General features: G+C 37.9%; 1 protein-coding gene across 1 annotated transcript; it reads left to right on the top strand.

Annotated features, from left to right (window-relative positions):
* The first annotated feature begins 22900 nt into the window (after positions 1-22900).
* On the top strand, positions 22901-69179 carry Mmp20 (matrix metallopeptidase 20). The gene is made up of 10 exons (XM_047518992.1): positions 22901-23026; positions 30242-30489; positions 34922-35070; positions 36952-37077; positions 37864-38025; positions 40205-40346; positions 53266-53402; positions 54763-54919; positions 67916-68019; positions 69079-69179. Exons 1-10 carry the CDS (start codon positions 22901-22903, stop codon positions 69177-69179), a joined length of 1452 nt encoding a protein of 483 aa, XP_047374948.1.
* The last annotated feature ends 2910 nt before the right edge of the window (positions 69180-72089 follow it).

Raw genomic sequence — 72089 nt, 5'->3', positions numbered from 1 at the left:
TAACAGGCCCTTTCAGTGTAGAAACCTCAGCCTTCAAAGGAGGGAAGTTATTTTATATTACTTCTTTGATAATTTCTTCCCGTTTTCTTGGTTATCTCTTTCTGGAACTACCCTTGGTTGGGTGTTAGTTCTCCTGGTCTGATTTCCAATTTTCTTATCTCTTTTCTCCAATTTAGTACATTTTCATCTTTTAATTCTGTTTTCTAGGCAATATTCTTTGCTTTATTATTTATATACTTAATAAAATTAGTGTGTATTAGCATACTTAATTACAATATGAGATGCAAACTCTGGCTAACAAAGCAGAAAGGGAATATATATAAAACAATTGGGGTAGCTTGTAGGATGTTCATGAGACAAGAAAACAAACTTGAGACTACTACAGCCAAGAAACTAAAATACCCTAAATACTTAACAGAATTTATTTCTTTTTTAATGCTACTATCACCTCATTGGGCAGTCAGTACAACTTTTCCTAACAGTGCCACCAACACACTGGGTACCCAATGCTGTCTCCAGAGTTTCTACCCATCTGCCAATGGAAGCTGCAACTGCATCCCCAGACTCACCAGAGTGGATCTATGACATACCTCAGTCTTCCTGTCACTGCAAAGTCGGGAAATGCTGACCATGCCTTAGTAGCAAGCAAATGCTTGGTGTTTTCAGTTTCCATACTAAGGCTAGTTTGGCCTTCTCTGGATGGAAATTCCCTAAACTTATGATGAGGGCTCAGAAATGAGGAAATCACAAAGAATGAAAACCTTCAGTGAAGTCCATCCCTTACTCTGTTTTACACCAACATTCTTCTACATTTATACTTGAAACAAAAATGTTCCTACATAATATAATGCAAGTGACAGTACCTTTAGAACTGAAAATGTGTTTATCCTTTATCATAATATTAAAAAAAATAGTCTCTTTCTTATTTGCTGTTCCCATTCCAAAACCAGAATCTTTGAGTGATGTCCATTTTCCTCTGGGTTATTTCCTCATTCCATGTTCAATTCAATAGCCTGTAATCTACAGATTAATTTGTAAAGTTAACCACAATAAACAAGCACAGAGTAGCAGAATATGGGAAAGAAGACAATTAGTTCAACTGTCTGAGATACATAATACAAGAAAAAGTTAGTAGATGCTACTGTCTCTATTTCTTCAAATGATCATAAAGTTTACAGTAGACTGAAAAATGGCTCTCCAAAAACATATTTATATTCTAATCTGTGGAACCTATGATATGTTACCTTATTTGAGAAAAGAGTCTTTGCAGATACAATTAAATTAAGGATCTTGATATGAGGAAATATTTCTGGACTGTCCATGTGAACACTAAACCCAATCCTAAGTGTCCTTATTGGAAAGAGGTAGGGAAATACTTGACACAGACAAGAGGAAAAGACAATGTGCCCACAGAGACAGAGATCACAATGGTGTGTCCACAAAGCAAGGAACACCAAGCCAGCCAGAGCTGGAAGAGGCAAGGAGTGGATTCTCCCCTAGAGCTTCTGGAGGGCAGGCAGTTCTGCTGACACCTTAATTTTGACTCAATAAAGCTAATGGCAGACTTCTGGCTTCCAAAACTGTGAGAGAAAAACTTGCAATTATTTTAACCAACAAAGTCTCTCCCTAACCCACTTTGACTCACAGCATGCCTTGTTAAGAGGATTCTGGAGGCTCAGACATTAACCTCTGGTGTCTTAGAGAAGCTAAAACAAAGATGAGTTTCTCTTCCTACTTTCCACTCAGACACCTTGGAGCCTTTGGCAAAATAAAATATGGTATTTTAGGGAAATATCAGTCTCTTTAATGACTGCTCTAGCGTCTGGGAAATGAATTTTTTTCTAATTTGGAGGTTGTGGCGGTTCTTACAAATATGTGCAGTATATTAAGATGTAGCCCTAAGTTGCCAATCCCTGAAGGACCTGCACTCTAACCAGTGAGAGGGATCCTGGATTGCAGCCTACAAAGAAGCCAACTCCACCTTCTTGCTAAGACTGAGCAGAAAAAGAAATTAAGAAGGGCATTTTTATTTCTTAGACTTTTAACTCACAGAAATAGAAATTTTTAAATTACTGGAGGATACAATTCCCTAAGATTTTACTGTCTTTTGCTTTAACTTATGAGAGTATTAAATCTTTGGACCTTCATTTTTCTCTATTTGATGATAGGAGGAGGTTTATTCAAATGTGGGCATCTCTTTGTTACAAGCATTTTATTATTACAGGGTCTTTATGGCTTCATTTTAGAGCATTTTATGATATCATTTGATCTCATTGTAGAACTTCTAATAACAGTCACTAAATAGTAGAAGAGCTGACCTCCCCCTGGGGAAGAGTATTTTAACTCATTGGCATTGTTTAGAACTATTGGTGCATAGTAATAAGAAATCAGGCTATTGCCTGAACCAAGGATGGACCATCCCATCAAAGGCTTTTTCCTCTTGGAAACTGTTATCTGATAAGCCACAGTTTGCAACATGGCTGGATAATTGGGAATGGGAAATAGAATAGAAATGGGTTTTTTTAGTTTTGGATGCAAAGGGTACTTCATATTCTACATTTCTAGTTTATTTAAGAACATTTTAAAAGAGACAGAATTCCACATGCCTTTCAATAGTCCCAGGATCAAACCAGAAGACCAGAGGTGGTTACTGAGGTAGAGCCTTGTGAATGTGTCCTGAGTTCCTCCCATTTGGGGGATAGCCCAGGCTTGATGTTTTAGATTAACTGACCAAGCCAAGAAGAGTTAGTGAGGAATGAATTAATGCTTCCCTCGTAGGAAGAAACATTCACAGTTATATGCAGTGGCCACCTGCTCACTTACTCCCTTGATAGGAGTTTGAAGGAGAAGTGGCCACTTCAACACTTCCCTGTGCTCCTCCTTTTCTCTTGGGAGCAACACATATTTCCCTTCCCTCCCCTGCTGGAGGCCATGTTGGTTGGACAAACTGCCTAAATTCTAATGTTGAGTATAAGGAAGCTAGCAGATAAAAGTCAGATTGCCAGATATCCACTTAACAAAGGAAGATATTTTGACACCACCTGCCTTATTTCTTTGCCTTCTTTGAAAAGAAGAGAAGGGAAAATTAAGAGATTTCAATACACTGATTGGAAAAGGAAGGCACTTCTGGTAAAAATTGGTCAGTGCTGTAATTGGGAAACCACCTGGGCGGGCACCTCATCGCCTGCAGGAAGTTTGTCCAATCCCAGAATACACACAAAGCAGGACTCTAAGTCCAGTCTCTCCACTTCTGGACACTGCTTATTCAGAAGCAAACTGTCAATCAGAAAAAAACAAGGAACTCCCCCTCTTCAGTGTACTCCCCCAGGAGATTGCTCAGCCCCAGTTCCAGTGTTGGTGTGAAGTCTTGTTGCATAATTTTAGTTATAAATATGATAGGAGTAACAGAAGGTTCCGTCTTGTTTGTACATTTTGCCTTGTTAATAATTCCAAATTCACCCATTTCCCCTTCTTTAGTTTAGGACACCATCATCTCTCTTGGATTATTTTATATCCAATTATTGAAGTCCCACTGCCTCTGGTTTTTCACACCAAGCCAGAGTAAGTCTCCTAAAATACCACTAATAATTGCTCTTCCCTTTTATAAGACCTTTAAGTAGGTCTCCATCATTATTAGTCTTCTTAATATGACTTACAAGGCCCAACATGATGAAAGTCAATACCCTGCTTGCTCTTTCTCCTTCACTCAACCAGCCTTGTGTGCTTAAGCCATGACAAACTTTCACATTTGCCTGAACATGACCATGGTCTTCCCCACCTTCAGGTCTTTACACATGCTGGTCTATCCTCCTGGAACCCTCTCCTTCTTCCAACCTTGTCTTCTCACCTAGCCACCTTCCGCTCTGGCTTTGGGACGCCATTGTTCCGCTCCCCCGGGAATGCCTCCTTGTCTCTGTCATCTAAAGATCGCCTTCCATGCTGTTCCCTTCGCATCCTGCATGGTTCTTCTACCATCACAGTTATCAAAATCTTTCTCAAAATGTCAGGCCAGGAAGTCCACACTAAATATCAGACTTGCAAAATTTCTATGACTTGAATTGGCCAAAGAGAATCAGTGGTACAACCACCACATACACTATTTTAACTTGTAAAATCCTATAGCCCTAAAAAGTGGGAGAAAAAAATAGCCACCAGCAGAACAGAATAACTAAGATGGAAAACCTAGAAATCTGATGGAAGGAAGATGAAATTTAAAAATAATGATAGTGACAATTATAATAACAATGACAAAACATAGCTTGCATTGCAAATGGTGGTATTGGGCAAACTCCAGGAACTGAGTCACCAGCGCTCCCAACATCCATGAATGCTACAATCTGAAGTGGTCTGGACTTTTATAGAATCCTGTAATCATCTCTGGTCTAAACCTCGATGATAGGTGTTGAACTGAACAGAGGACTAAAAAGAGAGAAAACAAAGTTTGTATTATATTTTTGGAAAGTAAGCACTATACTGAAAGGAGGAAGGAATAGAGTCATTTATATTACATGAAAATGCAATGAGGCAAAGAGAAATCTCATTCACCAAAATCTGTCAGGAAAAGCATTTGCACTTGTCCTGGAATAATGTCCTCATTAACCACTACTGGTCAAGATTGAGATTCACCTACATCCTGCAGGTGCATGCTCAAGGAACAAGAAGGAGTTGCTAAAATGCTCTGCAAAGAGAAAGATGAGAAGCTTGAAGTTTCTTCTGGAAAGAGAAGAGAGGTCAGAGAAAGAAAACTCCCCAAAGTGGCAAGAAAATGAGACTAGATTATCAGATGGCTAAGCATAACCCATTAGAGGCTGAAATAAAATATTATTTATTAAAAAAACTGATTGAACTTCTGTGCATCTTTCCTTTCTTGATATTTTAAAAGAAAACTACATAGTAAGCAAATGTTTGCAAAAGTTTAAACTCATGTCTCCTTAGAGACAAAGACTAAAAGACCTTTGGAGACCTTCTCAGTCCTGTGATTCCATGACATTTTATGGAATCAAGAGCATGATTAAATCTAAAGAACTATAATAAAAACAAACCTTACATGTAATTATAATATCCAAAAGTGCCTGCTTCGTCTGTTTTGCTGCTGCTGCTTGTATTTTTCACCTAAATAGTTTCAAACTGCAAATTAGTATTTTTAAAAAGATCCTGGGTTCTCAAGAGGGAAAAAAAAATGTAAAAAGTAAATACTCCTGAATTCACAACATGACTCTGCTTCCAGGACAGTATTTTCCCTTCTGCTATAATTTCTTCAATACAAAAAACAATTTGCTAAACTGCTTTCTGCAATTTGTATTAGATTTTTTGTGTTTGGGGAATCACAGATGAGTGAAATATGATTTCTGCTTTTAGATAACTCATAATCTAGTTTGGGGAACAGAAATACAATAAATAACCCCAAAAAAGCATGAGAGTTGAAACTGAGTGATATGGAAAAGCTACCTAGCAAGAAATTCTTATTTAAGATATAGAACAATATATCCACTCTAAATCTGAAGCGTTATCCTTTGTGGTACTATCATATCTTCTTGTTGTTCATATCATTAACGTGGCTCTGCTTCAACTTAGCTTTGTGGAGACAAACCGCAAATCTGCCACAGTAGGTGATAACTCCCAATGAGAGAAAGAGAAGCCTCCAAGAATTGGAGCATGACTCCCCAAGGCTGCCAGCCTGCTTGTCAGATTATTTTACAGTGTAAATCAAAGTGTGGACTTAGTCAAGGAATCAAATCGGGTCAGAAGACACAAAACACCCCAGAAGGAGTTGGCCCCCAAAAGGTACCTCCACTTCATTCTGATGAAATCTTGTTAAGATGAACATCAAGGGGAGAGAGAAATCACAAAAAGTCAAAAGGCAGTTTGCCACTTTCTCAGGCTGGTGTATGGAAGTCGAGAACAGCTTTGATTTGGTGATCACTGTCCTGAGGGAACAACAAATAGAAATACTTAAGGTCATTTTAGTCCCACCTGCTAAGTTAGGGTGTCAAGCGCAATCCGGTCAGTTTGACTTTGAGACTGGGGGTTCCACCAGGACACCACCCTTCTTTGCCACTGCCGTTGGCTAACCCTTACCTCTGCTCTTCCTATCAAAAGACTCTAAAGCCAATTGGCTATGTGCAGATAAAGAAGCAACATCCCTTTATTTAAAATCACTTATCAACATCTTCCTGAAGTACTTTTTTAGGTTAAAAAAAAAAATTGATATTAACAGTCTGAAAACATAGCTGAGCTTGCTCTCCTAACTAAAACTGTGCATTCTACTTAACATGTGAAAACATATTAAAAAGAAATCACTTCTGGTGCTCTTTCTTTCTCGTTTCATTTTAATAGAAATTGAGAGTTGGGGAGAGGAATGCTGAATTTTAAATGACCCATGCTAAGATATTTGTTTAATAAATGCTCCAAGGAAACCGGAACATCTATTTTAAGACATAAACAGCAATGTGAAGAGTAATTATAGAGGTTATAATATACAAACAGGTGATGACATTTAAACAAACAGTTCTGAGAGGAAAGAAAGCCAACTGCCACAACAAAAAGAAAAGCAAAAGCATTATCCAAGATTAAATTTTTCTTCAATTCCATCTCCAAGAAGAAACAAAGAATTCCTTGAGTGAGAATGGATAACTTTAGCTAAAGTCCAAGTCACCACATTTTTACAGTGACTGTGAAGCCATCTTAATGATAAATATCATAATATTGCAATTGTATAATAAATACTATAATGATTACAATAAATAAATCTGTTTCGAGTGATTGTTCTTCATTCTTCTCACTTTACTAACGGAATCATCATACTTAAAGTTGAGAAATTTTATTTTTTAAACAGCCAAACAGAAAATGAAACATGACCATGGCATCTGGAAACTTCACCTTTGAGTAGAGGCCAGAAAAGATGATAGAGCATTTTAAAAAATGAAAATAAGATCTGATAACCCAGAAGAAACCAGCCCCTGCTCAAGAAGAGCCCAGTATGCACTGGAAACACACCAGGAGCCAGGAGGCCAGGAAGACTCAGGGAGCTTCCTCTGTTCCCTGTGGACTCCAGCCTCCCAGGAATACACACTGGCAGCCAGATCTAAGGGAACATGCGTGATGCAGTACTGGAGGTAAACACATATTGGAAAGACCAGGAAGTGGAGGTTGGAAGTGAGGCAGGTTCCAAACCCCTCCCTGTTACTCTCTCACCTCCACACAATGGCATCCACAGTCTCGGTGTGTCTAAGGAGACTCTGTGGCCCCTGCCAGCATCTTCTGCCTGTCTCTTGCCTCTCCACCTTACCCTTAGGCCTCAGGAACACAGATTTGTCAGGTTCTTGCACAAACCATGCCATCTGATACGGTCTCTTTTCCTGAAGTGCCACCTTTTCCCCTTTGCCTGGTTCAGGGCTGACCCCCCGTAACACTCTCAGGAAGGTTTCCTTCATGTCCCAAATATTCCTATATGATGACATCCTATCCTGTCCCTCAACTTGTTTTGTAACTGCTCTTTGGTACCACTGATTCCTGGATCAACTGGACAGGTCATGTATGTGACAATACCACTGGTGTCAGGCAAGGGGACGTTTGTAAAATGAAAGAGTGACTGTAGTATTTGTAAACTTTCATTCAGCTATTTATTCAACATTTGCTGGGAGGGGAAAAAAAAAAAAAACTTCCTAAGCAATGCCCCGGGAACTGTAGGGATGACCAGAAGAAAGAAGGGGAGAAGGGAGGAAGGAAGGAATAATGGGGGGAGGGAGGGATGAACAGATCCAAGGGAGGCCTGTGTCCTAAAAGACGATGCCTTTTAATTGTGAACTGATTGGTTGGGGGTTGGAGAGATAAATTTAGAATATGTTTAAAAGATTGGGAAGGAAAAAAGTATGAAAGAGAAGAAAAACAAAGAGTACTCATAACCACTCATTAGGTGGTATATGTTTGCTTAGTGGTTCCAAGCACATTTGAAGAGATTCAAGTTCAAAAGGAATATTGTTGAGAAGTTTTATGGATAAAGTGTATCTCGTGATTTAATAATTTCTACATATGGTATTAAATTATAATTTCAAGTTGTATATGTCCATAACATACAATGTTATATAGGAACATTAATTTTTTCATTACTTTGTACCTACCAGGCATTGTGCTAAGCATTTGCAGACACCATCTCATTAAATTCACACAACTGGATAGAGTGGATTTTAATACCCGCACTTCATAAATGAAAGAAAAAAGCTACTCCGGAGCCTATGAAATAAATGAAAGAAAAATTAAGTAACTTGCCCAAGATCACATAACCAAAATGCCCATTTTTCTTACATATATAAGTAATCAAAGAAATCAGTAATTTAATTAACTGAAATGTCCTATCATGGTGCTCAAAAAAACTTGTCCAAACAGTAGGTGTTCTGGAAAGAGCTTTCCAGGGCTATTGTCTTGTTACAAAAATATCACCTACATCTCACATGCACCATTAATTTCTACCCAAAATGGGATGTTCCTTGGTTTAGAGTCTGTTTGATTATAAATGGATCATGACTAGTGAATTGTTTCAGATGGCCTCAAATTATTAGGAAAATGTCTATAAAACAAAACTGAGGTTTTATTTAACCGATATTTGGGTCTTGAGATAATTTATTGATACAAGTACTTTGGGATTAGAGACTAGAGATATTTATGGCTCTGCCATCATAAAGATTAAAATAAAATTATTTAAGAAACTTGATGAATGCAACATACATTTATTTGATAGGAACATGAGCAGGAAGCTCTGTGGTTATTTCATTGTGAGCTCATGAATGACTATTATTATGTAGTCTAGGACAACTAGCCTTAATTGAAAAAAAACTAACATTTATTTATTATGCTTCTTTTAAATCACTGCTACCCACATTGTGTTTTATTCATCATTATCATTATCAAAAATGAAAATTTGGTTTAGCAACTTCTTAATTCCATTAAAATCCAGTTTTTGAAGATTCTGAAAAGGTTGCTTTTGCAGAATTCAATATTAAAAATCTTTTTTTGTAGTTCACCTATTTATTTATTATTTCCACATTTTTATTGGTGCATTATAGTTGTACATAATGATGGAATTTGTTGTTACCTTTTTTTCCTTTTTTTCTTTTTTATTTTTACAGACTGCACTTTGATTCACTGTACACAAATAGGGTACAACTTTTCATTGCTATGGTTGCACGTGATGTAGATTCACACCATTCATGTAAAAATACATATACATAGGGTAATGATGTCTGTCTCATTCCACCATTTTTCATATCCCCACCCCCAACCCCCTCTCATTTCCCTCTACATAATCTAAAGTTCCTCCATTCTTATCTTACTCCCCCCACCCATCTTATGTATCATCACCTGCTTTTCAGCCTTTGTTTTTTTGGGATTGGCTTATTTCACTTAGTATGAGATTCTCCAATTACACGCACACAAATATAACAATTCAATTTGACCAATATCATTCCCCAGTACTTCCCTCCTCCCTTCCCTCATCTCAGTCTCTGGTCCCTTTCTGAAACTGATCTCCCTTTTATTGAAAATCTTTTTTTCTTCTGTGAGCAAAAACAATGTAATCATGAACTCTAATGAGCAATGAAACTAAAAGAGTAGAATCAAATTATTTTTAGCATTATTGTCAAATTTATTTTCAGCTCAGTTCACAGTGTTTTGTACAGTTCTACTCTCTTCTTGCATAGAAATTGTGGATAATGACTAATCATTAGCTAATGATATCAATGGCTAATAATGATGATTATTTGACCCACCACCTTTCTTCTGTCCCTCTTGCACTGCTTTCTTCCAGACGAGAAATATTTCAATCCACTGAAAGCTGCCAGTACTCTGCCTTCGTGGCTATGTTAGAGAAAGAAAGGGTCTGCCCACCTGACTCCACATTGAAGGATTTTGTCCCTGTTGTCTATGTGGCAAGCCTCCTGTACATTCCCTTTAATGTCTACTGGCGCTTTGAGGGTTCTTGAGAAATGGTCACCCCCACTCAGCACTGTTGAAGACCAAATCAGCTAGGTCATCGTTTTTATAGATTTTGTAGATGTAGTGGACACTATGATACGTCTAGATACTGCCACCCCAGACTAACGGATCTGATCCCCTCCCCTACTCCAGTTCCTGGAAACACTGCAGCCATCAGTTGTCTCCCTCTTTAAAACTACCCCCCACTGGAGAGTCTTGCCCTTCCCCAGGCCTTGTCCCCTTCCAAGGGCAGACTGGTTCATGTGGGATGACAAGGGCTCTGAGGCACCCGCCAGCCCAGGACAATTCTGGACAGCCACGTCAGCTCCAGAACTCCCACTGCATAAGCTGCTTCCTTCTGTTTCCTCCCATAGGTGGTGGACCCAAGAGCACTCTCCTGTCCCTCTCAGAGTCCACCTCCAGGGTACTCCAAATCCTCACTTCATTAAATGTACCACAAAAATTAAATATTCCAAACTTTATGTTTAACTTTTCTTTTCTTTCTTTTTTTTTTTTTTTTTTTTTTTTTTTTTGGCAGTGCTGGGGATTGAACCCAGAGTCTTATGCTAACAAGGAAAGCACTCTACCAAATGAGTTATGTCCCCAACCCTTATGTTTAACTTTTTTCTTGACTCTAAAGAAACTACTATGTAGTGTTATCCTTACATACTGAATCTTCATTCTTTTTCCATTTTTACCATGTAAATTTTGTTAATTTGTTCAACAAATATGTTAATTCATTCAACAAATATATTTTAACTTACTAAACATTTTCTAATTCATTCAACATACATTACTAGATGCCAAGTATCTTTTCTTGAGGAGCTCCAAGTGTAAGAGCAGGAGAAACAATTTATTCCACAGGGTGGGAAGTACTCAGTTACAGCTAAATAGATAAATCTAAAGGGACAGGCAGGCTAAGGGGCATGTGGAGAAAGGGGTCACTGGTAAAGGCATAAAACAGGAAAGAGAGGGTGGGGTTAGAGCTCATGGCACATTTCAGGGCAACAAGGAATTCATTACTGCTGTGGCTACGGTGCATTTGGGGAAAGTGGGAAAAGGTTCAAGACCTTCAGGAAGGAAATGCTATATACAACAAATTACAGGCATATTCTTAAAGGCTAAATGGAGTTATAAAAGGTTTTATGTACAGAGCAATACGATTATTTTTACAAATGTTACTTTAGTAACAGGATAGAGTTGGATCAGAAAGGTATAAGACTGATATAGGAAACCATAAGTAGCCTGTTTTAGTATCCAAAAGGGAAGAAATGAGGTCTGAAAAGAGGCAGTGAAGGAGGGAAGAAGAAAACAGACTCAAAACACATCTCAAAGACAGGTTTGGCAAGACTTAGTAAATGACTTATTCCATGTCATATATCTTTACTATCATATTAAATATTTTAAATAACACTGATTATCCTTAGGTGGTAGGATTTGGGGTGGCTTTTAATTTATTTTTCTAAAATCCGTTTTTTAGATTATTAAAAAGGACTTTGTAAAATTTTTGTAATAACATAAAATCATTAAAAATAAGTAAACAATCAATCTAGCATCAATTAATAGCTCAGATCTGATTTGTAAACACTATCATCCAATAAAAGGAACCAGAGCTCTTTGTAGAAATGACTGACTCCAGGACTGGGTCAGAAAAAGTTCAAGATAAGCTTAAAATATTATGTGATGCCAGAATCCACAGACATAGTCCCCAAATGATGGGGATGCCTCTAATGGAGCAGGAGCCCCCAGTGGTCAAATCCAGACTATTGACTTGGCGAAATAAATAATTAGACTAATGTATTACAATCAGAGAATAAGAATCCATGAATCCATAACTGATATATAGGAGTGAATGCCTAAACAGGTAGGGGGAAGGAAAAGTTCTTCCTTACAGTTGAACTCTAACAAGTGCTGAAGGAATGATGGAAAGGAAAACTACCACCACAAAAATTGTTCCAAACAAGAATCAACAACAGATACTTAAATCAGTGGACAGAAGTCTCATGAATGATAAATAATGATAAATAAGATTATATATGCAGTCATTACTCTCATTATTTGAGATGTTTTCATGGTGTACTTTGAATCACACACAAAAAATCTAATCTGACAAAGTTCAAATTCATGTATTTTTTTTCTCGCATTTTAATTTTGTGTCTTATTTAGCTATTGTTTTACCAACAGCCATGAAAATGTATTCCTATGTTTTATTTGATGGTATTTGTAGCTTAAGTCGTTATGTTCAAGTGTATAATCTATTGTGAGTTAATTATGTATATGGAGTGACTGAAGAGTTCAACATGAATGTTGATTAACAATTGTCCCAGCAACATATGTATTGTGTGTATGTGGGTATATATATATATATGTGTGTGTGTGTGTGTGTGTGTGTATATATATATATATATATATATATACAATTTTCCCTTCTTATACTTTACTTTGTGTGGATATTAAAAGTATACAGAGGGAAAAACTATAAGTAAAAAATCTGACATACAGCTGACATCCAAGGGATCAGTTGGTATCACCTGTATTGAAGCAAATTGACGCCATGTGCCTCCTGATGTGATGCACAGGAAAGACAGAGCACAGCTTCTATGGTGCTCTTACAGAAGGAGCACAAACTAGAATTTAACATGGGAAGGCATCAAAAAATTCCAGATTGAGGAGCCTTCTTTAAAATAATGTGCTAATACCTTTTGAAATATGAAAAACATGAAAGAAAGACAGGAAATCTTCCAGTGTGAGGTGAATAAAGGGGAGGTAGTCATAATGCAATATATAATCCTGGACTATATTCTATATTAGAAAAGGTACATTAGAGGAATAATTGGTGCAATTTGCAAAAGACCCATAGGTTACATCAATCATACTCAACATTCCTTCCTAAAAAACACTGAGGATTCTGAAAGCTCTTGTTTATGATTGATGATCTATATTATCACATCAAGAATATTATAAATGAAAACTGCCAGACATGTTGGCACATGCCTGTTCAAGTTACTCAGACGCAGGCAGGAGGATCACAAGTTCCTGGCCAGCCTGGGTAATTTAGAAAGGCCCTGTCTCAAAATAAAATAAAAGGCTGGGGATGTAACTCAGTGGTAGAGCAGTCCTGATTTCAATCCCCGGTACCACAAAAAAGTAATTAATTAGTTAAAACTGAAAATATTTAGCAATTCGTTTTAAAATAACACATTAACATTTTGTGAAAACTGTGTTTTCAAAAACTTAGATGACGTTTATTTTTTAAAAATCTCTTTAATATCATTAATATATTCATAGAAGAGAACTTGCTTCTCATATCTGCTTATATATTCAACCCATTGCAATATCACATGTCATGCAGCCTCTGGAAAACCCCAGTGTATGCCATGAAAGAAGAGGATGAAGGAAAATAAAGGTTAGCATTTTTATAAGCAGCATTTTGACCTCATAGAGCTCCTGAAAGTTTCTTGAGGATCCCCAGAACTACAGTTGGAAAACTACTAGATTAGATATTAGTATTATACCAAAATTAGATTCTGGATTTTGACAGTTGAGTTAATGCAAGATGTTAACATTTGGAGAATCTGGGTGAAGAGTATACGTAAATTCTTTGAATTATTTTTGCAACTATTTTGTAATCCTGGAATATTTTCAAATTTAAAAGTTTGTTTAAGATAGTAAAAATTAGGCTAAGGGAGTAACACAGTGGTAGAGTATGTGCTTAGCATACACAAGACTGTGGGTTTGGTCTCCAGCACCAACAAGATCAAAAATGACTAAAAATTAAGTGAAGAATTTTTCATTGTTAAAAAGCCAGGAAAGAACAAATAGCGGTAGAGGGAAGAAATAATCACTCATAAATTCCTGGTTTCTGAGTGGTTGACAGCAATGATATTCAAAATGTTTATCAACCACTATGACATTGAAACTGACAAATCAAAGGGCAGTGAAGAACTATGACCATTCTACCCATGAATACTGGCCACACACACCCCTGAAGACTGGTGCCATTGCTGAGCTGGAGAGTGTAAGAGGAGTGATATGCTGGGCAGGGGTTAAATAAAGGCAAACTGAAAAACAGGGTGAGGTTTGTTCTGAACTTACCCTGGTACAAGACTATTATCTAATCTAGCAGTTCTGCAGTTGTCCTGACTCCTCTGGGGGTCCTCAAGAAACTTTCAGGAGCTCTATGAGGTCAAAATTCTGCTTATAAAAATGCTAACCTTTATTTTCCTCCTTCACCCTCTTCTTTCATGGCATTCAGTGGAGTTTTCCAGAGGCTGCAGGACATATGATATTGCAACGGGTTAAATACACAAGCAGATATGAGAAACAAGTTTCCTTCTATGAAGTCAGATATTAAAGAGATTTTTAAAAATAAAAAAGTCTTGTTTTTCAAAAATAATTATTTTTCACAAAAATGTTAAGATGTAATGTATTATCTCAAAATGAATTGTTAAATATTGTTTTCAGAATTAATTTTTTTTTAAATTGTGGTATTGAAATCAGGACTGCTCTACTACTGAGCTACATCTGCAGTTCTTTTAATTTTTTATTTTGAGGCAGATTGCTTGCTAAGTCCCTGAGGTGGGCCTCAAACTTGTGATCCCTCTAACCTCAGCTTCCCAAGGAGCTGGGATTACAGGGATGTGTGCTCCTGGAAGAAATATGCTCTTTTAACTTTTCCCAATTCAAGATGACTTGTTCCTCATATATTTGAAATGATATCAAATTTTTAGACCATTGTAATCCTTTCTGAGAGTTAGAGATCATCTAACTCTCCTTTGTGATCAGGAAAAGATCAAAGCTAAACTAATACTTAGAAAATTTTTCACCCTTTCAAATCTATATTCTTTGAATATTTTTTCAATCTTTTTTAAAAAGAGATCAGAAAAAATTCTTCTATTAATAAAGTTTATAACTTTCGTATATAAAATGAGATTTATTACAGGGAACTAATGAATTGAAAATGTTTAACTTATTTGGACTCATCTTTTATTTCAATTTTTCCTTTACATAATTAAATAAAGCTAGAGTTAGTTTGCATGGATATGGCTTTATAGACTGTTTATAATATTTTCTTTAAAATATTTTATAAACACTTCTCACTCTGTTTTAGAGTATTCTTCCCTTTGGTTGTCACCACAATTTAAATTTACAAATGATGTTCACAACCTTTCACGAGCCTGATTGTGAAGTAGGTATCAGAGTCCTATTTTCCCAGCACAGTAAATGGAGGCCGAATTATTCAGATTATCATTTTTAATGTTTTTTAATTATTAAATTATTTAATTTTCAAACATACAGAAAAGTTACAAGCACAGTACAGAGATCTCTCACAAAGACCCCATTCAAGGTTAGCCAATTGTGCAGAATGTCCTTTATAGCCAGGTGGCCTGAGAGGCAACCAGAAGTCACATCTCTGGTTTCCTCCAGTCTGGAACAGCTCTTCAGTCTTTCCTTGACTTTTCTGACCTTAATGACCTTAATTTTTTTTTAAATCACAGGACAGTTGCTTCATGATTAGCTCAGGTGATGTTCTTTTGCCCAGTGCCACAGAAAGTATGTTATTTTCTTTCCAAAATATTGGGTGATACCCATGTCTATTTATCCCATTACAGGTGATGGTGCCTTGTCTCATCGGTTATTAATGTCTGTTTTGTGAGATGTGATTCTGTAACTATGTGAACCTCCTCTTCTTCACCCTCTTTCATCTACTGGCTTTAGCATTCCTTGATGTTTCCTGCCTGAGCCAACTATTGGGAAGATTGCTTCCTAACATTCAGTTCTGAAGCCACCATTCCTTCTGCATTTATAGTTGGTTTTCTACTAGAAGAAAGAGGGTTTGTCCTCTCCCACTGTTTGTTTGTTTCTTTGTTTATAACAGTATAGATACACAAGTTCCTGTTCTATTCAGTACTACCATTACGTCTGTTGATGATCAGAGTCCCGGATTAGTCCAGGGAGCACTGACAAGCTGGTGCATGTCCCTCAGACTTGTCTCTATCCTTCTCTGAGCACTTCCTTACTACCTGGCACCACAAGATCTTCCAGGTTGCTCTTAGTCTGTTCAGGGTTCTATAACAACATACCGTAAACTGGGTGGTTTCTAAACAAGAAATTCACTTCTCACAGTTCTGGAGCCTGGCAGGTCCCAGATCAAGAACACAATTCATGAACAGCTCTTTTTTGATGTATCTGCACCTGAAGGAAGATGAATGGCAGCCTTCTGAGGTTCTTTTCAGAAGGGCACTGATCCCTCATGACTGATCAGTCATGAATCCCTTTCCCCTCCCAGAGGCCCCACTTCCTAATCCCAGCCACTTGGGGTTAGGGTTCCAATGTATGAATTTGAAATGGACATGGACATTCAGCCCATAGCACTGAAGGTACATTAGATCCTTCAAAACAGTTAAATTGATTTTACAGGTAGACAAAACTCTAGAAGAAAAAATGGAGACTTACAAAAGAAACTAAAGTGCAAACTATCAACCTCCAGAAATTGCTGATTCGTATGCTGAAATAGATCTATAATTTAGTGAATTGACTCACTAAAAGGATTGGGCAAGTGGAATGTGCTCTAATAGGATTTTCGACATCCCACCCTTGACACAAGCGGCTATGTACACATTTACCTCCCAACCTCAAAAGCTCACGTTGGTGATCATTGCATTACAGACCCAGAATTTTACACGAATAAACAAAATGCTAAGTATTTATACTGACATGCTCATCTCTTGCAATTCATAATCTAAGATAAACATCGTTGTTAGCCCTGTCTAGGCCTCCTACAAGCCCGCCCCTTGGCGGCCCCTTGCCTCCATCCCACTCTCCTCCAATCTATGCTGTGTGCTCCTTTCAATTCTGTAAATACAGACTCCATCATGTCATTCCTCAGCTAGAGACTCTAGTGGTTTCCCATCACAAACCATTAATGTCTGGATGCCTTAGCCTGACACACAAAGCTCCATGACGTTGCCTAGTCCACCCCTCTCCAAGTCCTTTAAATAAACTCAACAAGCTCTCAAAAGCCTTTGCTGCTACAGTGACTGCTCCAGACTTGCTCCCTGCCATTCTGCCCATCTGCTGCCTTCTTTGAGTTGCTGACTATATTCTAGATCTGTGCCTGAAGCTTCATGGGATCTACAGCTTGGGCTGGAAATTGCCCCCCTGGCTTTCACCTTTAGCCAGGAGGGCTCGTGCAACAAATGACTCCTGGCCTCTGCCATCCTGCTTCAGTCACCGGAACTGTGGGTGAGAGGTGCCCTCCAACAGACAGGTCTCTGTCTTCCTTTTCCACCCCATCTCCTGTTGCTGTACCCACATAACTTCAAGCATAGACATACCTTAAGAACACATGGCCTTTTTCATCTCCTAACCCTTTAATCCCTCAGCCTGGAATTCCTCCCTCCCCACTTCCTGTCGCCATCCTTCCATCTCATCTCCCTGTCTTTCTGGTGAACCCCAACTCCCTTGTGAGCCCTCAACCAAAGCCCCACTGCTCTGGAAACCGCCCTGACCCCTCCTTTCTTCACCCCAGGTCCTCAGGTACCCATGCAGAAGTGGACTTTCCCCTTGTGTCCTCATTAAGATCCTCAATACCACTATAACTCCACTAATTGCTCTGTGGGATATTTTACATCTGCGTCTCTCCCTGGGCAATCTAAGACCCTAGGAGAAACCGGATTTTATTTACCTTTTCTATCTCTAGCACTGGGCCTGGTGCCAGCATATGGAATTTCTTCACTTGAAAATTGGGGTGTCAAATCTGTGTGAAAAACATATGCAAAGTATTTAACTCACTGTCTGGCATATAATAAAGGTTTACTAAACTCTCCAAGTCCTTAGGGTAATGCTGCACACCTTCATTTCATCTATTATATGGGTTGTTTTAAAATTTATCCCTCTGAGATCAACCTTATTTTTCTTATTCCTAGCCTTAATCATTCAATTAGCTACTCGTTCATACATTCATTCATTCAACAACAGTTTATTGAATTCCTATTTGTGCCAGGCACTTTCTACACCCTAAGTGGGCTGCTGTGAACGGTATATAAAGAGTCCTTATCTATGTGGAGCTAACATTCTCCACACAATGAAAGACAACAAACACAAAAAGAATATATAGTATGTTAACATATACATTTAATAACCTAATGCTTTTTTTCTCAAAATGTTATTTAATCAATGGCCAATTCAATTATCAGTGTTGACTTAGAAGTAATAAAATATTGGACTAGAGATGTACCTTAGTGGTAGAGCACTTGCTTAGCATGGGTTAAACCCTGGATTTGATTCCCAGTACTTTAAATATAATATATATATATATATGAAAATGCTATATATTGATTTTTTTTAATCCGCCATGTTATTTCTGAAATTTTTACAAATCATGGCAAAAACAATTCTGAAAATCTCCCATTATGAATTGGGCTCAGCACTAAAGATCCATTAACCATTTTAATTCTCCCATAATAAATTATTCTCCATTTTTCAGAGTAAGAGAGAGTCATTCAGGAAGGTCACAGATAATTTTCTGGGCTTGGACTTAATTGGTTCTGCTTTGTCCTTCTCTACATTACTTTCCCCATTGTATGTTATTGGTGGTTTCCATGGAAGGCATTCTGCCTCCCAGCAGGGAGACCAAACTGAGAGGAGGTTCTTCCACTTCTTGTATCTGGACACCTGGGCAAGTGCACACAACCCAGGCCTACCCAACAGACCCTCACACCTAGCCCCATGAATGATGGGGGGTGAGACAAGGACAACTAGAAACAAGAGCCCAGCAGCAACATCCTGACTATCCAGCTGTAATATTGTCTAGTGGTAAGAGTCAAGGGTCTCACCAGCAGATCACATCTTGGCTTTGGTCTATACTCATTCTTGCTGGTTCTCCCAACCTGGGTCTCCAACCTTCCTGGAAATTCTCTAAACTGTCTGATATCCTTAAAGACAGAGAGAGAAGGATTGAGATTCTCTTAAGTTAGTCAAAGATGGTTTCTGTAGCTTGAAATTTAAGAACACGGAATGGTAACACATCTAGAAAGTGACCAAATCAGTGTTTTAGTCTAGGGTTGCCTAAATACCAAACCTGTGCCCTTTACTTGAAAAGGACAAAAAGGCACCCAGTAAGTTACCCAACAATTATTTATCCACCCATCCCATGCATGGCAAGTATAATCTCAGAATGTTAAAGATCTACTAAAAGGTCAATGGAACTGAATTCAGCTGGGATCTAGGAAGGGGCAGTTCTCTGTAATAAGCTTGATTTATAGTTCAAAGCCCTTACCTCCTTATATTAGTGGTTCAGGGAAACTTGGGTTCTGTTTAAATTTTCTTAGTCTTCTGGATTCCCCAAACATTGTTCTTGACTAGAGGCTTCCAACAACTTCCTGCCTCATATGTAATATTTGTATTGTCTAATTATTCTATACATACTTCACTTTCCATATTTCTCTGATTGCATCTCGCCTTTCATTCCTTTTAGTCATTGACTTGCTGCAGTATCTTTATCGATTTGAATAATATGGATTTAAATTTAGACTTGATACAAGAATGATAAAAAATCAGATTTTTGTTTCCCTGTGAAGATAGAAAAATTAGGAAGAGAGAAAAAGCCTGGTAAGAAATTTTCAATATTGAGGTGGTCATTCTTTCTGTCAAGGTATTCCTTACCACTGACTCTGAAGGGAAAGTTAACAGTGCTAAATGTGAATAACTTTTAAGAACAAAAAGACGTTCCTGTTCAGAATTTTTGTGCTTGGCAATTGAAGTGTTGCACATGAGAATATTGGGACTGTTAGTTCCCTTACATTAGAATAGTAGGTACTGGAAGCTTCTAGATCACACCCTTTCTTTCTTCAATCTGCTTCCAAAAATGGAATTTATCATGCTCATTAGAATCCTAGGGGTGAAAATATTTTCTCTCTGTTGGCCTCAGAATTTTATACCATCCTCACTTCCCCTCCAACACTGGCCTGTCTACTTTTGCATTAGGACTAGCAGGATGAAATGAAGCAGTATTTGAAGGAGAAAACAAAGGAATAAAATGAACCACTGGAGGGAATGTTTAGGACTCAGACCTTGCTCAATTCTGGAAGCTGCTATAAAGTTTTAGTAGTAAGGTTGCAGAGGACAAGAAAGCACACAAATCTTGGAAGATTATTGTAATATTCCTTTCCTATCCTGAGAACCAAAAAGAGTTAATTAGTATATGTTTGTACATTCATTCATTAAACAAACTTGATTAAATGACTTTTCCTATCATACAATCTTCAAGGAGCTTATAATTTAGTTAACTGAATGAATCTAATAAATCTGTGATTTTCTTTTTTTTTTCCTTCTGAGACGTGTTTTGTGTATCTCACAGTACATGACAGATATGATGTTTGTGTCACAGACTCTCTCATTTGTTCTTTTTAGATATACATCACAGTAGGCATGCTGAGTACCTGGGTTTATTCACTAGACCCTCTCAGACCAGTTGTAATTTTATCACTCTTCATGCAGGAAAGTATAGCAAAAGACAACAGAAGGGGAGAGAGCTCACTATAGGAATAACCCTGAATCTCATCTAAATGAAGGCAAATCATTTTTACATACTTCTATGGTTTAACAGGTATTCATTATAAGTTATTTGCAAGAAAATGACTTTCAAATACTAGATATGTCACCATTGAAAAGCACAACCTCAGATGGAGGGGCAGTATTGAATACTTTCTATGACCAGGGTGTTCTTGGCATTTTTTAGACCTTTCTTTTAACCTCAGACTCCATAATTCTATTCACTCAACTACTTCAGTGGTTTTCTAACTAGCATGCATCAGCATTACCTGGGCAAGACTTAAACCAATGGGCATCATTCCCAGGGTTTCTGATTCAGTAAACCTGGGAGAATCTGAGAATTTACATTTCACACAAGTTCCAAGGGGGCAACGATGTTGCTGGCCGGGGAACCATGCTTTGAGAATCATTAATCTAGTCCAGTGATCATCCATCCAAAGAAATTTATTCAAAACCAACCAGTTGCCTCAAGCCAAAATAAAAAAATAGACTGAACATTATTTCCTAAGAGCTAATGTCTACTGAGCACTGCACTAAGAGCTTTGTTATGACTTGATTTACTCCTTCAGGGCAATCATACAAAGTAGGCATTTTTCACTATTTGAAAGGCAAAAATAACACAGCTGAAAGAGATTAATTAACCAACTCAAAGTCATATGCACAGTTGTCAGAATTAGAATTTGAACTGTCAGAGCTAAAAAGAAACACCAGATAAAAAAGTGTATACAAGTATAAAAAATTTATTCAGAAATGAGTAAAGGATTGTAATTCAGGATGCATACTGGGCCAAGGTGCACCCTGCAGTCAACAAGGGAAGGGAAAGGAAGCTTTTATTAGCAAAAGGGAGAAATTCATGAAGTTGCTTGGATACAAAGTCCAGTGATATTGGAGACTTGAGGCAAGATTTGCAGTCAAGTCATTGGTGGAGGTCCTCCTGGGACAAGATCTTGTCTGAATTGTTGCAGTCTTAAATTGTGTTTAAAAAAAATCTGTGCATATGTGCAAGGTGTACAAAGCATGGAGAGAGTGAAGGACTTTCTGGTGAACTTTTAATTAAAAATCCTTGAGATGGTTCTTTTATTGGAGGAGCAGAGAGTTCTGGGAGTCAAACCCAGGACCTGAAGCATGCTAGGCAAACCCTCTACCACTAAGCTATATCCATAGCCCTCAAAGTGGGCTCTTATTTTAGACAAGCAAAACATGAGTTTATACCTTCCCAGCTCTGAATTTCATTTGGATTGAACAAGAGTATTTTCCTCTTGATCATCAGCTATTTTCTCAGAACCCAGGAATGATGGATGCCAAGTGATACTAGCAGATATCATGCTATATGCTGTGCTACCCTTATAACATTGAGAAGTTTACACATGGTAGTATTATTTTTCAGTATTTTGCAGATTTTTAAAAAAACTGATGTTCATAGAGATGAAATACCTTGCCCAACATCACATGGCTAGAAAATATCTTAAAATTTAATCTCAATTTTTCTGACTGTGAAGTGCTTTTCCCACCTTACACCACCGTTTCTCTGGGCTATCTTTTTTTTTTATATTGTTACATTATAATTTTACATAATAGTGGGATTCACAGTTACATATCATACATGCACATAACATAATTTGGTCCATTTTATTTCCCTAGTACCTCCCTTTCCCATGCTATTCTTAGATCAAAATCCATCTTATTCAAAGCCAGGAAAAAGAATAAGACCCCAATTAACTGGATTGCACAAAGAATGGGGAGTTCTGTCTACTGTTCTGGTTAACTAAGATGTAACTATTGTGTTAACTCATTCAATAGCTTTCTGTTATCAGTTCACTTTCCACTCTAAGTCAGCACAGTATAATGTAATGTTGTCTTAATGATTTAGAATCTTACAAGTCTCCGAACCATCATCATCAACAGCATTCATTCCTGAGAAACATCAAAGTGGATACAGAAGATATAGGTGATTGGGTTGAATGTGGGGGGAGTTCAGGATTGTTCAATTATATTCTAATTCAATTATATTTAATCATTTACCTTTTCTGTAATCAGAATAGTAAAAGTTTCCCAAATTGTTTTGGTTGAATTGCAGTCAATCAAACAAGTTTACCCTAATTTGTGTAAGTATAACAAACTTCATTAAAAGTAACTGTTTCTCTCCTTCTGGGACCGTACATGGCAAAGAATGAAACTTTCCCTGATTCCTATGAACGGTTGTGTTACCCCATCATCAGGGAGAGAAGCAAGCTGTATAATTACCATTTGAGACATGAATCATCCTTGCTTGCAGGGCCCAGACCTGCTGGACTCTATAAAAGGAGCCCAGGGTCGAAGTGTAAATGTGCACTGGCTGCCGTCCCCTGGGCTGATATAATTACCCAGCTTCCAAGAGATGAAGGTGCTCCCTGCATCTGGCCTTGCTGTCCTCCTCATCACAGCTTTGAAGTTTTCCACTGCAGCCCCCTCCCTATTTGCAGCCACCCCCAGGACCTGGAGGAACAACTACCACCTTGCACAGGTTTGTGACTCTTTGCCCAATTTCCTCTTTCTCCTTGTTGCCCAGAAAACCTAAAAGCATGAAATGAGAAAATACGCAAAAATCTGTGATTCCTTTTAAATCATTTTATAAGTCCACTGAAGTCTAATCGATGGTACCATTTAAGATGGATGTTGGTGCATATTAGCTGCATGTGTTGCATGACTGAATAAATAAACAAATAAATATCTAGGTATCTTGCTTTATACAGAATTCGAGGTAGTTTGCAAAAAAATACAAAACAAAAAAAATGAGACAAGTATTTGAGAAATAATGGAGGGAAAATGGGGCAGAAATATAAAAACTGAAATAGTCTCACATTAAGGCAGGTTGTGAATTTACAACTAGAATTCTAGCCATCACAAAAAAAAAGTTCACATTTTGAAAAATGACTCTTGAATTCAAGGTCCTTGATCAAAATTTAATGTGAACCAAGTTTTTCCTAAGTGCAAACCCTTCTCTCCCTTGAGGACCTTTCCTCTCTAAAGTGTATTCCCCCACCACCCTCATTTACTCACTCTTTCCATATCTTCCTCTTTGAGATCTCTCCCATCTGACTGTTGGAAAGAATCTGACACGAATAATTCACATGGGGATTTTTGTAAAGGCAACGTGACTCAGAATGATATCAAATATTTGTGCACTTAAAAAGAAGATGGTGGTCCTTGACCCATAGAGATGGATTTTTAGTAATGGAATCACAGCACTGGTGGAAGGTGTGCAGAAATGTTTTCCATGGGCCTCTCTCTCCAGAGCCTGCCCCAACTCTAGCATGGGTGCAGTTACCACTCTTCCCTCGGGTTGCTTTCTTGCCTGCCCAGCTGCAACTGTGGGCAGCTTGGGTCTGCACACTGTAAAGCTGATTTTCACCTGTGCACACTGGCCTGTCCCCAACAGTTGTTTCACCACTCGTCCATCCTAATTGGTCAGTTTTCATTCCACACCAGTCATTAAAATTCTTCCAATATCAGACTTGCATATGAAAGAAAGCTCAATTCAATAGAAGATGCCTATTTCAGGCCTGTTGAATTCAACTTCCTTTGACTAAAATCCACTCATAAATGAACTAAAGTCAAAGTAACTCAGAGTAGTGGAATCTATTGGAAATTGAATTTTAATGTTGCTTCCTAGCTTTGAGTCCCTTCTCATATGCAATTTTCCACCACCCAGACTCCTTCCACTGATTCAGAATCTAGAGGTTTGTGACCTCCAGAAGGAGGGCCATCCTGAAGCCAGAACAGATGTGAGGTGGTATGAGGCCCTGATTCTAGTCCAGGGATCAGGCAAACTATAGTCCATGAGCCAAACCTGGCCACCATTAGTTTACATCTTGTCCACTACGACTGCTTCCTTGCCACAGTGGCACAGAGTATAGCCTGCAAAGTCAAAAATATTGTCCATCAGCCCCTTTCAAAAAATAATAATAATAAATAACTGGCCCCATCTATGTAGGAATAAGATCAGAAAGTTTTGGTGAAGCCATAATTGTTACCCTAGCCAATAAGGGGTCAGCTAGGGGTCAGCTGGGGTACCAGGAAAGAATGAGGTGGACTTCAAATGTTGGAGACCTTTACTGATTCCTTATTTCTGCCTTTCCCAATAAACTGAGACCTCCTCAGTCTCTGATATGACTCACTTTCAGCAAGACTTTCAGCAAGAAGTGAGGAGACTTGTCCACACCTTGTCACCTAGCACACAGCACCTTCTGCTGCAGATCCCAGTCATCAGTTCTGGGGCACACTCATTACTCTTTAGGAGACCAGAATGTCTGTTCAAACCTCTTATGTGGATCTGAGAGACTAGGAAAAATTAATGATCCCACCTAACAGTTTATAAAAATATATAACAAACTCATCACTTTATAAAATCATAAATTAAAGTAGGCAGCTGAAGTTCATTAATTGAATGCCTACCATGTGACATGTGATACAGAAACATGAGTGAACAAAAGTCAAGTCTCTGCTCTCACAGGATTTATATGGGAGTGATGGAGGGGTGAGAAGGTAATGGAAGGAGATAAGTCAGTCAATAAGTACAGAAGATTATTTCAAAAAGTGATTGGTGATTTTGGTAAAAAGTTAACCAGGATGATAGAGTTAAAGGGACCATGGGGGTAGTCCTGAAAGGCATCTTGGAGGAAGCAATATTTGAGATGAAACTGAACTGTAAGAAAGAGGCTGTCATGTGAAGACCTGGAGACCGGATGGTCAGGCAGAAAGAACAGGAAGTGCACCAGCCCTGGCATAAAGGAGCACAGAGTATGATTGATCAGCAGCCCTGTGTGCCAGCAAGAGGGCACTGGATGAGTCCCAGGGACAGGACAGGCTGGGCCAGGTTAAACACTTTCCCCACTGCCCTGTTCTTTCTAGATCACAGGGTAAGAGAGAGCTAATGGCTCCTTGTGCCTGGAAACACCAGAAGGAGTCATGTTTCCAAACACCATGCACCTCCCCTTCCAAAACCTGTGGACACAGACATCTATACTTGAAAATATAAGTAGGTTTTTAGCTTATTTATTTAATGCACACTTGTATCCTTTAAACTCTGGCCCGCTAATTCACATAAAGGCTTTGAAACTGATGGGATGATAAAAGGCTTACCTATTCTCATAATCCAGAATTTATTCCAGGTTTTTTGGCTGTTTTAAGAATCTGCTATATTAGCTCCTTGATTTATGGTGGAGTTGTATCCTGGTAACTTCATTGTAGGTTGAAAATATTGCAAGTCAAAAATGCATTTGATACACCTGACCTACCAAGTGTCATTGTTCAGTAACACAGTACACTGTGGAGTAAGGTCATAACCCTCACAATCACGGGGCTGACTAGGAGCTGCTGCTTGCTGCTCCTACCCAGCATCAAGAGAGGGTATGGTACCACATATTGCTGACTTAGGAAGAGATCAAAATTCAAGGTATGGTTTCTACCGAATGTGCTTCACACCATCATAAAGCCAAAAAAGAAAAAAAAAATTCATGAAGTCCAATTATCATTGTCAGGGGTCATCTGGTAGTACTGATAGAACATTTAGAAGTTTTTTTTTTCCAATTATCTCTAAAAATAATAAAAGTTTACATATACTGCATTACTATGAATGCATAATTAAATTAAAAACAAAAATAAAACCTTCAAAATGCAAAAACTGTTAAATTCAGGTGTTTTATTACCATTTTATTTTCTATGATAAAGATCTAATTATTGTCTCTAAAATTTGGTTCCTAGCCAGGTGTGGTGGTACACCCCTGTAATCCCAGTGGCTTGGGAAGTTGAGGCAGGAGGATTGCAGGTTCAAAGCCAACTCCAACAACTTAGCTAAGCTGTAAGCAACCTAAGAAGACCATGTCTCAAAACAAAAAATAAAAAGGGCTGGGGATGTGACTCAGTGGTTAAGCATCCTTGGGTTCAATCCCCAGTTACCCCCCCCCAAATTTTGCAGTTCCTACTTTTCTCATTGTTTTATAAGAAAATTTTGATGTTTATGCTACTTTCATAAAATAGCTCTTTAATCACGTTTCCCAGAACATGAATGAGTTATCATTTGTCTCTCCATTTCCTTTGTTAGACAGAAAAATTATTTCCATATAAATAATATTTCTATAGGTACTTATTGTACACAACATCCTAATATAAAACAAAGAATTATTTTTTCAGGATAGGTTTCCAAATGTATCATTGATGATGAATGAAAGGCATTTGAAGTCTCTTGATACATTTAGGAATATTTTCACCTTGAAGATCAAATTGGACCTCACACTGGTATAACCAGTGGGGTGAAACCAACCCACTCAACAGATAAAAAAGCTAAAACCAAAAAAATATAAAGAACTGCCCAAGCTTGCTATACAAGTGATATAGCCTTGACTACAACTTGAGATTTTTCAGATACATCAAAAGTTTTCACAAATCCATTTCAGTGACTTAGATGAAAAGGAAAAAAAATATTGAAGAAACATTCCTTGAACTTCACCTTGTCTCAAAACATTCTTCAATATGAATTTTAAAGTCCTAATTCTCAGGAGGGAAATTATCAAAGCACACTAAGAAAGGAGTTTGAAGGACACCAACCTGCCGAGACAGATCTTCTGGCCCTCATTATTTTATCTGTTGAATATTGCAAAATAAGTGGAAAGAGGACCACTTGATAATCAGCCCCAAAACTTTGTGATTTTAACAATAAGGGAGGGGAGAAGGCGAGAGGCAGATGGGACAACTCTGGTAGATCCTGAAATCTTTGACCCAGTGCAACATTGACTGTTAAGCCAATAGCATGCAAGTGTTGGAATATAAACGGAAGCCATTCTAAAATCACATCTAAGTGCCAGATGGAGCATCTAGACTCCAGAAAGTATGCTAAAGCCTTATCGACAACTGGCAAGAAAGTTCCCAGAATACTTGGCTCTCAGTACCTCTGATAATCCTCCAAAGCATGTTTTCATACTTTGCCTAAAGAAAATGAGCTCAAACATTAACTGAGCATCTGCTGTGAACCCAGAACTGTGTAGGCCCAGGATTTGAGTCAGGCACAGGGTCCCCAGTAGGAAGGGGCATGCAACTGACTGGTGAGATCCACAAGAATGTTTATGGTGAAACATGACAGGTGTTTACTAGCATAAGAATCACATCCTTGGAAACACCAAAATAGGGAAAACTTCACTCATATTCTTTTTAAGAAGGAAGAGTTCCTAATCTTATTTTTGCTTCATTAAAATGTATTATATTAATCCTATCTATTATGACCAGTCTTCAACCTTCTGAGCTACAGCTCTAACATCATGTGTGTATTTTAAAGGAAAAAAATCATTTGTTATAAAAATTATATAGATTCATAACAGAAAAGTTACAAAAATTCCATAATTAAAAATAAATTATCATTCCAGAAAAAATAAATAAATAAATTATCTTAATTCTATCATTAAGATATAACCACTATTACTCTCTTAGTCTATACCTTTCAAAACACTTTTGTATGGTTCAGAGTCAGGATTTGGGTGAGACAGAGTTGCATCTTCTTTTCACTTAAAATTTCAAGATTTGGTTTATCATGGACTTTCTTGCAGTGATTTTGGTTTTTCAAAATTTATTTATTCCTATTACTGAGTTTAGGTGACTCCCCCACTTACTACCCCCTAGTGCCAGTTCATGCCTAAATATCACATTACTGTAATGGTACTGGTAAATGCATTTTAAATTAATATACCAAAGCATCTTCCCTTATATGACAATGTTTTATGAAAATATTTTGTGACAAGTTTGAGTGTAGAGCATATTACATAACCTAGCAAGAGAACAAAGCATTTGCAATCAAAACTGTCTCATAAATAGGGAGCATCTTCAGGGCTCACCTCTGAGGAGCACATTCAGCCATCACCACAAGCATCAAATTATCATGACATCATCTTGCACAAACAGAATGACTCACTCAATCAAACTTTGTTTTGCAAAAAACAAAACAAAACAAAACAAAACAAAAAACATAAAATGATGACTTGAGATGGCAGCAATGGAATAGAGTCAGATAGTCACCCCTGGTTCAGAGCACCTCATGCAGGCTTCAGGGCTGGTGCTCCTATCACAATTGCACCTCCTGTGTTCTCATCTCATCTAAAATTTTCAACTACAAAGAAAATGAGCTTCTCTCACACACAGGGCAGAGTGAGGAAATAGAACCCCAATTCCACACCAGTAAGACTTGCTCCTTTCTCTTTGTCCTTATTAATGGTTCATGTTCATTGTAGAAAACTTTGAAACAGGATTGGGAATGTAATTCAGTGGTAGAGCACTTACATAGCATGTGGAAGGCCCTGAGTTTGATCTCCAGAACTGAAAAAAAAAAAAAAAAAAGACCCAGAAAATGAAAAAAGACAAAATTAATACAGTCATAATGTCACCACCTAGAGAAAACCAATATTATATTAATATTCAGACACACTATCTTATATTATTTATTGGGTGTGTATGTTTGGTTTACTTATGAAATTGTAGTTATAATCTGTACAAAGTTTTCTTCTCTGCTCTTTTCACTTCTTATTTTTTCTAATTTTTTATTATTTATATGAGTATATAGTATATAAGTAAATAATATTCATAATTTATATGCAAATTATAAGTAAGTATCTGGATAATGTAGAGATAATTTATATAATATATACCCAGCAAATAAAAAAGTTATACTATATAAGTAGAAAATGATATATATACATATATATGTGTGTGTATATATATATATATAATATATACATATGTGTATATACATATATATATGTATAATAAAATGTGCATAAGTATTTAGCTGCTCTTTGGTTGTTTTCCTGAATAAGTTGGGTAGGTGAAACTCCTGAGCCAAAGGCAGGCCTCAATCCTGCATTTACATGACTCTGCCTCATTCACTTTATCCTAATCCCAGCTCTGCGTCATAGCAAAGGGTTATTGAACAGTGCATACTTAGAGGTTTTATGTTCATTATGTACAAAAGAAGCCTTATAATTAATGGTTCATTTTATTTGCTAGGGTAAAGAGCCTGTCTTAGGAAACCTGCCCCAAGGAAAAAAAAAAACACCCTAGGGGCCGCAGTTGTGGCTCAGCGGTAGTGTTTGCCTAGCATGTATGAGGCACTGGGTTGATCCTCAGCACCACACAAAAATAAAAAAATAAAGGTATTGTGTTCATCTACAACAAAATTAAAAAATTTTTAAAAACTTCACCCCACAACCTACTTGAACTGATTGAAGTCCCTCACTGAATAGATTGACCCCTGCATTTTATCAGAGGAGAGGATGGAATACAATACCTCTGAGAATTAAGAACTTACTGATCTTGCTTTATGCATAATGAAAGAAAACAGCCTTTGTCCTTGCAAATTGTATAAAAAACTTCAATGACAAATATTCAGTTCCTAGGGGAAATATTCACATAATTTTCTTTCCATAGTTTTTAAATTAAAGCAATAGTGCATATCCATTAGATTAGTTGTGGGAAAACTGAAAAATGCAGGTGAACAAAAGAAAAATAGTCTAAAGTCTCACTACTCAAAGGTAATCATTAATAATTTAGGACATAGGTACTCTGTATCTATGCAAATATGTCTAAGTTTTTCAAAATGGGAATATACTTTACACACTATTTTCGTATCAAGAATATTGTCCTCTTACCTGAGCAAGAGTCTATGCCACAGACGTGTCTCCCTGCCTCTCCATTTTAGGCATATCTTGACAAGTATTACACAAAGAAAGGTGGTCACCAGGTTGGTGAGATGGCTACAAGAGGAGGCAATGCCATGGTCAAGAAGATTAAGGAACTGCAAGCATTCTTTGGCCTCCAAGTCACTGGGAAATTGGACCAGAATACAATGGATGTGATCAAGAGGCCTCGCTGTGGAGTTCCTGATGTGGCTAACTATCGCCTCTTCCCAGGTGAACCCAAGTGGAAAAAAAATACTTTGACATACAGGTAATGAGATGGAGTCTTTCCAAATTCATAGAGAATCCCTCTCTCCCTTTCTCTCTCTCTCTCTCTCTCTCTCTCTCTCTCTCTCTCTCTCTCTCTCTCTCTCCTTTGTTTTTAAAAATATCTTCTTTCTGATCTGTATAAAAAGCACGACACCTCACAACCATGAGAAAAATAAGAACTTTGTAGGTCTGTTAGACAATGATGATACCGCCGTTTACTGGTAACGAGTTCTGCTCCTTCTAATGTTGAAGATTGAACACTAGAGAAGCACTCCAAGGCAAGCATATGAAGCAGGTTTTATGCAGGGGGCCATGGCTGATGTTCTAAAAGTCCCAAGAAGTGTGCTCACCCTACATCTTTTATAGATTAAAGTCTCTTTTTTTCTCCAGTTCTCTCTCCCCCTTATCTCTCCTTCCTGCCTACGTGACTAGGCCTGGTTTCGCATTGTGAGAAACCATGGGCAGGGGGAGGGCCAGGGTGATTCAGGCAGATAAGGGCCCAGGGGGCACCAATTAGCAGCCCCTTGTTTGCAGTCTTTGATAAAGGCAGGTAAATTTTGGCAATCAATGGGCTCCGGAGATCCTTGACATTCCATTCTTCCAGGGGCAGTCTCCAACTTCCAGAGGCAGATGGCTTTATGGCTTCATTTCCTCGATTTGACCCGATTTCCTATTTCTACACTAACTACCAGTCCTTAATTCTGGCTTCATTGACAATGGTCAATTTGCTTAAAAGTTTAATCTCGTGATTATCATAATGACTGATCATCTTAGGCATTACAATTTCAGCAGTTAGAAATGACATAAATCTTTAAAGAAATGTAACTTAGTATAGGATTAACAACCTAACAGTACCAACCAATTTTCTTAAAACAATCTGCCCAAAATGAAAGATAAAACTCACTCAGTAACAAATTTTTTTGTTGATTCCAAAAATCATTTAGTGATGATTTATTATGTATCTACCATAGGCATCCAGTTGAGGGGAGGTAAAGGTGATTAGGTTCCCTGTTCCAGTCTTTAGGAATCTCACTCACAGTACATTTGGGGAGACAGACATAAAACAGCCACAACTCTGCATGAAAAGAATGAATCTACAGGTCTAAGCAGAGAACCGTGGAAGAACCTAGAGGGAGCAACCACTTTGCCAGGAACCGGAGTAACATCTGAGGTCCCCTTACCCCAACCTCTGCCTCTTCCTGTGTAGACCAACAGGACACAGTCAACAGGAACCACTGTCCTTCCTCCCTGCGCTCTGGGTATGGAGGCCAGAATCCCTTGCTACAACAGTCTGGACCCACTTCTGGGCCTAGTGCAAAATTCCTTCAGAAATTAGTCCAACTAAGGGAGAGTCATCCATAGTACACACCATTGGCCTGTGAATAGGCTTCAGGAGAGTGCGTGCTGCCTGCAAGTGTGAGCCACAAACATGCCAGATGATTGCAGCTTTGGAAAAGAATGGTCTCCCTTTGTAGTCTTGCTCCAGGCCTTGCAAACGTTAGGGGTTTTTCAATAGAAAAGCAAAGGAAGCGAACAGCAGAGAGTACAACAGCCTGCAGTGTTTGGCAGCATTCCTGCACCAATGTACCAGTCCTGAAATGGCCTGTGTACTTAGGTAGAGGGCAGAACAAGGGGACTGTGGGAAGCAAGGCTGGAGCAGCAGCCCCAACAGTAACTAGAATGTGATGGTAAAGACTTCAGACTTGATTTCCCAGTAGTGGAAAGCCAGGCCAGGATCAGGATCCTATTCTGATTTTAGGATGAGCACATCCAGAAGGTATCTGGAGGTAAGGAAAGGCTGGCCTGCTGTAGTAGTCCAGGCATTGGTGTGATGGAGCTAGCTCCTAACAATTCAGGGACCAACCTTTAACATGACAGGAATTTGGGAGCCTGTTAAATTCCCAAGGAATTTATGAACTGGTTGCTAAGATAAAACCATTATTAAACTATTAAATTCACAATTAGATTATTTAAAAAAACAAAAGTGATCAAAACATATTGGTGTTTTACTACCTTTTATTGTCACCCATATGGACAAAGCTGGGTGCATCTATTTTATCTGTATGGTAGAAACACTACACAATGGTAGTGTTTCCTGCTCATATCTTCCCCAGTCAGGGATGGCAAGTTTCTAGGTTGAAACTAGCCATAGTAATAATATTTACAATACAGAAATCAGCAAACCATACAAATCAGGAGAGTTTTAATTTCCTCTGGAGAACCAGTTGTTAAACTGTTCTAGAGCACTGGTGAGTCCCCATGATCACACATGGGGAGTAGAGGATTCAGGGAGGCCATTCCCTGCTAGGAGTCAATTAATCCATAAGGTGGCGCTCTGAACAAAAAAATCAAAGCCATTAGGGCTGGACTGGCATATAATTCAAGGAGACTTTTCATAGTTCTTTTGTTTTGCTTTAACTGTCCCAGAATTTTAGTCTGTGAATATGCGCAGCAGTAACAACGGGCGTGGATCAAGATAACAGGGTACTTGGAGAAGCATAATGTTCCATGGTACATCAGGCAACCCGTAATTAATCCCTCAACAAACACTGTCTGTCCATTCTTGCTCCCATCAAGTTCCTTATTCCCTCACCCTTGAAAGATATTAGAAATTATCATAGCACCCTGTCTGTACAGGGTTCAGTAGCTACTGAATGTCAGCATAACTTCCTATAACAAATACCAGATGATTTTAAAAGAAAAAATACAATATAGTGCTTATATGCATAAACTTTGAAGTTAGACCAAGCTGGACACAAATTCTGACGAATCACAAAATGTAAATGATGATGAGATGATGATAGTTTTGAGGAATAGATAATAGAGTGCAGTTAAAAATACTTAGAGCTGGGCTGAGGCTGTAGCTCATGCCTAGTGTGTGTGTGAGACTCAGGTTTGATCTCCAGCAACACACACAGACAAACACACACACACACACAAAATAGTGCTCACAGTATCTCTTTAAAGAATATTAACTATGATTATCATAGCTTTTTCAATTGACAGAGTCTGGGTCAGGATTTTCTCCACATCCTCTTCTTTCTTGGTGTCATCCTTTTCTCCACCCCTGTCTTCTCCAGCTTAACACACCTAATCAACTAAAAAATACAGCTGACTTATCTATAATGTGAGAAAATTCCAAAGTACTAACTATACAAGTGATAAATCACAGGTTGATACTGAAAAGTAGGCTTGGCATATTTTGATAGCACTAAATAGTCATTTTAAGGATCTTTCTGGTTTCCCCCTTTACTCTATAGCTACCTCCTTTGGGGCCCAACCCCTGGACTTCAAGAGCTCCTTGTTCCCCCTCCAAGTCCTGTATTGAGCTATTTACCATCTCTCTGTGCAACATGGTCCTTTTTTTTCGGACCCCAGTTATTGGTTTCTGGTTGAAGCAGTACCACCCATCAGAATTACCTAGTGCTTGCTGCAATGCAGATTTCTGGACCACACCTGTACATTTAACAAGCTTCCTAGGTAGTTATCGCAGCTCCTAAAGTTGGATAAGCATTGAGTAGTCCCTAAATGGCTAACTTTTATTCTTTATCATTCATTTCCTGAGCATCTCTCATGTACAAGACACTGGAGTAGCACTTAGAGGAAGAGGGAAGGGAGGCTCAGACCCTCTGCCAAGGTTGCATTGGCACATAACGGTATTCCAGCCCAGCTCCAGGTCCAGGTGGATGCTCCTCTCTCCTGCCCTTCCTTTTCCATGCTGCTGCCAGAAACCCCAGTCCCTGGGCTTCAGAGCAGAAAACTACCATCTCTGTTTCTATCCGCTATTTGTCAAAAAAAAAAAAAACGCTATTTTTTCTGCCTTTAGATGTCATTGTCACACCAGGACTTGCTGAAATGCTCCCTGCCCTCCTTTTTCAGTCCCAACGAGCATCCTTTTTCAAAACTAGGATTTCCTCTTCGAGACTGCATATGTTAAGAAAAAAACATTACCCCACAGTCCTGGGGAAATCCCACTGCCCTTTGAATGAGAGTTTGTAAATCCCCCAAAATGCACATTTTTATATTTTATAATTGAAAAATCCAGTTGCCCTTTTGAGAAAAAAGAGGTCATCTCTCAATTAAAACCAATTTCAGGAAAATACACTTCTTACCAACTATAATGTTAGGCAAGTATTCTTCTTTAAAATGAGTAATAGTGTCATGACAATGAAAACCAAACTGTTTCGTTTCCAGATAATCGCAACTCTCATTTCTCCCCTTCATCTGTCTTGTTGGTTAACATGCAGCAATTTAACATATTATAAAAAACAAAATAAGAATTATTGTTTCAGAGAAAAAAAAAAAAAAAACCTGGATGGTAGATGTACATTCAACCTTTTTTTTTTTTTTTTATACAAGCTAAAACATAGTGCTTGCCTTCCTCACACATTAGCAATTATTGGCCGAAGAACATGTTCCTTCTCTTTTCACAGAATATCCAAATACACGTCTTCCATGAGTCCTGCTGAAGTGGACAAAGCAGTAGAGATGGCCCTGCAGGCCTGGAGCAGCGCTGTCCCTCTGAACTTTGTTAGAATAAACTCAGGAGAAGCCGATATTATGATATCTTTTGAAACTGGAGGTACTGTGGTGCTTCTTGAATTCCATCTACTAAAGCAAAGGAGAACTGTCCCAACGGTATTCCTTCTACATACTTAATCCAAGAGATCAGCACAAGCCTCCATCACCCACTGTGGTGAAGGGCAGAGGCCTGGACCATGGTAAAGTTATGCTCTCCATCTGGTCAGAAAAATAGAACCCAAGAGTTCTGAGCATATCTTCTGGCCATCACAAGACTCGGTTATAGAATCGACTCACTGTGACAAGCTTTCATTATGGTTTTGCCCCATAAAAGGATCAGCTGGGTCATATTTAGCTTTTTCTTTTACTAGAGGCCTTCTGACCTCATCTGTTCACGTGATGATGTTCATTATTGCCTCTCCTATATTAGCTAAGAATTTCCACTTTTTTTTTTTTTTGTACCAGGTATTGAACCCAGGGGCACTTAACCACTGACTCACATCACCAGCCATTTTTTGTTGTTTTTTTTTTTGTTGTTCGTTTGTTTGTTTTTATGAGACAAATTTTCGCTTAAGTTGCCCAGGGCCTTGCTAAGTTGCTGAGGCTGGCTTTAAGTTTGGATCCTCCTACCATAGTCTCCAGCCCCATGTACCCTACTGGAGTGTGCCACCATGCCCAGCAAGAATTCCGCCTTGAGTTTACACTGAAGGGTGTTCCACTGTCACCCTGGATTCCACAGTGACCTTGATGCAGCTTTTCACCTGCAGCATTGGTTACTTGTGGACCACCTTTTGGAAGGTGCACTCCTATGGAGTACTAGGGAGTAGCTCATGAGCTGTGCAAGGATCAGTGGAGAGCTCTGAACCCTTTACAGAGAAATGTGTATAGGAAGTAAAAGGAGGTCAAATGACCTATGACATCCCCTTCCCTTCTCAGCTTCCTAATGGTTAAGGTATGTGAGAGCCACTACTTCTTCCCATTCACAGACAATGTTTCTAAGTATCCTTGACATTTCAAGTTCTGGTCTTAATTTTGGCACTTGGCAGGTCCTGTAGCTCCCAGAAAACCAAGGCCTCTTAGTGAAGTGGCAGGACACAGGGACTCAGGGCAGCCTTGGGGGCCATGGAGTTAGTATGTGGCTCTCATCTTTCAAGCTGGTACCCTGTCCCCTAACACAAAGGTTGACTAGGGGCCCTGCAGTCATCGTTAAGTCCTCAGGACAGCCTCCCTGGTTAAACTTCATTGCATTGAAACCTGAGAAATGCCGCAACTGGACTTTGTTTTGATGTTTAAAAAAAAAAACAAAGGTATGCCTACAGTCATTCTGAAAAAATTGTTAAATGTGGCTTCTACTACCTCCTTCATGTTGTTCTTCCTTCTTTTCTGTTAAGTTCCCAATGAACTGTTGATTAAAATATGGATGGTAAAACAAAAACCTAGAGCTTCAAAGGTTAGACGTTTTCCCAACTTTCATTACTTTCATGAGTTTCACACGTGAAGGGATTCAAAATGCTGGAGAAATTGTTTCCTTTTTCAACACTTCCTTAAATTAAATTATATTGTGGTATAGTCAAAAAGCTTGTTCAATTTACTACACCCTCTCAGCTGACTCGTATTTCAAAAGTCCTTTCCACCAGTGAACCAGGTTGCTATCTAACATCCCCTGTTCTTTCTCCTTTTGTAATCTAAGGTACATGCATAGCCTGCGGTATGCTATGTCACCATAAAAACAACAACAAAAACGTGTTTAATTTTTAATGCTACCTTTGAAGTACGAAATCATACTTTTTGTTTTTCAATGGGCAGTTACCGTTGATATGTGAATTTCTTAAAATAAGGAATATTGAAAAGTAAACGTTAAGTGTCAATGCTATTCAAAATGTTGTCCATACTCTGTGACCCTCAGAATTGCTAGGACTCAACACTTTTTCCTGTTATTCAGATCATGGGGATTCCTATCCATTTGATGGGCCTCGAGGGACTCTAGCCCATGCATTCGCACCTGGAGAAGGCCTGGGAGGAGACACACATTTCGACAATGCTGAGAAGTGGACTATGGGGATGAATGGTATATATGCACAATTCACCATAACCTGGAAAATATTGTACCTTCTCCTGGGCCTCCATCATGAAACCTTGAGGTTCAACGTCCCAAGCCACCCTTTAACTAGGGAGGCTGACTAGGAAAAACAAGTAAGCCAAAAATCCAAAAGGGAACTCATAAGGGAAAAGACCCACCCAGGATTGTGCTGTAGACTTGTCAGATCTGTTTTGTAGCATAAAATCTCAGGAAACAGCAATGCCCTCCTCAACACACAGCTCTCTCTTTCTTCAGTAATATGACATTTGTTATCTCTCACTTGTATTTGGAAATAGGTTACATTCAGAAGTGAGCCAAGGGAATCAGTACTGTCCTGAGAAATGTGATGGGGATGGGTATAAAGCTTCCAGAATATCATTCAGGTCATTTGGAGATCAGTGTGAAACATGTGGATAAAAAGAAGTAGGCTGTGACAGCCAAAGACTGTTCAAGCATTTGTGGTCTAAATCTGTATTATTTTGCCACTACTAGCTTAAAGATCCTTCTTTATCAATCTATCAAGCATCACTGGCATTAAAACAAAAAATGGACTGTTTTACATTTCTATCCTCACCCCCCACTTTCCAACAAGGGGAAAGAACTAGGCTAAAGTCAGTAAAATAATTGCCACAATGGCCTACCAACCTCCAAACAATCCAGCTATGAAAAGGAAATTAGTTAGCTCTGATTTGGGCATAAATTCTCCTGTAAAGACAGAAGATAGAGAAAACAAAAACCTGTGTTGATGCTGCCTTTCTCTCACACATTGTTTAGGTTTCAATTTATTTACTGTTGCTGCTCATGAATTTGGCCATGCCCTGGGCCTGGCCCATTCTACAGACCCAACAGCTCTGATGTATCCAACCTATAAGTACCAGCACCCCTATGGATTCCACCTCCCCAAGGATGATGTAAAAGGGATCCAGGCACTGTATGGTAAGATCACTACACTTCTTTGCTCACTAATCCTGAAAGTGACAGGCATTTTTGGTCTCCAACTAAGAGAAAGTGCATTTTGCCAAGAGTTACCTATATAGGTAATGATTAAGCTGGAGATCCCAGTCTCAGTGATGTCTTCTTGTCAAGAGCCTATTTACCTGTTATGAATATTGCTTTCTTTCCTAGGAATGTGCAATTAAATTTTGCATTTTTTCCTCCAGAGCATTCTGGACCTGGATGGCCATAGAAAATATAGCCATTTGTCTGGTTTGTTTTCTTTTTGTTTTGTTTTGTTTTGTTTATTTTTGTTTTGTTTTGTTTTGTTTTGTTCTGGTGTTCAGTGCAAGTCAAAATTTATACATTGAGAGAGGATGGAAGTGTTTTATAATTCATGTATATGGTGCTTCCCCTTTTGCACCATATACATGTTCCTAAAAATAGAATGATGAGGATAATAACCCACCACCGAGGCGCACAGGCAGTCTGCAGCTTATGAAACATGCTCACATGTGTCATCTCATGCCATCCTCATGTCAAGACTGCAGGGTGTGGAATGTTTTCCTCACTTGATAATTGAGAAAGCTGAGGGTTTAAGGCAATAAGAACCCTAAGATATTCAAAATTATTCAAAAGTACTAACATTCTTTCAAAAGGTAATAAAGGATTACTAGAAACTATATCTAAGTTTCCTTAAGGGAAAAACAAATCAATCCATTCATAAAAAGGAAAATCGAAACATTCTTAGACCATGATAATTTTTCCTCAATGAATAAAAACATAGAAAAATTTAGGGGACTGATTTTCCCTTGGGCTTTGGAGACCTGGTTACTCAACCTTGCCAGAGTCTTTCTGCATCCTCTCAGCCTAGAGGGCCTGAAGAGCCAGAGCCCCTGTGACTTCTTCTTCTTTTTATTTATTTTTTTTTAATTTTTTTTAGTTGTAGATGGATACAATACCTTTATTTTATATGTTTATTTTTTTAATGTGGTGCTGGGGAGGATCGAACCCAGGGCCTCATACATGCTAGGCAAGTACTCTACCACTGAGCCACAACCCCAGCGCCCCCGTGACTTCTTGAGTGTTCGCCAGCCCACCTGGTTAACTAGAAAGGGGCACTACATCTGCGAGCAGTCAGATGTCACCTAGTGCACAAAAGTCAAATTTTCATCCAAAGAAACCTGCAACCAGTCAGCTTTATTTCCAGAGAGATTAGGTGCCATTCCTGTTCCACTCTGGGACAGAGGAAATACTGTGAATGTCTCCATTTCATATACTCTACTCCAGACCCTCCAGTGGGAAAGCTGCAATGTGAAGCAATTCTTACAGGCCACCAAGAAGGGCTGAGACCAAGACTCGCCTTTATGGGTGCTTGTGAATTGCAAGGCACCACCCTCCTCAGCCAGGAGCCAAAGCACGTATTTCACAGGGCCATTTATACATGAGTGAACAGAACATAACAACACAGGTTTGTCATGGCAGGTAGTGCTTAGAGAAGGAGAGTGGGAGATGAAGACTCACCACCTGCTCTTCCAAGGAGTGGGTCCCTGTTTTACAAACAGATCCCCCAGAAGAGACCTTTCAATAGCAAAAACCTTCAGGGTGCTTCAGCCCCACAAGAATTCATTCAGTCTTCCTTGTGCCTACTAAAGGCTTAAGCACAGTGCAAGAGGCAAAGAATAAACAAATCCCAAAAAACACCAAAGAAAGTGACACTCTAAATGAGAAAAAAAAAAACATAACTACTAAGAAATAATTAAGGACAATTTTAAGTTATACTCTTTAAATATAATTTAAATATGACATATACCAAAGAAGTTATGTGTAATAATAAAATAATAGCAACCATCTTTTAAACACTGACTACGGATCAAGCACTCCTTTTACATGCTTTCAGGCATTTTTTGATTTTTATAAAAGTTCTTGGAGGTAGATTCTATTATTACAGCTCTCATTTTATAATCGAGGAAATCGAAGCTTTAAAAAGTTAAATGATTTGCCTCCAATCACACAGCTCAGCAAGGAGGACAGCCAGGATTCAAACCCAGATCTGCCTGCCATTTCTTTATGACATCACCACATAGAGAATGAAAGTGCACAAGTCCCCGTGTCCCTAGAGCAGACGTCTACAAACTCTAAATTCCTGGTACCATTTTGACCAAGACACTTTGAATCCTAGGACCTCGGAAACCATTCCTGGGAAAACCCACTATTCCCCACATCCCTCCTCACAAGCCATCCATCCCTGATCCCTGTGACTCCAGATCATCCTTTGATGCTGTGACAATGCTGGGAAAGGAACTTCTGTTCTTCAAGGACCGGTAAGCCTAAGACATGCCACCAACTCGTTTCAGGCCTCAGCTCACTTCCAGACCGGCATCCTTTGGTCCTTGTTGCTACTCTGGTTGGAGTTCATGTGGAAATGCAGTCTTGAATGGCAGTAGGGTGGGCAGCAAGGGTCTTTGCAGAGATAAGAACTGCCCAAACTACTGTGGTCTTGATACTGCGCTAAGTGCTTTCCATGCATGTGCAGTGTTTCTTCTAACCACTGTCACTGTAGAGATCAGAGCTCCCAATTTAGGGAGGGAAAATAGTAGCTCAAAGAGAACAAGTGAATTTCCCAAGACAGCAGTTAAGTGGCTGAATTAAGACACCAGCACAGATTTATCTGATATCTGTTCTGTTTACTACTACTATGTGCCTAGTGAGAGTATGTTGTAAGTGCCCAAAAAATATTTGGTGAATAACAAGGGTTGCCTATTTGGACAAAGAGGCAAATAGAAAGATGGTTGAATGATTGGGGAGGTGATGATGAATGATGGACGATGATCAGATGCATAGATCATGGGTGGATTATTCTAGGAAAAAAAACACTCCTCCTAAACTCTTCTTCAAGGTTTCCAACCCTCTCCCTGTCCATTAGTTGTCAGATAGCATAGACAGATCCCTTTCCTCTCCACTCTCTGGCTTCTCAAGGAACCTGGCTACTGCCTCCATAACACTGGTTACTGTAATTTCTTCTTCTTTCCAAGGAAGAAAAGAGAAACAGTCACATTCACCTACACTGGAGATGGAATCCAGTCACACCCATAGTCAGAGAAGCTCAGAAACACGTGTGTGGCATTATCTTTCTTCTCCATTGGGCCCATATTAGGTACCAAGTACTACCGTGGTGTCTAGGGATGTAAAAATGGATTGACATCCTCTCTGCCTTCACTTACTTCACAAGTGCATGAGACACAAGGGCCTTCAAAAATCATGGCTAGACACAAGCTCTAAAATGTAGACCTGTGAGACCCAACACGGAATAAGCACCTGGGAGGTCCAGAGAGAGTTCACTGAAGAGACGATGCCTGAGAAATCTGACATTTCTTTTGAGAATACATCTTTAAGATATTATTACAAAAACACTTTTGGTTTATTCTGAAAAGAGAGAGAGTAACAAAATATAAAAAAGAGTCCCACCACCCAGAATGCATTACTCCATTCAAGCTGCCATAACAGAATACCATAGAGGGGGCGACCGAAGTCATAGAAACTTACTTCTAGAGACTGGGAAGTTCAAGGTTGAGGTGCCTGTAAGGTCCACTTCATCCAGAAGCCTCTTCTCTTGGCTTGTAGGCAGCCTCCCCCTCACTGTGTTCATGTGCCTCTTCATGCACATGGAGGGAGAGGGAGAGAACTTTCAGATGTCTCCTCTGATGAGGGCACTAAACTCCAGCATCAGGACCTTGCCCTCATGACTTCACCCAAACCTATTGTCTCCTGGAGACCCATCTCCAAATACCAGCATGTTGGGGGTTAGGGCTTCAGTCTATGAGCTGGGGGAAGAATGGGCACAAACACACAGTTCGTAACATAGAGTAATCACATTGTTAACCATGCTTTTGTAAATCCTTTCAGACTTTTTCTCTGGACCAAGAATTATTTACTGTAGTATACTGATCTTAAGTCCTTTGGGTATACACGGAGGAGTGGGATAGCTGAGTCAAATGGTGAGTCCATTCCAAGTTTTCTGAGGAATCTCCACACTGCTTTCCAGAGTGGCTGCACTAATTTGCAACTCCACCAGCAATGTAAGAGTGTACCTTTTCCCCCACATCCACGCCAACACTTATTATTGCTTATGTTCTTGAAAATTGCCATTCTAATTGGAGTTAGATGAAATCTTAGGGTGGTTTTAATTTGCATTTCTCTAATTACTAGGGATGATGAACACTTTTTCATATATTTGTTGATCACCTATATATCTTCTTCTGTGAAGTGTCTGCCCAGTTCCTTAGCCCATTTATTGATTGGGTTCTTCGTATTTTTGGTGTAAAGTTTTTTAAGTTCTTTATAAACTTTGGAGGTGAGTGCTCTGTCTGAAGTATGTGTGGAAAAGATTTTCTCCCACTCTTTTCACATTATTGATTATTTCCTTTGCTGAGAAAAAACTTTTTAGTTTGAATCTATCCCATTTATTGATTCTTGCTTTTATTTCTTGTGCTATGGGGGTCTTGTTAAGGAAGTCTGGTCCTAAGCCAACATGATGGAGATTTGGGCCTACTTTTTCTTCTGTTTGGTGGTCTCAGGTCTAATTCCCAGATCCTTGATCCATTTTGAGTTGAGTTTTATACAGGGTGAGAGGTAGAGGTGGCAGCTCAATTCACAATAACTACATTGTGGAACCAACCGAGATGCCCTTCAGTTGATGAATGGATAAAGAAACTGTGGTATATATATACAATTGAATATTACTCAACCATAAAGAAGAATAAAATTATGGCATTTGCTGGTAAATGGCTGAAGTTGGAAAATATCGTGCTAAGTGAAATAGGCCAAGCCCAAAAAACCAAAGCCAAATGTTTTCTCTGATAAGTGAATGATGATATATAACAAGGTGGAGTGGCGGGGAGAAAGAGAAGAATGAAGGAACTTTGGTGTAGAGGAAAATGGGGTGGGAGGGAGTGGGGAATGAAAAGATAGTAGAATGAAACAGACAGTATTACCCTATGTATATATATGATTACATGAATGGTGTGAATCTACATTGTGTAGATTAGAAAATGAAAAGTTATACCCCATTTGTATACAATGAATCAAAATGCAGTCTGTAAAAAGAAAAAAAATTTTAATAAAAAAAGAATTATGTACTGTAAATATGAAAGGAAGGCAAGGATTTCCCCAAAATGAGATTTTTCTACTTGTGTTTTCTTTTAAATGATTTCCCTAAACATGATTTCACTTTTCCATGTCAATTAATATTAATTTTAATCTTTCATATATTGTGTATTATTCCAATAAATAGATAAACCACTATTTAACTAACCAATCCCATACTTAAGAATATCTATATTGCTTCCCATTTTTTAAAATTAAGAGCAGCTTAAAGTAAATCTTTTTAACAATGCACAGGTATTTACTTTCTTTTTTTTAAATTTTTTATTTGTTCTAAGTAGTTACATAACAGTAGAATGCATTTTGACAGATCATACATAAATGCAGTATAACTTCTCATTCTTCAGGTTGTACATGAGTTGTACAGGTTGTATAATCATATATACACATAGGGTAATAATGTTCAATTCATTCTACTATCATTCCTACATCCATACTCCCTCCCCTCCTTTCACTCCCTTCTGTTTATTCCAAACTACCTCTATTCTTCCCTAGCCACCCCCTTTATTGTGAATTAGCATCCATCTATCAGAGAAAACATTCAGCCTTTGGTTTTTTGGGATTGGCTTCTTTCACTTAGCATTATAGTCTCCAGTTCCATCCATTTACCAGCAAATGCCATCATCTCATTCTTTTTTAAAGCTGAGTAATATTCCATCGTGTATATACACCACAATTTCTTTATCCATTCATCTGTTGAAGGGTACCTAAGTTGGTTCCATATCTTGGCTATTGTGAATTGTGCTGCTATAAACATTAACGTGGTTGTGTCACTGATTTTAAGTCCTTTGAGTATAAACCAAGGAGTGAGATAGATGGGTCAAATGGTGTTTCCATTCAAGTTTTCTGAGGGATCTCCATACTGCTTTCCAAAGTGGTTGCACCAATCTACAGTCTCACCAGCAATGTATGAGTGTACCTTTTCCCCCACATCCTCACCAACATTTACTGTTACTTGTATTCTTGTTTATTGCCATTCTGACTGGAGTGAATTGGAATCTCAGTGTAATTTTGATTTGCATTTCTCTAATTGCTAGAGATGTTGAACATTTTTTCATGTATTTGTTGTTTGATTGTATTTCTTCTATGAAGTGTCTGTTCAGTTCCTTAGCCCATTTATTGATTGGGTTATTTGTTCTTTTGATGTTTTTTGAGTTCTTTGTATATCCTGGAGATTAGTGCTCTGAGGTACATGTGGTTAAAGATTTTCTCCCATTCTATAGGCTCTCTCTTTACATTATTGATTATTTCCTTTGCTGAGAAGTTTTTTAGTTTGAATCCATCCCATTTATTGGTTCTTGATTTTACTTCTTGCACTTTAGGAGTCTTATTAAGAAATTTGGTTCCTAAGCTGACATGGTGGAGATTTGGACCTACTTTTTCTTCTATTAGGTGCAGGGTCTTTGTTCTAGTGCCTAAGTCCTTGATCCACTTTGAGTTTCCTGCAGATGTATTTACTCTCCAAAGGTAAATTAGAGCAGAACCTGGGAAACTTCCTCTTATTGATGAGACCACAGACACAAAGTGAGAGCTCAGTAAATGGCAGTTGCTAAGTTTAGGAGTGGGAATCAAAAAATACGTAATTTGTGTAAGTAAGAAAGCTTAGAGACAGCTAAGGGATTTATAGGACCTGACTGATTTTTATAATTTTTATGGATATTTTTATTTTTTAGATTTATTGATTAGTGATATTATTTCTATTGACTATTACTGTTGACTAAGATAACAACAGAGAGAAAGGCTCTCCAGAGAAACCATGCAGGAGGGAGCAGGGAACCAGAGTCCACCACACATGTGCTACTAGAATCACGGCACATCTGAGGTTAGGGCAAAGGGAAGCTTTTGAAGGCGAAAAGGAGATGTTCTCTGCAAGCTGTCCTGAAGCGAAGTTCTTCAGTCACAGGCTCATTGCAGGTGCTGGAGATCACTCACTGATAGCACCAATTACTTCACAGAAGCAACTCACCTGGAATTTTTTTTGAACTGTGAGAGTGTTCTGGTAGTAAGTGTTATCTCAGAAGCATAGGATCCCCTCTCTCATGACTTCCAGTTCTGCCTTGGTTCGTGTCTAATATAAGCAACTCCATCTTGGCATTGGCAGCTTTTGCTTTACCAAAAAGTAAACCTAATGGAACAGCAGGCAATGTCCTACATGGTAGGCAAGGGAGAGGGCAGGAAAAGCCTGGGACGCAGGGCTGAGGAACCCTGGGTTCACCAGAAGCTTTACATTATTGGAGTCCACAGTGACAGAGGGCCCAGGCACTGAACAGCATGCAGCCCACATTCAGTGATAAAGAAGTGAGGACATTGTGTAAAGCGTAGCTTCTTCTTTTGGTAAATATCAGTGGCTGTGGTAGTGGCAAAGGAGGCAGCAAAGTCAGGATACTATGCCATCGCATTCAATTATAATTATTTTCTTTAAAAAGCAAAACCAGGCCAGGCACAGTGGCACACACCTGTAATCCCAGTCGCTCAGGAGGCTGAGGTAGGAAGATGGTGAGTTCAAAGCCAGCCTCAGCAAAAGCAAGGTGCTAAGTAACTCAGTGAGACTCTGTCTCTAAATAAAATACAAAATAGAACTGGGATGTGGCTCTGTGGTGGAGTGTCCCTGAATTCAATCCCTGGTACCCACAGCCTGCCCCCCAAAAAACAACAAAACTCCAAAAAAAACCTCTATTAAACTATGAACATTTAGCAATTACTAAAGACTATTTGAAGATGATACATCTTTTGATATTTTGACTATGAACACTGAGTGTGATAACAGAATGGAAAGGAGTCAGATGCAAGAGACCTCTATAAATGTGTACTCAGGGGTGGGGGATCAGCGAAGGGGAGACGGTTGACTAAGGATGGACTGAACTACTGGGGCAGAACAGGTAATTCCAAAGAAGGAGGAAGAGCTGTAAGGAGGACAGGAGTCAGAAGTGGCTTTGCCTTTAACTTGCCAGGGACCTTGAGCCTCTTTCTTTTCTGTAAAATGAGGGTGTTGTCTTATTAATAACAGTGAATTCAATGTGTTCAGAACTTATTATGCTAAGCACCTTGTTATCAGATCCTTCCAGTGTTACTCCTTTTTTACAAGACATAGAACAAACAACTTGATTAGAAGCACATAGCAAGAGAGGGTGAAGCTGGGGTGCAAACCTATTATCCCACACCTGAGTCAGCATTCCTAACTATGCTGATCTACTGCCCCCAAGGTGTCATCCAGAGCTGGGATTCCAGGACTCCCTAGCTCTGATCCCCTACTGACTGCCACCACAAGTCCCAAAGTGTTTGCTCAACCTGGACAAAGAACAAAGAATTCTTTCAAGCCACAGTTAGAATGGCAACCTGGGAGTCACTGATTATGAAAGGGCTCTGGTCTGCTCTCTCCCACTCACCAGCCCGGAATTCCCCATCACCAACAATAATCTGTTGATGGGACATTTCAAGCTGCAACATAATAACCATACAGTTTGTTTCCAAAGCAAGATGGAATGCAGAACCTTTTAGAGGCCCCATGTTGTTTTTAGATATCCTCCTTAGTGTGTACATGTAAACTCCAATGATCTAGTGGAGAGAATGAAGCTCACCTACAATAAGTTAAAAAGCATAGGTAGATATGCACTTTCATTTACTCTTTGTAATAGATGACAAAATATTAAGGCTATTTCATTCTTCCTTTGTCAGTTATGAAAGAAAAGAGAAATGACTGGATTTGCAGCCATATGAAAATTATACTTACATATGCCAGATTATTTGGGGGTTTTCCCATCAAAATTTTAATGATAAAATCAAGAACATCACAAGTAGCTACAGATATTAGAAGAATAATAGATTTTCTGAATAGAGTAAGCATAAAGGTTGATCCTTCATTTTAATGATAAGGAAGAAAAACTCCGTCTCAGTCCCACAGACAGAGGGCAGGCAGACTCTGCAGGCAGAGTCTATCCAGTTTTTAATATGGGGAATCTGCTCATTTGGAACTACCAAGGAAAGCACTGGACTTTAGCATGAATGAACATGGGCTTTTGGAACTGGTGCACATTGAGTTAGGAAGAGCACTTCCAGGATGTTCCCAGACCATCTGCCTACAGGTTGGGTAGCTCACAGACAACAAGGAGAAGGACTTTTTTTTTTTAATCTCAAAACTAAGATTCTTTAGTTTTTAAAATTCTGTTGATCACTAACTCGCATTTTTAAAGATGTTTCAAATCTCATATTAGAATAAAAAGGAAAACATTTGTAAGGGTTGTGCAAGTAGGAATGAAGGGAAGGATGGAAGGAAGAGGTGTGCCAAAGGACTCACCAGTGAGTAAGGAGAATCATGGGAGGGAGCAGCCTTGTGGCTGAGAGTGTTGTGACAGCATCCTTCACATAGGAAAATCAAGAGGATTTGGGACACATGGGGGAAAAAAATCTATACTAGATGTATCAGATTTAAAGTGCCAACAATACTAGTGGAGTTCATAGAAATAAGCAATAATCAGGAAGGGGTCAAAGTTGGAGATTTCGTGGGATTTGAATCTCCCACCTGGAGGACGCAAAGATAGGAATGCACAAGAGATCTGCAGAGAGAGTAAAGAGGAAGCAAGGAAGTCTAAAGAATGGAGCTAGGAAGTGACTGCAGTGGAGAAAAGCACTTAATAAAGGCCAGAGTGAAGCAGCATTCCAAAATTAATGACAACCACAACAGGAATAATAGCTGACATTTCAGGGCCATTTATAACATGCTGTGTATGAGGTTGAGCGTTTTACACACACTCACTCATTTAATCCACACAGTTGTTATCACCAGCTGGAATTTTAACTTTGGTTGGCTTGATAGCAGCCACAAAATCCCTGTAGTTGAATCCTAAATAAATCAGGGAAAGAAAGTTCATCTTTTTTTTGTTTTGATTTTTAATGATCAACAATGGAAAACACTGCTAAAGTTACCAGATGGAGGGCTGGAGAAGAGGGACTAACTACCCAGTGATGGTTAGGGAGTAAAGTCACAGCAGAGGAGGGAGGTAGGGTCCAGGCCCTGGGGAGCCGCAGTGCCAATGGTGGAGATAGATCGAGTGTCCATTTGAGAATTTTGTTAATGACAAACAGCTGGCAGAGGCAGCAGGTTCAAAAGGGAATTTAAAAAAAAAAAAAAGGGAATTTCAAAGATGGGAAATGCTCATGTTGGAAGACATGAAAAGGAGCCAGTGGAGAAAAAGAAAGAGCAAAATGCATTAGAAGGGACGATACAATCAGTGCCCACCACGATTAGTACATTGGAAACCACTTTTCCCAGGAGTCCATGGGCTTGAGGAGAGCCCCACGCTGGGGAGAAAGCCTTCCTCTCCACACTCTGCCTGAGGCTGGCTCTTTTCAGGCTATATGGTTGCTTCATTGAAGATCAACAGAGAGCCTTGTAGTTACTTAAATCAGTTCTCTGTGATCAATTACAAATTCAGAAGAAGAGCCAGGACGTGAACTAAGATCTCTGACTCTGTGTCCTTTCTTCTGAACTCTCTCCTGAGTGAAGATGGGGAGTTTTGCATCTTCACAGGGTATGGTTTATAAACATGGATCCATGGGTTCCTCAGATCTGTGAACATTCTTAATTTAAGAACACTATGCACAACTTTGACTATTTTTAGCCCACATCACTGTCTACATCTGGGTCTTTAATTTTATAAGCTGTACTTTCCTTGGTTCAGTGAAGTAGACGATGCATGGTTGATTTCTTGGCCTCTGAAGTATTCTGAGATCATCAGCCCTGATCAGTGAACCCACAAAATGAATGGCTTCTCAGGCAATGATGTAATGGTGTGTACTTCAAAGTTCCCAATGAAACAATTAAGTAGGAAATTTACCTACATGAAAAAACTGCTTAAATTTTATACATCATAGATTAATAAATTTATAGAATGAAAACATGTCTTTTTTAAGTACCTATTAATTATGTGACTAGATCAGAATTTATAAAATACTTTCAAATGTATTAATTCGATTGAACCTTTCAAGTAATTGTGTAAATATATTATTCTCCCTCTTATTTGACCTAAATTCTGTCTTTAAAAAATTAAGCAACTCGCATAACCAGGGTAAAAAAAAAAAAAAAAGAGTTCCAAACATCCCTTGATTCTTTCATTGCAGCCATGTTGCCTGATCTCAGGAGAGCAAGCAGCAACTAAATTGAGAGTATCAGAAGTTTAGAAAGAAATAAGACATCTATTCCCCTGAATGACAGAGGATAACTGAGTCAAGGAGAGTGTGAGGTTGAAGGTTTATCAATAGAAAAATGAGTGCACCTATTCAGTTCAGGCTGAATTACCTCACTAGTCCCCAAATAGGAGGTGAAGGTATCTCCTAAAAATGAAATATTGACAGGATTTGCTTGGGTAGGTGGGGAGTGTCAGTAGTTGAGTATAACACAAAAAGAACAAAGGTTTAGGTTGAGGGTGTAGCTCCATGAATCCCTCAGTACAAAAAAGATAAAAAGAAAAAAAGAAGAACAAAGATTCAACAACATGAATCAAAGATACACCAGACATTATGCTAAGTCCCAGGATAAAAAGATGAATATTACATGATCCTGCCCCAGGAAGTTCAAGGGTTGGGTAATGAGTTGCAAGAGGCGGGGGGGAAGGTTATCGCTAACCTAATCTCAAATTTGATGAATTAGTTACTGTTCTATAGTAAAAGGAAATGAAAGTTTCAGAGAATATGAAATTTGTTGATCAAATATGTTCTGCTCAACTCTTGGTACTTACTTATTTAGCTGATAACTATTTACTGGACCCTGATTATATGCCAGGCCCAATATCAGCTACTGGTACACAAAGATAAATGGTGCAGCTAAATATCTAATCAGCTGGTCAATAATCTCAATAAGCTCCATTGTTTTACCCTCCTTATCAAAGATCAAATATGAACTATTGATATGATCTCTTTTGTCCATTTTCATTACATAGTTCCAATATATCTCACAGCTGTTCTTTTCTGAAGGGTTTATAGATTCTTTGGTTTATATTTTAAGTCCACTTACAGATAAATCAGGAGGTTACTTGCTATACTTCTTTGGGTCAATTTTAATACATTTTTTACTGTGATCAATAGCTCTAAAATTGTAAATCCTCTAAGTATGTGTTCTGTTGTGTTATTATCTGGCAGACATAATTTTCCCCATTAGTTTATGGAAATGTTTTATGATTACATGTCCCATTTGAAATTTGTGATAATTTATATGTGATGGGTAGCATTTATTTTTCTTATGCAAACAATGCATACTTTATAATACATCATTACAGCATTTAATTAGGTTTATTAACTTTGGTACTACTGATTTTTTCACCCAAATGAATCTGTTATATTGGACTATCCTGTGATATAGGATGTTAAGTGGCCTCTCTGACTCTGTTGGCCTGGTAGCCTTAGTGTGACAACAAAAATTGTCACCAGGCATTTTTCAAATGTCCCCAGGGGCACAAATTCATTCTTGATTTAGAATGTACTTTTTAAATTTAGTCCTCGCAATATCCTTAATCAAGGTTTATATAGTAAGAAATTCAAGATTCTCCCATCTGTGAAAATTTCCAAAAGTACATTTTGGTTATGTTACTGTATCTCATATTGAATTATTCAAGACATCAAAGTTTAATAACTCCATATAGAAGGTCGAATTTATGGATAGTACAAATATTTAACAATCAATCTCACTCTTATGTATAATTGTAATGCACCACCATAAATAAATAAATAAATGAGGTAGGGTTAATTTTGCCTAGAATCCTTATTCATTTTTAAATGAGAAATGAAAGAAAATTCTTCCATCTTCAGAGTGCTCAGGGAGAAAGCAGTTGGACGTTGGATACACCTCATCAGACACATAAGTCAGCCAGAGCCTGGTTATGGAAGGATGTGTCTGCTTCTCTGCCTCCCACTTTCCCCATGTTCTCAACCTGACCATGACAAACCCCTGAAATGCCCACTCTGCCTCTTGGCACAGGGCCTGAATAGGGTCAGCATATCACAACTGTTACTGAACTACATTAACTGAAAAATACTTGCTCTTCAGATTCCTCACCAGGTTCCCAAATACCAACAAGTAGTTCTGAACACTTCTGGAAATCCTAAACTATGCTAAGTGAGAAGTAGTAGAAAGAAAAGAAAAGGGGAAGCAATTTCTCTTGCCTTCAGAAAAGGCCAGATCTCATTGGACAAAAGGTAGAGTTATAAACGAAGAAAAAAAGCAGAGATCACCAGGCACGGTGGCGCATGCCTGTAATCCCACTGGCTAGGGAGGCTGAGGCAAAGGAATCACAAGATCAAAGTCAACCACAGCAATTTAGGAGGCCCCAAGAAACGTAGCAAGATGCTATTTCTAAATAAAAAACTTAAAAAGAAAGGGCTATGGATGTGATTCAGTGGTTAAGCACCCCTGGATTCAATCATTGGCACTAAAAAAAAAAAAAAAAAATCAAAACCAAAGCAGATCATAAGACTAAGTAGGTAGATTTTCATAAGAACAACTGGAGCCTTGTCCAGCGTCTGCCTACCCCCAACAAGCAAGTGACCTTTGAGTCCATCAGTTCCTCTGGGTCTCAGTTTTCCATCTGCTAATACACGTGTTCTAGATAAGGCTGTGACAGTTTGGACCTGGGGTAAGCCAGAATACCCTAAATGGGCTCCCTCAATCCTGTGTACCATGGTTGGGATCCAATTAGTGGGTAACTAAGGCTGATGCAAATAATAATTTTTAAAATTGATGGTATCTGTCCATATGGCACTTTGCAGTTTATAATGCACTTTCAGATGCATTATCCCATTTGATCCTCTTAAAGATTTCATGATATTGACCAATAAGTGGTTACTCTCATTTAAGATATTATGAAACTGAGGTTTGCAGATGCGGGGCAGTAATGTAGTTACAACCTCTTCTGTGATAACGTTTTTCCTTCTGTGTGGTGATACCTCTTAGGAAACATGAAGAAAAACTTCTTCCTTCTCAGTATATTTATTTGAGAGTTCATCATACATTTAAATTGTCTCTTGTGGAACACCTTCACTAAAGTCCTGGATGTAATGAGGTATCCCTCCTTTGTTTCCCAGAGCATCCTGAATTTAACTGTGTAGCACAGATCACTGAATTATAATTCACTAATTATTTAACTATTACTACCAGATTGTAAGAATTTTGCAGGCAGGTTCTTGGTCTTGTTCAGTGTTTCATCCTTGGTATTTACCACAGTCCCTGATAGGTGCTCCATAAATATTTGTTAGCTGAGTAGAAAAACTCAATATAAGATTTGGGGAGTTCCTAAACTAACTACATGGAAAGTTAAATGTCAAAGCTTAATTACAGTTTCTCTCTGTTCACAAATGATCTCATGCATTGATTCTGGGCTTCTAAGGACACAAGTAAACTATACATGTTTTAGAAAAAAAAAAACATTTTCACCTTCAAAATACATAATGGGTCACATTTACATTGAGAGTTTGACTCAGTACCTTCATGTGTACACTGCCAAGATTTTATGAAAATGATATTGCACAAGCAAATGACTAAGTTGCTAAACCATAAAGTAATATGTAGGTACTAGATTTTCTGTTAATTATGTAATCAGCTCAAGGATGTGAACACCTCCAGTAGACAATTACATAGCAATACTAGAATTTATGATTATTAATGTTTTCATTGTTTCTACAGGAAATAATCAGGATCTCTCAAACACAAAATTTTGATTCATTTACACACTACTTATCATGTTCACTTTTTTCTATTTCTCTTTTTGAAATTTTAATTGTTAAGAACTCAGAATAGGAAAGAAATTCATATCAAGCAGTATCTGGAACAAGAGGGTGCACAGCATTAATGTGTAAATCATTGATGGGTTTTCCTTACTATTATCTTGGATGTCTTGAACATCCCTGAGTAAATGAAAGAAAGGGGATCATAGAGATGCTAAGACAACAAAAGGGGAGAAGAAACTGATCATAAGGTTACAAAAGGGATTTAGCAATGACCTCTGAAGTGTGACTTACAGTACCATTTTAGTTCACAAGCACTTGAAGATCTAAATCAACCCTTATTCCGATTTCTTCTGGAATGCCCAACAGGATTTTCTGGCGAAGGCAGGTTCACGTGCCAGCAGGGATTCGGCCCAGCACTATCACCAGCTCCTTCCCCCAGCTCATGTCTAATGTGGATGCAGCTTACGAAGTGGCCGAGAGGGGTGCTGCTTACTTCTTCAAAGGTACCTACAGATCCCTCAGAGAAAGAAACAGCAGGGACACAGTGCCCACGTATTTGGAATATCTAGTTCTAACAGTGTTAGTTCAGGATCACAGAGCATGTTTCAGTTGCTCCTTCTCAGGTTGGGTATGAAATACCATCCTAGGTGGCACATACCTGTAATCCCAGCAGCTCAGGAGACTGAGGGAGAAGGATCTTGAGTTTAAAGTCAGCCTCAGCAACTTAGCAAGACTCTGTCTCAAAATAAAATATAAAAAGGGTTAGGGACATGACTCAGGGGTTAAGTACCCCTAGGTTCAATCCCTGGAACAAAAACAAAAATGCCACCCTACCTTATTGTAACAATGACAGAAATGACAGTGACTGCCAGGCACCGTGGCTCATGCCTATAATACCAGTGGCTCAGGAGTCTGAGACAAATGGATCTCAAGTTCAAAACCAGTCTCAGCAACAACAAAGCACTAAGCAACTCAGTGAGACCCTGTCTCTAAATAAAATACAAAATAGAGCTGGTGATGTGGCTCAGTGGTTAAGTGTCCCTGAGTTCAATCCCCGGCACTCCCCACCCCCCCAAAGAAAAGAAATGACAGTGATCATCAACTATTTTCAGAAATCAGCCTTTGATTTTAGTGAGGAACCATGCTAGTGAGGTACCATGGTCAGGAATCTAAAAACATGGTCCCTGCCCATGCTGCTCAGAGTAACATGTCTGAGATCCTTTGACGCTAAATGATACCCTGCTAAAACGCCATGCTTAGAAGCAGTTGGAAGAGGAGAGACACCTGTGATTCCAGGAGGTTGACACACGTGATACCAAACTCTGGCTCCAGTCCTTGACTATTTGAATGACTCTGGCAAGTTGTCTAACTGCTCTGAGCCTTCACTTCTTCCTCTGCCTGTTGATTATAGTAAGATCAACCGGGAAGATGTGTTGTGACAATAGCTAGGCAATGAAGTTATCCAAGAAGTGAAAATTATCAGTTTTTGCTTGTATTTACTTGTTGATGAGGGATAAAGGTGGAAGACCGGTGCCAATTTAAGTGAGAATTATAGCACTTGCATGTTACTTGACACTCCTCTCTTTCATATATGAAGATTAAATGAGATTACAAATGAAAGATATCTTGAAAAAGTAAATGTGTTAAATATAAGACACAATTGTATCGATATTATTGGTTCAAGGAATTTTAAAGTCTATTACTGAATTGAATAATTTGAGGCTTATATCTCCTCTTGGGTTATAGTCATGACAAATACCCTCATGAACTACTTCCATTAGGGTCTTACATATACATCTTTAGGAGTGACATGCATCACTAAATGGTACAGAATTTTGTCTGAACTTTACTTTCTGTTTTCAGGCCCCCACTACTGGATAACACGAGGATTCCAAATGCAAGGTCCTCCACGGACTATTTATGACTTTGGCTTTCCAAGGCATGTGCAAAGAATAGATGCTGCTGTCTATCTCAAGGAGCCACAGAAGACCCTTTTCTTTGTGGGAGATGAATATTACAGGTATGGTCTTTTTCCTTTTATCGTCTAGATATATTCAATAAGAAGGGAGAAAAATCTTTTGCACGAAAGAATGCAAGGCAAGTTTCCAATAGGCCTACTGATTCTCCTTGACCATTGGTTTTTAAGATAGCCAATAGATGCTCTTCAATATATTCAAATGATAAGTGAAGCATTTAGTCAATAATCCCTCTGTTTGGTCTCTAGGACATCAAACATCCTCATCTTTCAATGAACTCATTAACTGGACTCACTGGTCCAAAAGAGTGGATTTGGTATCCCAAGTACCTAACTAACTCCTGGGAATGCCTGAATGGGAACTGACTCCACTGTTACATGTGCATAAAAGGACTAAGTCCTTTTATCCAGCCTAGAATAAGAAGATTCTTCTTATCCAAAGGGAAATACTGTCATTTCCATGCCTGTTCTGCATGGGGTTATTATAAGCAGATCTGAGTAAGGTGTGATCTGCCACCCAACCACTGCACACAGGTCACACCTTGTTTCACAAAGTTTCTATCCTTAGTTGACTGCTGTTGAGAAATGATTTCACCTCTTTGCCAAACTCCTCCAAGGCACACCTCTGCCTGCAAACCTTCATCTGTTCCCAGTTATCTCTTTGGCATTTCCAGTTTCCCTGAACTTCAAAAGAGAAACGAAAACAGATTCTAAGCTGGTGACTCTGCTAAACACCATATACCTGTGGAATAGGGTCTGAAGGAAAGCAGGAAAGCTCCCAAATTTAGTCTATCCAGCATTTCAACCACTGAATCAGCTGAATCATAGTATTGAAATTCATCTGCTGAGACACTAATATCTACTGGGCAGAATATGACCTTCCAAAGGCTGTCTTTAGGATAAGGAGGATGTGATCCTGTTGCAGATGTACAGGAAGATAGGTATTGAGAAACCTGATTCCCATTGTGGATCTTAAAGGGACTGAGATTGACAGATGCATGGATAGGGGATGGGAGGGGAGGGCATTTATGTGATGGTTATTCAGTTAATTTCTCAAGAGTGTTCACAGCCTTATTCTCACTGAAAAGATTGCCCTCTGTCGCGTGATCTCTGTTCTCCACTAATTACTTGGTCTTTGGACTAATCTACTATACACCAGCACTCTCAGTAAAGCATGTACTTCCAGTTAAGCTGAATGGAGGCCTAATAGTTAGGGCAAGAGGCTTCATGAGAACAGAGGTTTAAAATTCTCTGTAAACTGAGGTGGGGAGAGAGAGGGTCACTGATTTTAATGATGGCTGATGCTCCCCAGAAATTTGGAACGGTACAAATAACATTGTACCTTTCCAACTAGGTCTCTGTGAGTGTATTAAAGAGTCTTTAGTACAATCTAGATAAAGATGATTCATTAAAAAGTTGGTTTAGGATACTAATTCAAATATTAAGGACTCATTCTGCTGATTAGGAAAAGAAACCAATGTAGTCATTTTTAATACTCCTAGGGCATTAAGTGATACGTGTAGACACCCAGCACAGAATCTGGTGCATAGTAGGTGCTCTGCAGGAGTAACTCTTGAGTAATAGTAGGAACTAATATGGTAATTAACAAATAATTACTTTAAAAGCTGTGATAATGAACCAATAATTGCCTAAACCTCAATATTCCTGGGTGGCAATACAGTCAAAAAAGCTGGTCAAAGGGAATTTCTTTGTTAAATACTGAAAGCCTCTGATGTTGACTGAAATTACTGCTTTTGGCAAAGTATAAGAAAATTCTTTCAGCAATAAGAATCTTCTACTTTACATGTTTCAACACATGCACAAGCGCATCTGCTCAAAAATAAGACAGACAACTCTGACCTACAGCTCAGAAGTTGAGAAAAAGCCATTACATCAGCCCAATTTGTTCTCCCCCTAAACTGTGCACGTTGTGCTTTGCAGGTCCTCACATAGATGGTATCTTATTGTCATGTGAAACTCTCTGTCAGACATTGTGGTCAGCTGCTAGTAACAGAGACCCCAAAATAACTGTGGTCAAAACACATAAGGGTTTATTTTTAATATATGTAAAAAAAAGTCAGAAGTTCAACCACTTTAGAGTCAGTATGGTAGGTCTGTGGTCACTGGGGACCCACACTGCTACTTATGTTTTGCCTCTACTCCCCATGTTACCTCATGACTTGAGTTGGTCAGTGGAACTTCAATCAGCACATCCCATTTTGGGCAGAAAGGAGAAGGTTGGGAGGGAAGGGCAAAGTAATCCCAAGGCCACACTAAAAAATACAGAAGCCCACAGCTTCAAGAGTCCAATTACCTCAACATCCACTGACAGTGTTAGGTCTTACTTTCCTTAGTCACTTCTCAGGGTAGGTCCTCATGTGAGTTCAGTCTGTGACACAAACAAAACAAAAAGTAAAATGTGGTTATTATGAGGGAGCTACTCTATGAATTCCTAGGATTTGGACCCAGTTTCAGCACATGAAGCACATGAGAAAATAATTGAAGTTCTTCCTCTAGAGGATTGAGGGCTGGCTTGGAGCCAGGTTGATTTAGGCTCTAAAGTGACACCCTACGTGTCATGTCGAAGTCACTTACAGGGGAAAAGCACACAAAGGACCACAAAGTGAAATCTCAAAAGGAGGCTCAACCCTATTGACACCTCCACATTCCACATTACCAACCGACATGTTGGCTGAATTTTGCCAGTGAGGGATACTTTCCCTGATGCATTTTTATTACTCCTTCTCCTCTTTCTAGCAGGTACTAGTGACTCAGTAATTTTTTCTTTCTCTACATTATTTCCATCATTTCTAGCTGATTTCTTCCTGTAAGTGTTCTCCCTCACCTACCAATAGCAAAGGAGTAGCTCTATTACGGGGTTCCTGGTCGGTAGGGATATGCCATTGCTTCCATTATTCTTTCAGATAGAGAGGTAATGACTTCTGAATTTCATGTAAAGTGATTTTCAAATCTAGAGGTCCCAGCCCTTTTTAATCACCTCGCCACCCCTGAGTCATTCTTTTTGTACAGATAGACTGGAGGCATTGCTGCAAAGTAGGATACATCTACATTCTGTCCTTCTGGATGCCCCAGAATACTCGACAGAGGTCTTTTTATTTATTTAAAGATTTCATATTTAGTCATCACATAGAAATAAATAATAAGTAACAAAAGTAAGAATGATGAAATACAATTCAAAATCTTGCTTTTCAATTTTTAAAAAATCATTACCAAGTTACCACATTCAACCTACATTGATCAGGCATGATTATATGTCAGGGTCTGTACTGGTCCTGTGACACTTAAGAGAAGGCATAGCATTTGCTGGATTAGTGGGTGAACAGGAATAAGAAAGCCCTAGTTTTAATCTTAACTGTACCAGCAGTCATCTGACAATCTGGATCACCTCTCTGTTTTAGCTTCATCAGCTGCAAAACGAAAGTTGAAATATTACCTACTTACTTTCATGGTGTTATAGGATTAAATGAGAAAAATGTAAAATGCCTATCACATAATAAGCCCTCAGTTCATGTTGGTACTGCTAATGCCCTCGACAGATCATAGTTGAAAGTAAATACATAGATTAATAATTAACCAATCTAAGAACCAAAATTGCCCTAACCGGAGACTGCATGAGGATCACGGGACCAAAACAAAGAGGAAACAGCCAACTCTAGCACAGGTGCCAGGAAAGAATTCTTTGGGGAAGCAATAATTGAACTCCACTTGAAGAACTGTGTAGGAGTTTCCCAGAGTGGGTGGGAGTGCCGGCTTCCAGGCAGAGAGGGCAGTTGAAGCAAAAGCAGTGAGGCACAAACGGGCCCAAGAGTGCGGGGAAAACCTCAAGTTCAGTATGACTAGAACTTGGACTAAAGGAGAGACGTAGCCCGAGGAAAGCAGGGTATACAATGATGGTGCAGGTCCAGTGACTTTCAGGATGATCCCTATTTATTCTGTAGAAAAGAGGGTCATGTTTAAATATCTTAATCAAGGGATCAATGATTTGTGTTATAAAAATCACTCCGGCAGGAACATGACTAAATCGTAAGGGGATTTAACTGGTTAGGGGAAACCAGCTAAATTAGTGCAACCAAATGGCAGCAGAAAGCATATTCAAAGTGCTTAAAGAAAAATATTCTCAACCTAGAATCCTATAACTAGCAAAGCTCCTTTATAATGAAAGAAAAATAAAAGCATTCTCGGGTAAACATAAACTCAGAGAATTTGTTACTTACAGACTTGACTTATAAGAAATACTAAAGGTAAGTAATTCAAGCTAAAAGTAAGTAACCCCAGGCAATAATTCAAACACACACACACACACACAGAGTACTAGCAATTGTTATGTAGTCATGAGACTGTACAAAGACATAAGACCTCATTTTCTCTTAACTACTTTAAGCACTACATAAAACTTTATGTGTATGATGTGTTGTTGGCACTATTACATAGCAATAGATATGCCAAGAGCACAAAGAAAGTAGGTGGGAGCGAAGCTGTATTAGACAAAGAAAATGACACCACACGGTAACTCAGATCCACAGAACAGAAGAAGAGAACTAGAAATGGTGAGCAAGAAGGATAATATTTTAAAAATCACAAATACATACTTGTTTGCCTTTCTTCTCCTAGCTTCTTTAGAAGACATTAAATTATATAAAATTATAATTATAAAATTATTTGGGGGCTTGTAATATATAGATGTAATATATATAATAATAAAACTCCAAAAGGGAGGGGAAGGAAATTGAACTATTTAGGACTAATATTTTTATATCTCACTAGAATTAAGTTAGTACATATTTGAAGCAGATTTTTATAAGCTGATCTGTATATGGTAAACCCTATAGCAACCACTAAGGAAATAAATGAAGAAAATATTATTTTTAAAAATCATAAAAAATCTAAACTGTTACATTAGAAAATCTTCAGCAATACAAAAGAAAGCAGTAAGGAATAATAGAGGAAACAAAAGACATGAGATATGCAGAAAACAAAAAGTAAAAAAACAGGCATGAATCCACCTTTATCAATAATATTAAATACAAATGGATTAAATAATCCAATCAAACAGTGGAGATTATCAGGCTGAATTTTAAAAAAGAAGGGATGGGGGTATAACTCAGTGATAGAGCATTTGCCTAGGATATATGAAGCCCTGGGTTTTATTACCAACACCAAAAAAATAAAGAAGAAGAAGCAGCAGCAGCAAAGAAGATCCAATTACATTCTGTCTATAGAAGACACAATTCATATTCAAAGATACAGGTAGATTTAAAATAAAAGAATGAAAAAATATCTCATGAAAATAACAGCTATAAGAAAGCTTAAGTGGCTATACTGATGTCAGGTAAAATAGACTTTAAAAAATGTTACTGGGGATAGAGAGGGACATTTTATAATGATAAAAGGGTGAATCCACCATGAAGACAACAATTGTAAACTTATGCGAGTCTAACAACAGTTTCCAAAATGTATGAGGCAAAAACTGACAGAAACACAAAAGAAATTAGCAATGGAATCATAACAGTTGGAGACTTCAATACCCCACTTTCAGTAATGGATAGAACAAATAGATCAACAAGGAAAAGAACTTGAATAGCACTACAAACCACCAGACCTGTAGCATCTATAGAATGCTCCAACCAGCAAGAACAGAATACACATTCATCCCAAGCACACGTGAAACATTCTCCAGGACAGAGGACATCTAGGCCACAATTCAAGTCTCAATAAATTTAAAACAACTGAAGTCATTCAAATTATCTTCTCTAAACATGATGGAATAAAACTAGAAATCTATACTGCAAGGAAAACTGGAATACTTACAAATATGTGTGTTCTAAAAAACATACTAGTAAGTAGCCAATAAGTCAAAGAAGAAATCACAAGAGATATTAGAAAATACTTGGAAATAAATGAGAATTAATACTCAGCATACTGTAACTTATTGGATGCAGTGAAGGCAGTCCTCAGCTATAAATACATGTATTAAGAAAGTAAAAAGTTCTCAACTCAAAAATTTAAACTTCTACTTTAAGACATTGCGAAATCAAGAACAAATTAACCTAAAACAAGCAGAAAGAAGGAAATAATAAAGATTACAATGAAACAAATAAAGTAGAAAACAAATCAGCAATTTGAGAATATCAACAAACTCAAAGGTTGGTTCTTAGAAAAGATCAACAAAATTGACAAACTTTTTAGTAAATTGACTGAATGTAAAAGAAGACTCAAATTACTAAAATCAGAAATGAAAGAGAGGACATTACTGCTGAGCTTAAAGGAAAAAAAAAGAATTGTAAAGGAATATTATGAATAATTACATACCAATAAATTAAGTAACTTAAATAAAGTAGAAAAATTCCTAAAAAGACTAGTAAAGCCAATTCAAGAATAAATAAATAGTCTGAATAGACTGGTAATGAGTAATGACAGTGAATTAGTAATCAAATATTATCCACAAAGAAAAGGTCAGGCCTAGATTACTTCATTGGTGATTTCTACCAATACATTTCAAGAAGAATTAGTGCCAATTTTTCACAAACTTATCCAAAATATAGAAAATAACACTACCTAATCTATTGTATGAGGCTCACATTACCCTAATACCAAAATCAGACTGACATCGAAAGAACATAAAACTTCAGACCAATTTGAATTGTGAATGTGGGTGCGCAAATGCTCCAAAAATACTTGCAAACAAAATCTTGCAACTTATAAAAAGAATTATGCACAAAGATCAAATGAGATTTTGGCCAAAATCGCATGGTTGGTTTCATTTTCAAAAATCAAATAATGTAATCTACCATATCAATAGAGTAAGAAAATAAAACCACATAATCATTTCAATAGATGCAAAAAAAGAATTTGACAAAATATATCATCACTTTGTAATTAAAAAAATAAAACACCCACTTTCTATTGGAATAGAAAGAAACTTTCTCAACCTGATAAAGAGCATCTGTGAAAAACCCACTACTGACATACTCAGTGGTGAGTGACTAACTGCCATCCCCCTCAAGACTAGGAGCAAAACAAAAATGTCCATTCTTAGCCCTCCATTCAATGTTTACTGGAGGTTATGATTAGGGCAATTAACAATAAGAAAAATAAAAGTCATCCAAAGGGAAAAAAATGTAAAATTATTTCTGTTTGCATTTGACATATTCTTTTTTATAAAAATCATAAGGAAAATTCTTTAAAAAAAACTAGTTGAACTGATAGATAAACTCAGCAAGGCCTGATTTCAATATGCAAAGATCAATCATATTTCTACACACCTCAATGAACAATCTGAAAATAAAATTAAGAAAACAAGTTAATTTATAAGAGCATCAAAAAGACTAAAATACTTAAATTTAACAAAGGAAATGGAAAACTTATAGTCTGAAAACTACAAAATATTGTTGAAAAAATTAAACAATATCTAAATCGAAAGGTATTCATGTTCATTCATGAGGAGCCTTAATATTTTTAACACAGAATTTCTCCCCAAATTGGTCTAAAGATTCAACACAACTCCTATCAGAATTAAACTGCTTGTAGAAATTTATAGGACCTGGAATCACCAAAATATTTTTAAAAAGAAAAACATATCTGAAGAAATAATACATCCTGATTTTAAAACTTAGTACAAAGAAAAAGCAATCAAAAAAGTATGCTATACTTTTAAGGATAAGGATAGGCATATATATCAATGGATTAAAAATTTACAGTCCAGAAATAAATCCAAACATCCGTGGCAAATTGATTTGTGACAAGGTGCTAAGGCCACTCAATGGAGAAAGAATAGTCTCTTCAACCATTGTGCCTGGATAAATGAATGACCACATACAAAAACAAGAAGTTGACTCCTATCTCACACCATGTGCAAAAATTAACTCAAAATTTATGAAACACCTTATGTAAGTGCTAAAACTATAAAACTCTTAGAGGAAGATATAGAGGTAAATCTCAATTTCCTAGGATTTAGCAATGGATGCTTAGATATTAAAAAAAAAAAACCCACAAACCAAAAGGAAAAATTAGATGAATTGGGCTTCATCAAAGTTAAAAATGTTTCTGCTTCAAAGGACACTATCAAGAAAGTAAGACAGTATAGAAAGTAGAAGGAAATATCTGTAAGTCATTTATCTGACAAAGAACCTGTGTCTAGAATGTATAAAGAACTTGTAACTCAATTAATAAAAAAAGACAAAAACTCCTAGTTAAAATATGGGCAGAGAACCTAAATTTTTCCTAAAATACATAAAAATGACCAATAAACACATGAATAGATGTCCAATACCAACAGTCATCAGGTAAGTGCAAGTCAAAATCACAATAAGATACTATTTCATACCTCATAAATATGATTGAGAATATGGAGAAAACCAGAAATCAAATCCTCATACAACTTCTGATGGGACTGTGCAGCCACTTGGGAAATTATTTTCTGTTCCTGAAAAAATTAAATGTAGAATTACCATTTGATCCAGAACGGACCTCCAAAATGAAATAAAAACATATAAACATGTCAGAACTGTGCACACATGTTTATAGCAACATTATTCATAATAGCAAATAATGGAAATCACCCAAACATCCATCAAGTGTTGAATCCATATATAAAATATGATAAATTCATACAATAGAATATTATGTCACTATAAAAATGAATGAAGTACTGGGACATGCTATAACAGTCATGAATCTTGAAAGGTTATACTAAGTGAAAGAAGTCAGTCACAAAAAACCAACATGATTGCAGTTATATAAAATGTCCAGAATAAGCAAGTCTATAGAGACAGAAAGTAGATTAGTCATTGCCTGGGCTGGGTGGGCTGGGTGGGCTAGGTGGGTGTGGATGGTGGTAGGGAAGGTGAGGACTGAGACTGAAAGCAGGATTTTTCCTTTTGGGGCAGTGACATCATTCTAAAGTGGATTGTGTTGATAAAAACACAGTTCTGTGAATATACCTTTAAAAACTGTTGAATTGTTGCCAGGTGCAGTGCACATGCCCGTGATCCTAGTGACTTGAGAATCTCAGGCAGGAAGATCACAAATTCAAGCCAGCCTGGGCAGTTTAGCAAGACCTGTCTCAAAATAAAAAATATGAAATGGCTTGGGTTTTAGCTCAGTGAAGAAGGGCCCCTGGTTCAATCCCTAATATAAAATTTTAAAAAATAACTATTGAATTGTTAAATAAGAGAGAAAGCACAAACCATTGTAAAAACCCTGCCAGGAGGATGAGTTTGGGGGTAACGAATAGACTTGACTGCTTTTCAGGCAATGAGAGACTTAAGTGTTGGTGGTTGACTAGTTGGGAGTCACGTCTTTGATAAATGGTTTTGATTTTGACATTTACCTAAATAGCAAATTTGAGAAGTGCAGCAGAATCAGAGAAATAAAGAGAAGCTCCATTTTATACATGCCGGTGAGATCCAAAAATGGAAATGTCCAGACGAGAGTTGGGCATAGAGGTCTTCAGCTCAAGAGAACTCAGACTGGAGAGATAATTTTAGAATTCATAGTATAATCAGGTGGTAACAGAGGCCATATGAGAATATAAGCCTGCCCAGGAAGAAGGGGTCCAAGGACAGCATATGACGTTTACTATGGAAAACATAAAAGGGAAGGAAATTATCAAATTGTCAACACTGGCAATATCTTTTTTTAAAAAAAAAATTTCTTTAGTTGTCAGTGGACCTTTATTTTACTTATTTATATGTGGTGCTGAGGATCGAACCCAGTGCCTCACATGTGCTAGGCAAGTGCTCTACCACTGAGCTACAACCCCAGCCTACAACATCTTTTAATAGCCATTTAATTTTGTTTTCTTCTATTGTTTTTTCAGGGGTTTTACTTCATTTTTAAATATTTCAGTATATAGTTTTACATCTTGGACTTTTTTACTTAGTGTTATGGCATAGATATTTTTCCATGTTGGTACAAATCCTTCATTCCAGAAACTTCTCACTTCATTTTCCTCGTGGGGTTCTGATTTCTGGCTTTCCTCTGGAATGATACAGGCAGCTTCTTACTTTCCTGTCTTCTTTTCAGTCCTGATCATTCTTACCACAGCCCTTCCCTAGTACAGACCACAAAGGCCTCTTCCTCCACGAAAGCCATGTGTTTCTTGGCTAGAATTTAATGAATAATCTCAAAGGGGAATTTGAGATTTCTATATCATTGTCCCACCTGACTCACACAAGAAAAGTCATTTTGACAAAACTTCCTGAAAATATCTTAGATATCTTAGATATCTTGTCACTAAGTCACCTTTTTACCATTGGTTCTGATATTCTCTTTAAGCATCCTTTAACTGACTGAATTCTCCACTTAGTCCTTCAAAGGAGGCAGGTAGAGGCAGGTAGGCCATTGACATATGATAGAAATTATCACAATAAAAACAACAGAAATGCCTAGCAAATCTAAGTTCTGCACACACAAAACTGCAAGTACCTGACCAAAATTATCCCAAAGACTTTAAACTACAAATGTGCAGAGTAGGAAGATATATCTGAAAAACTACATCAGATGCATGTGGCACTGTGATATCACTGGAAAAAGTTTAACTAGTTTAAATCAGCAATGAATTATTTAACATTGGTACCATTTAATTAACATTAAACTAATGTTTATAAAGGAAATAAACAGAGTTGCAAATTGTGAGTTTTAGTTTGATATTTAGAGCTCACATAAAGAGCTCAGTGAGAAAAATGTACGCAAAATATGTGCAGATACTAGCACATGGTAATTTTTATTTTTCTTAATAAAAATTATTTCTTTAATATTTCAATTCAGCTAATATGAATTGATGACTTGCTGTGTGTGTCAGGAATCATGCTAGGTGTTTTCTCATATTCTCTTAGACTCTCCCATTCTCTCATCTGCCTTTCAACAATCTTGAGAAGTGGATACTGTTGGCTCTGTTTATAGTGAAAAACTTTGTGTCTAAGAGAAATTGCATAATTAGCTCATGATCACACAGCTTAAAAGGCTTGTATGAAGCTGTTCTTCCTATCTTTTGAATTCATAATGTAAAGAGACTTCACATCTACCACATATATTCATTCTTCAGTTCTCTTCACCACTTAGTGTCAGTCGAAATACCCATGATTCTTACCTATTATTTATTTTTTCTTTTTTCTTTATGCATTACAAATTATTTATGCATTATAATTTTATATACTAGTGGGATTCATTAGGCCATATTCATACATGCACGCAACATAATCTGATTAATCTAGTTCCCCAGTCTCATAATTTTTCTTCTATCCCCTTGGGAAAAATATCAATAGTGGACATCCTTTCAGGAAAGGTTGTTTTCCCCTTTAGCCTCTTCTATCCTCCTTTTTTCTTCCTCTTCTCAATCTTGCCTACAACTATATCTAATGCTATCTAATAAAGTTTGTTTAGAGATTAAAAGAAAGAAGAAAACAGGAAAAGGCGAAGGAAAGAAGATTAAAGATTAAACTTGTTAGTGACTTAGGATCCCAGATCAAATCACAAAGTCCACTCGGTCTTTTACTGACAAGTCAGAATTAATGGTTGTGAGGATCAATATAAACCATAAAGTCTCATGACTGGGACCTGTCCTGGATGCCACATGGGTCAGGTACATGGTATGTGTGCACACAGGTGCACATTGTCCCTTCTCCTCATGGCTACTGTTTTCCAGATGAGGAAACCAAGGCTCAGAACACAGGGCACATTCTCTTGATCACAGAACAAGCAGATAAGAATCAAACTCAAATCCAGAGCCATCTAACAGAATGTTCTTGCTCTGTTACAGAAATCCCCAAATATCTATCCACAAACAAAGGACTTGAGCATCACAAAGTTTCCACTAGTTCACAGTGGAAAAATAAAAGAACAGTACAATATTATAAGTATATGGAGGTATACCCTGTGTCAATGTAAAGACCAATTATTGGCAAGAACTGTCTTATACTGTACTTTCTGTCTTTTTGATGACAGTTTATTTTCTTTGTAAAATGACAATGAAGATAGGTAGTAATGACTTTTTTGATGACTTGATAGTATTTTTTAGTTGGTAAATGAAAAGATAGTAACCTTGTATTAGTTACATAGGTGCCTGAATTTATAATGTTTATATAAAAGGTCTAAATGAAATATTAACATACTATAGTTAATATGTTGGAAGAATTAGCTTCCATACCTAATCCAAGCACTCTAAAAAGCAGTTCAACCTCTAGTCAATTTCAGCTAAATACTTCTTTCTCAAAGTTTGACTCCTGCTCAGTATCATGAGAGATTTGTCCCCTAGCTGGTGCAGCCAAAGGCACACAAGAGACACATTTCAGGAGATGGTGGGCGTAATCTGCTGCCACAGAAAACTACCCAGTAGCCCAGGAAAAATTATTTGACCTTTTGGTGGGAAAGGAGTGAGGTGTGCACCTGGGAATGTCCCCATTTGGAGTTCTGGGCTAATTAGGAAGGGACTTTCTTGCATGTTAAATAAAGTCTTACTAAAAAGGTGAGAGTCATCTCTGCCTCATACTGAACTCATACAGTCACACTGACTCATACAGGTCACAGTCTTTCTTACAAGGTATAATTTAGATCACAAAGAGATGTAGTAACCAGTCGTCACAGTTATCATTCAATGGTGGTTGCTGATCCAGAGAAGGAAACCTAATCTACTGTTTGGGCATGCACATAATTTTTCCAGGAAACAACATCAATGGAACTTAATTAAATCAATTTAAAAGGCAGAGGCTCAGTTATTACAAACTTTCTTGGTTCTTATTTGATGAATGTTCACATAATCATTTATTCATTCAATATATATTATTTGTTCAATCCTTTCTCCAGGGGTACATAGTGCTAACTCCATGAATTAAAGTCCTAATAAAAGTCTTTCAATTGTTTAGTGAGTCAAGAAATTCATAGATAGATATACAGAGAGAGCAAGTAGGTATGTGTTTCATTTAAAACAAGTCATAAATCAGCCTTGGCTAAATATACCACGTGCTGTCATCCACAACCAAGAAAAATCTCTAATTACTACTATTTTTTAAATACTTCTTCCAGCTATGATGAACGAAAAAGGAAAATGGATAAAGACTACCCAAAAAATACTGAAGAAGAATTTTCAGGAGTTAGTGGCCAAATAGATGCTGCTGTGGAATTAAATGGTAGGTGTTTCCACTGAAAAATTTCTTAGTAGAAATTATAACAAGAAATTTGGGCTTTGCTTGAATGCATCAGAAAATGGATCCCCAAATAGGAGTCATTTGTGCTTATTTTTTGGTCCTGTGTCCTTCTAAATGTTTAGCTCACCAGATTGTCCACTAGAAAGAGGAACTGGAAAAGGCCATTGCAGTTCTTTCTTCACTAATGGAAAGTTTTTCTAAACTTTCTGTACCTCTGTACAGATAGCTTCAGTTGGTGAGTCAGCTAGATCAAAAAGTCTGCCCAGGCCCAGATTACCTTTTTCATCTTTAAAATACATAGTCTCAATCTTCCCAGTGCCTCCTCCCCTTCCATCAGCCAACTCCTGAAATTTAATGCATAGCTAGGAAAGTTTAATGAACTGAGTAGAATAAATTCAATTGAATCTTTTGGATCAGTCAAGACACTCCTCTTGAATGTGTAGAACAGAGCTGGACATTATTCAGAAATGCAAAAGCAGTTCCAGACATGGCCTCTGCTCTCACAGAATTATTAGCATCTTTAGGCAACACCTATCCATCCAACACAGATGAAATTACTGGAAAACAAGATAGTCTATATTTCAGCATTAACTTAGCTAGTACACGTCAAAGCAATTGAAAGAGGTGATCCAAGGAGGAAAAGAATAGAATTGGCAGCAGTAGTTGGAGATTTCGTGGTGAGACTTACACTAGTTTTGAAGATTGGGTAGATTTAACTCAGTCAAGGAAAGGAGAGAGAGCTTCTTTGAAGAGAATAACCTGAGCAGAAAGACAAAGCATAACTGAGGATGGCTGGTTGAATAATCCCAAAGATAAGACATTACTGTTCCTGAAACAAAGAGCAAGATGAGCAATGATTAAGAAGTTAGAAGTGTCAGGTCCTTAGGGCATGGTGAAGTCATGCAGAATACAAGTCACCTGATGTATTCCCACCCAATTCCCCATTGGTAGCCCCTCAAGAAAGTTGTAATTACAAATCCTCCCATTTATATATCTTTAAGTCATTGTCGGTAACCACAATTTCAACTTTATCTCTTTTAGGCCACATTTACTTCTTTTCAGGACCAAAAACATACAAGTATGATACAGAGAAGGAAGATGTGGTTAGTGTGGTGAAATCCAGCTCCTGGATTGGTTGCTAAACAGAAAGGTCTAGTCTTTCCCAAGGAGTGAAAATGACTGCAAGTACCTAGTAACTGATTTCTAAGGACCAAAGCAGAATGTAGGATAAAGATCTTCCCATGGCCTTCAATTCTAAGGGCAATTTAGAGTTCATTGAAAAAAATAATGCTTCTGTTTTTTTTTATAGTTGTGTATTCAGAATTTTAATCCAAATGAAAAATTGGGCCACTGTACACAATACACTCTTCAATTAGACACTCTTTTTTTTTTTTTACCCAAATGTGCTGAAGAAAATTGATCAGTTTGGTTTTTATTTTCAGGAAGAAGCCTACTTGTGCATTCTCTGATATAATTCTCTGATATAATTCTTTGTATAGGAAATGTCATTACCATACAAATTATAACCATTCTTTACAAACAATGGTTTTTGTGGCCATCATTTGGCCCTCATTTATTATGATATATATCAATTACCCATTTTTACTTTATTTTTTCCAACCTTTACTTTAAACATATCACAAGCAAAATACCACATTATGTTTGTTTCTGGTTTTGTTTGTTTAACTCTGCCTGCTCACTGGTCTTTGAAGTGGGTTGGTAAATAAGCATTTCAATGAATTTTCATATACAGCAACAGATGAGCACTTTGCAACAGGAAAACTTTACAACAGCCAATAAAAATGTTGTGTTAGAACAGTTCCTCTTTTCTTTTCTGTTAATATTTATTAGCAAGGGCCAGTACTACTTTGTTGGCCACAAATTTTATGTATCTACAGAAAGTGTAAACCCTAATTTAGTGTCATGAGCACCCATACCCAGAAGAAATGAGGAGAGTAACATACTCTATTTCCTGTTCCTGATAAGCCCTCAATGAAACTATCTTTGATCCCTCTAAGTCTCTTCTTAATAGTTTTCCCTTTAGAGGAGGAGTTCATCTTTTCGTTTTATGTTTTCTTGCTTCAAGCTAAATCTTTTCCCCCACTACCTAGTCATCAATACATGTAGAATTATGACTGTCATTCTTATGATTTTTTTTAATCTTACCCTCTAGAATGGAAAGATTCTAAAATATTTTAGTAGTTGCAAAGTTGAATGATAAAATGCATGTAATGTACTTCATAAGAGTGCCTGGAACACCTATGGTTTTTAACAGATGTTAACTATTACTGTTACCATCATGTATTAAATTTGTTTCATATTCTCCTAAAAAGACTTAAGAAGGAATGAGGTAATTACTAAAGGTTACTCTAAGCTTTCCATTTGGTTTCTGTTACTGAAAGTCACTATTTACAGTGAACCAGATGTGGAATATTGAAAACAACAATATTGGGATCCTTGCTTTTCCAATGTCAAGGTGCCTCTAAGAAAAGTAAAGTCACTTTTGCAAAAACAGTGAGATAAAGAGCACTTGCCATCAAGAAGCAAAGAGGGAAACAGTCTGGCAATGCCTCAAAAGATTAAACATAAACACAGCATCTCCACTTCTAAATATATACCTATAAGAAATTAAAACACACACAAAAAGTTGCACACAATGTTCACAGTGTCATTATTCACAATAGCCAAAAAGTGGAACCATTTCCATCAAGTGATGAATGGATAAGTAAAATGTGGTAAATTAAGACAATTAAATGTTATTCAACAATAAAAAGAACTAATCCATGCTATCATATAGATGAAATTTGAAAACATCATAAAAGAGGCCAGACACAAAGGGTCATATATTGTATAATTTTTTTAATGTGGAATGTTCATCATAGGAAAATCCATAGAGTCAGAAAGCAGACTAAGTTCTTGTCAGGAAATGTGGGGAGGAAAGAGTGGGGTTTCTCTTTTGGGCAATGAAAGTATTCTGAAACAGATTATGGTGATGGTTCTATGACTCTGTGGATATATTAAAAGTCAATGAATTGTACACTTTAAATGGATGAATTGTATGTTATGTGAATTGTATTTCAATGAAGACATTACACTTAAAAAATAAATTGACAAGGAGATCAAAGCGGTATGATGATCCATGAAGTTCCTGCATCCTAGCAGGGACCACAGGGCAATGAAGCATCAGCCTTGAGACATGTGGTACTGAGCAGTCATCTTGTGTGCAGCGGCTGCCCAGAAGCGTGCACAATGAAGACACTTCACTGCATAGATGGATGTTACAGACAGCAATTACACATGTGCCCTGAGGACAGATGGTTGGACCCGGATCTTCTAATTTTAACTGTGTTATATTGTTCAGATTCTCCAATCTCTTTCTTAGTTTCCTCCTTTGTAAAATTGGAATAAGAATAGTTCTTACCTCCTCAGTATATTTAGAGGTTTAAATATATTACTCAAAATGGGCACAGCTCTTAGAGTAGCTCCTGATAATCTATAGGGGCTCTATAATTGTTGTTCTTAAAACAATTAATTTCATTTTGAGACATTATGGAAAATTTGTATATATCCTTTGAGATAGCTAAAAATCCTGTGACCTGTAATATCACATGAATTGATAGAGACTTCAAATTTTTTTCATCCGAATTTCAAATTAAGTCAATTACTAAAAAATATATGGTGGTTATCCCCCAACCCCAGAATTTAATTCATTTGTTGAATTAGAAAACTCATGGCTCCAGATATACTTAATATGTATTTTGGGAAGATTTGATCTCTTTAAAGCACAAGAAACTGTAGTTCTGTTGGTGTTATAACCTAGAGCACTTACCCTTTTTGATATAAGAACTTTGTATCACATAGAGTCAGCCTTTTGTGTTCATGCGTTACTCATCCAGAAATTCAACTAAGCAGAGACAGAAAACATTCACCAAAAAAAATTGTCTGTACTGAAAATGTACGGATTTTTTTCTTGTCATTATTCCCTAAATAATATACTACAGGGGCTCAGGTTATGGCTCAGTGGTAGTGCGCTTGCCTAGCATGTGTGAGGC

Source organism: Sciurus carolinensis, chromosome 11, assembly GCF_902686445.1.
Source record: "Sciurus carolinensis chromosome 11, mSciCar1.2, whole genome shotgun sequence".
NCBI lineage: Eukaryota > Metazoa > Chordata > Mammalia > Rodentia > Sciuridae > Sciurus > Sciurus carolinensis.
This window is presented reverse-complemented; position numbering and strand designations above follow the sequence as displayed.

What these genes read in the sequence shown, in the direction of transcription:
- Mmp20 (XM_047518992.1), top strand. Translation starts at nt 22,901, where the DNA reads ATGAAGGTGCTCCCTGCATCTGGCCTTGCTGTCCTCCTCATCACAGCT. An exon ending in CTTCTGTTCTTCAAGGACCG is followed by an intron (nt 40,347 to 53,265) that starts GTAAGCCTAAGA and finishes AATGCCCAACAG; the next exon opens with GATTTTCTGGCGAAGGCAGG. An exon ending in GTGGGAGATGAATATTACAG is followed by an intron (nt 54,920 to 67,915) that starts GTATGGTCTTTT and finishes TACTTCTTCCAG; the next exon opens with CTATGATGAACGAAAAAGGA.